The sequence below is a fragment of the Malania oleifera genome, chromosome 12, assembly GCF_029873635.1.
Source record: "Malania oleifera isolate guangnan ecotype guangnan chromosome 12, ASM2987363v1, whole genome shotgun sequence".
Taxonomy (NCBI): Eukaryota; Viridiplantae; Streptophyta; class Magnoliopsida; order Santalales; family Ximeniaceae; genus Malania; species Malania oleifera.
The window spans coordinates 45456701-45528789 of record NC_080428.1 but is presented as its reverse complement, the minus strand read 5'-3'; the positions used below and the strand labels follow the sequence as shown (position 1 = coordinate 45528789).

At 36.8% G+C, this 72089-nt stretch overlaps 2 protein-coding genes across 4 annotated transcripts; one reads left to right on the top strand and one right to left on the bottom strand.

The window, feature by feature from the left end:
* Positions 1–35722: 35722 nt before the first annotated feature.
* On the top strand, positions 35723–52951 carry LOC131144854 (exosome complex component RRP41 homolog). Of its 3 annotated transcripts, none has more exons than XM_058093761.1 (13): positions 35723–36001; positions 36234–36294; positions 36406–36452; positions 36579–36639; positions 41468–41506; positions 41613–41680; positions 43188–43266; positions 43357–43393; positions 43661–43777; positions 43893–43978; positions 51306–51395; positions 51559–51611; positions 51752–51796. In XM_058093761.1, exons 2-12 carry the CDS (start codon positions 36241–36243, stop codon positions 51604–51606), a joined length of 726 nt encoding a protein of 241 aa, XP_057949744.1. In that variant the 5' UTR covers positions 35723–36001; positions 36234–36240; the 3' UTR covers positions 51607–51611; positions 51752–51796. The 3 variants fall into 3 exon arrangements, with proteins under 3 accessions (XP_057949744.1, XP_057949743.1, XP_057949745.1); XM_058093760.1 differs by lacking the exon at positions 51752–51796 and adding an exon at positions 52652–52951 and having other exon boundaries at positions 35724–36001; XM_058093762.1 differs by lacking the exons at positions 35723–36001; positions 51752–51796 and adding an exon at positions 52652–52951 and having other exon boundaries at positions 36406–36475.
* Positions 52952–58864: 5913 nt separating this feature from the next.
* Positions 58865–60060, bottom strand: LOC131144853 (uncharacterized). Its single transcript, XM_058093759.1, has one exon. It carries the CDS (start codon positions 60010–60012, stop codon positions 59146–59148), a length of 867 nt encoding a protein of 288 aa, XP_057949742.1. The 5' UTR covers positions 60013–60060; the 3' UTR covers positions 58865–59145.
* Positions 60061–72089: the final 12029 nt, after the last annotated feature.

The window sequence follows — 72089 nt, the reverse complement described above, 5'->3', positions numbered from 1 at the left end:
AAAAGTTATATATCTGCGAAATACGTCTATTCACCCCCCCCTCTAGACACACACCGAGACCGAAAATCCAGTTCTTAGATAAATTGCTTCAGCCACAACATTTATTTACTAGCTTCCGTTGCACCAATATACTCTACCTTTGTTGTAGATAAAACAACACACTTCTACAAATTGGATTGCCATGAGACTGCTCCCACTACAAAAGTGAAAAGAAATCCTTATGTAGATTTCCTACTATCAGATCACCTGTCATATCAAAATCAGTATATCCTTCCAAGATTGGTTCGACTCCCCTAAAACACAAGCATATCTTTGATATATTCTTCAAGTACCTAAAAATCCACTTAACTGCTTCTCAATGGTCTTTGCTTGGATTTGAAAGAAACTTGCTCACAACACCTACCGTGTGGGCAATATCCAACCTTGTGAAAACCATTGCATACATCAAACTACCAACTGCTAACGAGTATGGAACTGCTTCCATTTCTTGAACTTCTTTCCTCAAAGAGGGACACTATCTTTCACTCGAAGCGATTTGCCAATGGTGTAGTGATTGGCTTTGCATTCTTCATGTTGAACCTTTCAAGCACCCGTTCAACATAATTTTCCTGTGATAACCACAATTTCTTGGCTTTCTTGACACGAACAATTTTCATGCCCAATATATGCTGAGTTGGGCCTAGGTTGTTCATGTCAAAGAACTTGGACAGTTTTGCTTTAGTTTGGTAATCACAACTACATCCTGTCAAACAATCAACATGTCATCATCATAAAGCGTCAATAAAATGAAGTTGCCGTTAGGGAATTTTTGAATGTAGACACATTGATTCCCAACAATTCTCTTGTAACCATGACCCACCATGAATGAGTCAAACTTTTTATACCACTGTCTCGACGCTTGCTTGAGGCTGTAGAGACTCTTTTCCAACTTGCAGACCATATGCTTCTTCCCTAAAACTTCAAAACCTTTAGGTTGTTCCTTATAGATTTCTTCCTACAAATCTCCATGGAGAAAAGTTGTCTTAACATCCAACTGTTCAAGCTCCAAGTTCAGACTTTCTGCCAATCCAAGTATCACTCGTATTGAAGTCATCTTCACCACTGGTGAGAAAATCTCGTCAAAGTCGATACCCTTCTTCTGTTGAAAACCTTTAACAACCAACCGAACTTTATGTTTGATAATCTTTCCACTACCATTTTTCTTCAACTTAAACACCTATTTGTTTCTCGGCGCTTTCTTTCCTTTAAGAAGTCTTACCAATTTATATGTCTGGTTCTTTTGTAAATAGCTCATCTTTTCTTGCATAGCCTACAACCTTTCACTTTTTTCTGGATGATTCTGAGCTTCTTGAAAACTCTCTAGCATTCCCTCATCAGTAAGGAGAATATGTTGACCTTATAGGTCACTCCCGGTTTTGATAATGACAAATCCTATAGTATTTGATAGCTTTCAAGTTTGTGTGCAGGTTTATATTAGCAAATCAATTCATAGCACACGAAGTAAAGCCTAAAGACCTTGAAGATTATTTCTTATTGTAATTATATTATTTGGGTTTGTAATAATTTATACCAGTCTGTAATAATCTCTGCATGTCATGTATGTAGGTTTTGTAAGCTCAAAATGACCGGAGATTGACCATAGGGACTGAATGACCTAAGGGCACCCTTCAGTCGACCGAAGGTCGATCGACGTCGAATTTTTGGGACTATCTCAAAATGGCCTCAGTAAGACCTTAGTAGGACTCTAGGTCCTAACACTCATGCACATATATCATACAAAATTTAGGAGTGTTAAAAATGAATAAAATTAAATAATATAGGAAAAATTGAGAGAGCTCGAGCGACCGAACCCTAGGGGTTCATTTCACCTCGGGCGCCCAAACTATTGAGAAGTAAGCAGTTTGACCATGCTGCATTTGAATGAACACATTTTGACCATATCTTCCCCGGGCGACCAAACCCTTTGAAAAAGACATTTCACCAACTCGAGTTGTCGAGCATTTTACTCCAAATAGGCCCTGGGTGATCGAACACATGCGTTCGGGCTACCGAACCTAGGACCAAGCACCCGAACCTATGAACAAATATTTATGACTTTTGTTCAGGCTACCGAACCTACACTCGGGCTACCGAACCATTTTTAAGGCCTTTTAAAAATGTATCTGTTCGGGCGACTAAACCTCAGTTCAGCCACCCGAACCTTGTCGGGTTGAAATTATTTTAACTGAGGTAAATAAGGGTTAATTTGGCATTAATATTTTCTAAGCATTTTAGACTTTTCTACGAATACCCAATAGGTCCCAAACTGTTATATTTTTGACCTTGTCTATAAATATGGGTTTATTTGTGAGGATTAGTAAGAGATTAGCAAAAAATAATTAGCAAAAATCCTCTCTATCTCAAAATCTCATTTTGCCCAAAATACTCTCAAATATTTATTCCCTTGATACATTTTGATATTGTGAGAGTTTATTGATTGTCCTTGTGTTTATTTGATAGTGCTAATACTCCCATTTGTTTGGTTGATTGTTTGATTCATTTTTTGGGAGTTTAGTTAGGTTTATCCCATAGATTTGAACATCATAAATCTTGTGTTGGGATAAACTAACAAGCCTAAGGATCTTTGCATTGTCATTGCAAGATTCCTATAGCTTTGATTTTGTTGTGCAAAATATTTTTCTACAAGCTATATTATTATTTCAAACAACTCTTGAGCATATTTCATTTAAAAAAAATTTTTTTTTGAATTATTCTGAATATTTGCAGCATCTTTGAAACTTTGATTCATTATTGAGATTTGACATTTACTATTTCAAAGAAATAGCTTGATTAGAACACTCTTGAGCATATTAGTGATAATTCCTTGCTGTGTGTTGCTTGCACAATATCACATCACTGAGCTTACATTTCCTATATTGTTGATGTGTGGTTGATTGAGTATATTGTGTGTATTTTAGTACATATCACCTTATGTAAGAAGTGTTTGTTTGTACATAAAATTTTAAATCTGTTGTATTCCAGGCACGGGCTTGAAGAGGGAGACTAGCCCTGTTGAATAGTCCCGGACTAGCTTAGACCCAGTTAGGAAAGTTAGGTGCGCCATCCTGGTAAGGCGTGTTGGTTGAGGTCAACCCCTTGAATTGACTTGGTTGTAACCGGTGCCGCTCCACCTGTTAAGTGAGCATTAGTGGAATCCTTGTGCTGGTGTAGCCAAGGCGGGGGCGTAGACACAGTTGGCCGAACCCCGATAACATTTCTTATGCGTGCTTTTAATTTCCACATTTTAAATTCCAGCACATGAATGTTTATATTTTACTATTGTGAATGATTAGGTTTATAATTGCATAGACAGACCCTAAGTTGAGTAATACTTCGGTTAAACCGATTGACCTAAGCGATAATTTTTAAATACCCAATTCACCCCCCTCTTGGGAATACACCAAAGCTAATAGAATATATTCAGACTCTGGATATCTCTTTGATGGAATCAACGTGCGATTTCTCTGTGATCGTCTTGGCAGAGGCTCTTCAATTGGTGGAGCTACTTCTGGTTTTCTAGCTTATGGTAGAGGGGATTGTTGCTCCCCTTGCTCAAGAGCTACTTCTAGTTTCGTAGCTTCTGGTGGAGGGGATTGTTGCTCCCCCTACTCAACACCCTCGGTATCTGTTTCTTATTCTATTTCTGGAATTTCATCCTACAAATCTTTATTGTCTATGGGCAACTGTACTGGTGCAGGAACAATAATGAAATTTTGAATACTGAAACTGGAACTAGTAGAATCTGTGGACTTTCCAAAATCTTCATACATATGGTTTTTTAAAAAAATGATATCTCTATTTATTATCAGCTTCTTTGCTACTAGATCTCATGGCATGTATCCAAACTCTTCATCTCCATAGCCAATAAAGATGCATGGAGTTGACTTCATGTCAAGTTTTTGTCTCTGCTCCCTGGATACACGTGCAAATGCTTTGCACCCAAACACTCTCAGATAAGAGTAGGAAGGTTGTTTGCCAGGCCACACTTTCTCTGGAATTTCAAACTGCAATAGAATAAAAGGTGATCTGTTAATGAGGTAGTAGGCAGCACAAACTACTTCACCCCATAATGGCTCAGGCATTTTAGCCAAATTGAGCATACTTCTGACTCTTTCCATGATGGTTTGGTTCATCCTCTTGGCTACACCATTTTGTTGTGGGGTTCGTGGGATTGTCTTCTCATGTTAGATACCACGAACTGCGTAGTATGCTTCAAACTCTCTAGAAATGCAATCGCCTCCATTGTCTGATCGGAGGCACTTCAACTTCTTTCTTATTTCTCTTTTCACCATGGCATGAAACATCTTAAAGTTTTCAAATACCTGGTCTTTTGTTCTCAAAAAAGATACCCACACCTTTTGCGAAGCATCATTAATAAATTTCAAAAAATATTTGTTACTGCCTAAAGTTTCTACCTCCATAAAACCACAAACATCAGAATGTACCAAACTCAACAACTCTAATCTTCTCTTTGTATAGGAATTAAATGAGACTCTATGTTGTTTTCCAAATAAACAATTATCACAAGGGTTTAATGGTGAACCTTTAGACACAGTGATGAGTGTCTTATTTGCCAATGTGAACAACCTTTTCTCTCCCATGTGTTTGAGTCTCTTGTGCCACAGATTTGGTGATGCCTCATGTTCAGTTGCATTGAGGCTATTTGTCATTACTTTCACATGGGTCTTGTACAAGGTACCGCAGATGTGTCCTCGGGCGACAACCATGACTCCCTTTTCTAGCTTCCAATTACCATTTTCGAAATAGTTGTCGTAGCCCTGTCGATCGAGGGCTGCTCCAAAATTAAGATTGAGTCAAAGGTCAAGGATTTGTTGAACATCCTTTAGAGTCATTGTGCAGCCAACATTTGTCTTGATTTGAATATCTCTAATACCCATGATCTTTAAAAAAATGATATTTCCCATTCTCACAGTACCAAAGTCTCTTGCTTTCTATAAAACGAAGAAATTACCATGGGGACCCACTTATTATCTTGACTTGCTACGTGAAGACACGTCTCTTCATCAGCTGAGAGAAGTGATACGTCCCCCCGTATGGGTGACCAAAGATTCACCCCCTTCTTTCTTCAGCTGGCTATTGATTTGACCTTGATTTCTTTGAAATTTGCGATAATTCCTTTTAAAATGTCCTGCAATGCCACAATAAAAAAAAAAATATTTACCTTGTTGATTTTTTACATCACGTGTCTGAGACCATCCTATACTTTTGCCTCTAGTCTTGCCTCTACTCCTACCTCTCGCATTTTCTTGAGGTCTTCCTCTGTTTTCAGTGACAAGGGCTTCTTCACTGAGTAAAGCATCCTTGATCATTGACATGATTAGTTTGCCTCGAGGAGCTGAATTTCCTAGGGATACTACCCGCGTCTCCCAATTGTCTAGTAAAGAACTAAGCAGTAATAAGGCTTGACCTTCATCATCAAGCTTCAACTCTACGTTAATGAGCTAGTTCACTAGGTTTTGAAACTCCCTGGTGTGCTTGGCTACAGAGGTTTCGCTTTTCAGCTTCATGATTGTTAGTCGTCTCATAAGGAGGACTTTATTTCTAGTTGTCTTAGCCTAATACATGTTCTCCAACTTTTTCTAGAGGGCATAGGCTTCGGTCTCTTAGGCAACATGATGGAATACACTATGGTCTATACTTTGTCTAATATAATCAATAGTTTTCTTATTTATTTTATCCCAATTTTGTTTATAAATTGACTCGAGTCTCTTGTCTTCATCTTCAATGGATCTACTAGATCCTTATAATTCAAGAAATCCTCCATCCTCGGTCTCCATAGAGTATAATTTGATGTCGTCAATTTGACCATGGCTCTAGATCCTGAATCCTCCATGGAATGGACTTGAGTTTTTGGTTCTTACTTGCTCAAACTATATAATCAAAGTGAAATCACAAAAAACCGATTGCACAGTTGTGTCCATAACAACCCAAAACCTTGTGAACAAGTTTGACTTGGTAAAAAATAGACCTGAAATGGGCTGACTCGGCCCAAAATCCTGTTCTAGAATGAGTTGACTTAGTAACAGAATATTCCCTGATAAACAGAATATTCCCTAGCCATTATGACACCGTCTATGCTGGCGTGGCGCTGATGGCGTAATAGCTACGACCTTCTGATGATGTGGCACCTTCTTCAACCTTCAGCAATTTGTAGGTAGCACGTTCAATCTAAAAATAGAGGAAGAAATTGAATATTGTGATGACCTGTGTGGCTTTGTTTAGAGTCGATTTTTGGCGTTGTTTTCACCGTTGTGATTGTCTCGACACAAACTACATGATGGTAGGACTAAATTGAGATTTTAAGCAACTTGGAAAAATTTGTCGGAAACCTCCAACACTGCTCTGATACCACTTGTTGGGATAACCTAGTTAGAAATCAGAGATAAAATCACACAAAACAACGCCAAGATATACATGGTTCGGCCAATTCCAGCCTACGTCCATATAAGAGATAGCTACTAGATGTATTTTGAAAAATACAGAGGAGGAAGAGGAGACAACATTCTCACTCAAAACTCCATTAACTCTCACAGCTTTCTCTACCTACAGTAGCTCACTTCCCTTAACTTGTTCTTCACTAATATATTTTCATTCACAACACACGCCTATATATATATATATATACATGGATACTGCCACAATCATGCATGATCACTCGAATGGTCACTCAAAATCTATCGGAAATCATGCCCAAAAATCTCTTCTAATTTAGTCGAGAGAAATCCGTAAGTGATGGAGAACACTTGAATATTTGCTCCCATAATTTCTAACTTAATTAGGGTATGGACCCATCAAATATCCCCCTGAAGTTATGTTTAAAAGTGTAGATTTTAGATGTTGAATTTGCATCTATGTGAATGTAAAAGAAATTCAAAATGTTGTTTAATAACCAAATAAGGAGAATTTGCTGCTCTAGACAATTTTCTGTTATGTTTCTTTAAATGGACATAAATCTAAATCCAAACTCTAAATTCAGCACTCCCAAATGTTGGATAAGGTTGTGTCTGGGTCCTTTGGGAGGGCCTTGGATTTTGATCCATGCAAATTTTTACAAAATGCAATATTATTTTACACTATTTTTTGTACAAATTTACACAAATCTAATTGAAGTTTCAAAATCTAAATTCTCAAACTTAATGGATTGTTTGGTAATAAAGTTTTAAGGTGTCTAAACTTGTTTTAAATTATCAAAATTAATTTTCCTTTTTAGAAAATGTAATTAGTGTGTGGATAATTTTGTAATATTAACAAAAAAACACCAAAATATTTTATTGAAAAGAACAAGATAATTTTTAGTTCTTAAAAGTTTCCAAAAAAAAAAAAAAAACCTAAACGTTAGCTTTTAAAAGATGAAAAAAATGTTACCAAACATTTTATATGCAGTTTTTTTTTTTTTAAAGGAAACATTATCCAAAATGAGAAGACCAAAGTCACCCTAAGAACTTTGTCTAAGATTTTTTTTGTTTTGTTCAATTATAATTTATAAGGAAAGACAGTGTTTGGATCGTGGAATAAATGGATGCACCAAAAGTGTTTTGCCTAAATTATCTTTAACGTCTCACCTATTAGACTGAATTTTTTTATCATAAACAACTCAAATTTGAGCCTTGAAATAAGCCAACCTCCTCCCCGCCAATGTAATCCCTTACCTAATGGTATAGGAGCTTAGAATTAGAATTTGGGATTGGATTTCTATGGATTTAAATAACATGCAATATAGATTTGTATTAAATTTAGTTCAAATATACACGAATACAAATCAAAGGGTTGTGTTTGAGAGTACAAACTTTAAACTTTGGATTTTGGATTTTAAATGAATTAGGATAAAGTTTGACATAATTTTATATTTCATTTTGTTCAAATACTTACCAATCCAAATCAATGATCCATGATCCAAGTTCCGAAACATAGGTTGTATGTTTGGTAGTTTGGATTTCATACCTTCAATTTGAATTTATACATATCTAGACAAAATGTAGTATAAAATTATTTTTTGCCAAAATTTGCAGGATCAATTTACCATCTAGATCACCTATAAGAAATTAGGAAGCTTGGAGGACATGGTATACTCTAGGAATCACTCCAATTTTTAAATCAAGGATATAAGAGGTAACAATAGAGGGACAATAGTAAGTTTAAGTTTTTTTGTGTCTCTTACCTTCCTCAAGAGCCCTCATTTTATGCTTGAGCGACTTCTATGTTAATACCTTATGCCTTTAAGTTGGAGGAGGTTATATGGCTTTCAATTTAGGAGTTATGTCCCTTCACTCCCCTCCATAATTTCCCTTATAATTTAGGAGTTACACACTTATACCCATTCATTTTCACATAACCATGCTTTAATAAGGATAACCTTTGTAACGCCTCAGGCCCACGAGTAACGCCTCGAGCCCTTTGTGGGTCTGGGGTGCTACTTTAGTGACGTCTGTGTACCTGATACCATAATCATTAAACATAGATGCAATGGAATTAATGAAACATTCACCAAACATACATTACCAGAGTTCTAAGTCCTTTCATACATATAAGTTCCCAAACATCCATATTACAATCCGACCCAAAACTGGACAACTAGTTCGGTTCATACAACCATAATACATATCCATTAACTTACAACATAACTTACATCCACCTGAGATCATTTATATCTTCCCAAAAAAACTATTTTAACTTTCACCCCTTGACGCTGCTAAGCACGATACCTGTTATTTCCTGAAATTATGATTTGTATATTGGGGTGAGACACTTCTTAATAAGGGTGATCAAGTTAAAATCAGTGTGTGGGCAGCATGCATTAGTGTTTACAAAAAAAGATCCATTCTTCATATAACCCAAAATAGATGTCTTTACATCATACGTACTTATACAATTGGAAATACTTGTTTCATTTTCTTGACATAAATAGTTCAGTCATTTCATAACATCATTTACATAAATATACAGATATGCATAAAAGACACCTCCTAAGACTAATGCTATGTATAAACCCCTGTGGTCAGGGTTGTGCTACCCGAAGGCTGGACTAAGCTCGAGGTGATCAACCCAGACAAAGTTAACATACATCCGCATCATAACTCCGACTACGCAAACATCAGCAATTTTACTTGCATGACTTGATTGCCTTACCGTGTCTTGAAAGTATGGGCTTCTAGGTATGGTACACCCTCTACCAAGGCTAATCGACATAGACAGCCCATAACACTCTCGCAGTACAGTGTGGGCGCACATGGTCACATACCCAATTCCTAGCAATGGTACCATGCTCCTGACATAATGGTCCATCAGGGTTCCTAAAGCATATCGTGCAATTTAAGTAATAAAATCATATTCATATTCATTTCATATAAAACCTGGCATATAAACTTCCAGCCTTCGGCCATCATATCATACCCGGCTCACAACCATTAAACTTAAATCTGGCCCTCGCAGCCGTAAACATCATCATGTATTTCACAAGCAATTCCAGTATGTCACAAAACATTCATCATTTCGGTTATAAAATATTATGTACATATCGTTCACCTGCCACACAGTTTCCAGTATTTCAGAACATAACCTGTAGGCAACCATGAAAACATAGTATAAATAGTTTTTATCACAAAACTGAGCTTCCCACCATTCATTTGTACTAAAAATACCATAACATATATCCTATATTTGAAAAAAGATCTTTTGAATGGTTGTTTTTAGATACTTTAATTGAAAACCTGAATATACCTACTTCATAAACATTTCAAGCGGTTCAATTTCATAAAAAAACTAACTTAACTTAATCTCCTTACTTATTTCTTAAAAATAAACAGAGATGCTCGAAAAACCGAATCCTGACTTTTCACGAGATCAAAATATGCTCCGCTAGGATTGTAGATATTTGCTACCTCATCCTCGTAGTAACTTCCGATCATCGAGACGAGTGACGAACAGAGAAAGATTGAAGAGAGAGAGAGAGAGAGAGTATGCACCGGTTCTAGAGAGAGATTTTGATTTCTTAATGAAGAAGCAAACAAAAATCCTATTTATAGCCCCCTTGACCCAGTCAAATTCGTCGATGAAGCGGCGCCTTTGTCGATGAACCATAGAAGTTCGTTCATCAATGAACCCTAGCCTGATATTTTCCAGCCATTCTGGATCTTTTCATCGTCGAGGCTTTGAATTTCGGCGACAAACTATATAAGGGCCTTCGTCGATGAGAACGTTGGCTTTGTCGATGAAGCTTGCTAAAATTACCTTTTTTTTTCTCCCCTTTTCTTATTTATGTTCCTTATTTCCTGGGTCGGGTCTCTACAATCTCCCCTCCTTATAAAAATTTTGTCCTTGAAATTTGCTAACTGTTTTATATCATATCATCTGAACTGTTACCATTCTGATCCTAGGAAGAGTCGGCGGCCACCCACATAGTAGCCCTGTCCCAAGTTTATTACATACCCTTACTTATAGCAGAGGAATATCATGGTTACAACATAATGTCTCGAGAATTTACAATACCATACCCAAAACTCCCAGAGACCATCCATACATAAACTCATAAACAACTGACAACTAAACATACTTACCTTACTTGACATGCATATAACCAACGCTTACCTGATCAACCACACCGGTCTGTCTAACCCTAATCATTACTGAAAAGTTGTGGGTAATTCTAGCGTATTTCTATTTCTTGCACCCAAAAAGCCTCCTCGACCGCATGATTACACCACAATACCTTTACTAACGGTATTTCCTTCGTACGCAGCTTCTGTATTTCTGATACAGAATCTAAATTGGTACCTCTTCATAAGTCAAAACATCATCAATCTCTAAAGGTTCATAGCTGATCACATGCATAGGATCTGGCACGTACTTCTTCGGCACTGATACATGGAAGACATTATGAACTCTAGACAATGCTGGTGGTAACGCTACTAGATAAGCGATTGGACCAATCCTTTCCAGGATCTCAAATGACCCAATGTACTATGGACTTAGCTTGCCTTTCTTTCCTAACCTCATCGCTCCCTTCATTAGAGTAATCCTCAACAATACCATATCCCCAATCTCGAACTCTAACACCCGTCGACGAGTATCTGCATAACTCTTCCACCGACTCTATGCTGCCTTTATCTTCTCCTTGATAAGTTTGACCTTTGTAGAGGTCTTCTGAACTAATTTCGGTCCCAACACCTGCCATTTTCCTACCTCATCCCAGTACAACGGAGATTAACACCGGCGACCATACAAGGCTTCATATGGTGTCATCCCGATACTAGTATGATAAATATTGTTATACGCGAACTCGAATAACGATAGATATCTAAACCAACTGCCACTGAAATCCAGTACACATGCCCATAGCATATCCTCCAAAATCTGTATAGTCCTCTCGGACTGTCCGTCTATTTACGGGTGAAACGCGGTACTGAAGGAGAGTTAGGATCCTAAGGCGTCTTGCAAACTTTTCTAGAAACGAGAGGTGAATCGTGGATCTCGATCTAAAACTATAGAAAATGGGACGCCATAAAGCCGTACTATCTCCTGCACATAAAGCTCTGCTAGCCTGTCCATAGAATAGCTAACCCTGATTGGAACAAAGTGCGCAGTTTTCGTCAGCCGATCCACTATAACCCAAATAGTGTTTTGCCCATGCACCGCCAAAGGCAATCCTCACACAAAGTCCATTGAGATATGCTCCCACTTACACTTTGGGATGTCAAGTGGCTGTAGTGGTTTTGCTAGCCTCTGATACTCAGCCTTCGCCTGTTAACACATCAGGCATTGCTCTACAAAATAAGCAATCTCTCTTTTCATCTTAGACCTCCAAAAATAATCTCGTAGATCCTTGTACATCTTTGTGCTTCCTCGATGTACCATGTATAAAGAGCGATGTGCCTCTTCCAGGATGGTTCGTTTAATCTCGTCATCATTTGCCACGCAGATCTTGGTTTGAAATCTCAACACCCTGTCATCAGAGACATTAAAGTCTGCATTCAACCCATCCTGTATTCCACCCAAAATCTCTGCTAGCTCTAAATCTTTCATATGAGCTAATCTGATCCTCTCCTATAAGGTTGGTTGCACTACCAAGCCAGCAATGAATGCCTGGTGATTTCCTTCTACTAACTTTACACCCAACCTTTCCAGGTCCATCCTAATCTCATGCTGAATCCCAATCGTTGAGACTGATGCAGGCACTGACTTCTGACTCAACGCATCAGCTACCACATTAGCTTTCCTAGGGAGGTAACTAATAGTACAGTCATAGTCTTTAATCAATTCAAGCCACCTGTGTTGCCTTATATTCAACTCCTTCTGGGTGAAGAAGTATTTGAGACTCTTGTGATCAGTAAAGATCTCGCACTTTTCACCGTGTAAGTAGTGCCGCCAGATCTTTAGTGCAAATACGACTGCTGCCAGCTCTAAGTCATAGGTAGGGTAATTTTTCTCGTACTCCTTGTGTTGACAAGAAGTATACGCAATAACCTTACCCTATTGCATCGAAACACATCCGAGCTCTTTCTAGGATGCATCACTATAGATCACGTAACCACCATCCCTTGATGGAATGGTCAACACTAGGGCCGTGACTAGATGTTGCTTCAACTCCTGGAAGCTGCTCTGCTCACACTCGCTAGTCCAGTCAAACCTACTATTTTTTTATAAGCTATGTCAAAGGACCTGACAACCTAAAAAAACCCTCGATGAATCGGCAATAGTACCCTACTAGACGCAAGAAATTTCTAATCTCATGTACGTTCTTCGGTCTCGCCCAATTTACTACTGCCTCTACTTTGCCTGGGTCTACTAACATCCCATCCTTGGACACTACATGTGTGACGACCTGCTTATTTTTCCACATTTTTTTTATATTATAATAAAATCAATATCCCAAATTTCAGATCAGCTGATCATAATCCACCTAGACTCGTAGGTACCAGGGATACATTAGAACATATAACGGAAGCCTAAGCAGCAGGAAACATATAATCACAATATTATAAACATCCATCACATTACTATAAATACTAGAGTCACTATATCCACTGTATTTTAGTATATACATCCCAAAACAAAATCTAGGGACATTTCCCATAAAAATCCAATTGTCCCTACTAAAACTTACCCTTCAAAAAGGGCAAACAACAGCTCTAGATCAGTGGGGCTTTTCTTGCTCTCCTATCTGGGGCTCTTGAAAAGTTTATGAAATTTTGGGGTGAGAAACCTCTCAGTAAGGGAAATAAACTAATACTAGTGTGTGGCAACATAAGTATTTCAGGTTGTATATATACCATACATAACATATTCAGTAACTATTTTGTCAAATCCGGAAAAACATATATCTATATATATATCATCAAAACATGGCAGAACATACTATATTTTCATAAACATATCTCATCTCATATAGTAATAATAACACAAAAACATTCCTGGTAGGTTAGTTGGCTGTTGTCATGTATTACCCCCACATGACTGGGTTGTGTGACCCGAAGGTGGGACCTGACAATGGTTGGCCGACCACTGCCAAGTCAAAAGTACAGTCTATAAGTTTGATGGGTCTGCCTGACCTAGTTCATACACCAGGGGTGATCACACACTTCTTAAAAACCACATCAACCATCCAATCTCACACCACTTCGTACAGCGGCGTTAACACAAATATCATGATCACGAAGACCATGGACACATAACAATGGTATTGTGCAAGTGCTAGCCTAGACCAAGTCAACCAAGTTTTAATATCATATAACATATACTGAAATTGTGATACAATGATATCTCATATCATAAATTATCAAGTCAATCATGTCATTTTGCATATATACGTATATCATGAAAATCATCGGATCGTACACCGGTATTACACATTTTATCATAGCTCGGCACGTACACCGGCAAATCATAGCATAGCTCGTACGCTGACAAATCACATCCTTAGCTCGGCCCGTACGTCGATAAATCATATCATAGCACAGCCCGTACGCTGGCAAATTACATCCACAGCACGGCTCGTATGCCGGCAAAATATATCCATAGCTCACCCCGTACGCTGGAAAATTATACACATAGCACGACCCGTACGCTGGAAAAACATATAAAAATCTCGGCCCATACGCCAATTTTCCATTATAAAAATCCGTATCATAATCACATTTCTAGAAAACAGTATTTCATAACCATTTCTACTCATGCCACACTAATCAAGTTTTTCATATATTTAACATACCATCATTTTCAACAGTGTTTTCTCAAATATAAATCATATATATGAACATATTTACTTTCCTAAAATCAAATGTTATATGTACATACATTTTCTAAAAAAGAACTAGCTTAGTTTATCCCCTTACCTGATTCCTAAAAAACCCCTAAGAAAATCTGCCCCGCACCCGCAGGGTTCCCAACTCAACACCTTGAAAACGAAATTTTTCATAACTAAAGTTCAATATTTCTACGCGTATAACACTTTCCTCAACTGTCAAAAATCCAAATATTGAGTAAAAAGTCTTACCCTGGAATTGGGATGGTTTCCACTTTAGCCCCACTGACGATCCATTCTGATAGACTTGCAGAGAACTTTCCCAGGAGCGTCGTGGTGGCTTCAGATAGTCGAACCGGCAGAAATCCGGCTCGAAATCGAAGAGAGAAGGAGGAGGGGCCGTAGGGTAGGAGAGAGAAATGATCTGCGCAAGAAATTTCATCCAAAATGAACTTTAAGCCTATTTAAACGGTGGCCTTCGTCAACGAGCCACGTCATCTCGTCGACGAGGTCAATACAAAATTTGTCGACAAACTCTCCCCTTCGTTGACGAAATTCAGAAACCCCAAAATCATCCTCTCGGTATTTCCTTGTCGATGAGCCATGTCATCTCGTCGACGAGTCCAGTAGAAAATTCGTCGATGAACTCCAACCATCATCGACGAGCTCCTATTCAACCCTCGTCGACGAGTCCCCTGTATTCGTCAACAAGGAGCTGGAAAATTTTTGGGATTTACGTTCATCGACGAAGTCAACTGCCTCCTTCCATTTTCGGTTTCCATTTCCCTTTCTTTTATTATTTAAATACCATTATGCTTCGGGTCATTACAACATGTCCTAGAAATGCAACCTGTTCTAGCCAGAATTCACATTTTTTAAATTTAGAAAACAATCTCTTCACTTTGAGTACCTGAAGTACCAGTCTCAAATGAGCTTCATGCTCTGCATGACTCTTTGAATAAATCAGGATGTCATCAATGAATACCACCACAAGTTTATCTACGTACGTGTGGAACACCTTATTGATCAAATCCATGAATGTTGTAGGCGCATTCGTCAAATCAAATGGTATAACCAAAAATTCATAATGGCCATTCCAGGTTCGAAAGGCCGTCTTCAATACATCCTCTAACTTCACCTTCAACTGGTGATACCCGGATCGCAAATTGATCTTAGATAAAACTTGAGTACCCTTCAGCAGGTCAAACAGATCGTCAAGACATGGTAACAGGTATTTATTCTTTACTGTTACCTTATTAATTTCTCTATAGTCGATGCACATCCTCATCGACCCATTTTTCTTCTTTACAAACAACATCGACACTCCCCAAGGTGATACACTCGCTCTAATGAAACCATTATCTAGAAGTTCCTATAGTTGCTCCTTTAGCTCTTTCAGTTTAGTCAGAGCCATTCAGTGTGGAGCCTTGGAGATTGGCGTCGTCCCCAGAGTCAACTCAATGGCGAACTCCACTTCACAATCAAGAGGTAACCCTCGGTAAGTCTTCAGGAAAAACATTCGGGAATTCATGTATCACTGGAATATCCTCTAGCTTCAGTCTTTCCTTTGGTGCTTCTTTCACATATGCTAAGTACCCTTAGCAACCCCCCCCCCCAAGAAGTAATCTCCTCTCCTGAATCGCCGAAAGGATCCGTGGTGCAGAGTGCACACACAACCCTTCGAATTTAAATTCTTGCTCCCCTGGAGGCCTGAATACCACCTCCTTCCTGTGATAGTATATGCTTGCGTAGCTGGAGGCTAACCAATCCATCCCTAGTATAAAGTCAAATCCATGCATATCGAATACGATTAGACTAGCAGACAACCTTCTCCCATGAATCTCCACTGGGTAGTCTCTAACCACCTTACTACATACAATAACCGACCCTGTCGGTGTGGCCACACTTAACTCAACTCCTAACATATGTGTCTCTATTTCATATACTTTAACAAACCCCCTAGATACAAATGAGTGGGTTGCACCTGAATCAAAAGGCACAACAACTTTATGGGAAAACATAAAAATAATACCTGTAATTACATCCCCTGCATGCTTGACATAACTCAACATCATAGAGTACACCTGTGCCTGGGCTGTGTTCCCATGGTAACCACTGCAAGATGCCTGATTCCCCCTCCCATACTGCTGTTGTTGAGGTGGGTACTGCAGTGTTGCGTGATAGTCCTGCACCTGATGCCCTGCTACACCGCACCGGTAGCAGATAGCTGTTCCAGCCCTACACTCGCCCAAATGATTCTTACGCATCGAGGACAAGTGGCACTCTAAGAACTCCCTTGAGAGGCTCGAAATCCCATCTCCTTCCGCTGATCCGTAAAATTACTGGGTCACTTCCACATACTCTGGCTGGATCTAGAATGAGACCTATGAGACAAGGGCCTCTTCTTTTGGTTCGCCTTTCTCTCCCCTTCCTGAATACTGGCATCCGCCGCCATGGCTCTGTCCACCAGCTTAGTAAAGCTCTGGACCAATAACGCTGCCACTTGTGTGCGTATTGCCAATCTCAGCCCTCTCCCAAATATCCGAGCCTTCTTCGACTCATTCGGGACCATATGTGGAGCAAATCGGGATAGCTCCACAAATCTGGCCACATAATGCTACACCGACAAGGACCCCTATGTCAGATGTAGGAATTTCTCTGCTTTCGCCTCTCTAATGGCAACGGGGAAGTATCAACTGAAGAAGACTTCCTTGAAATGGCTCCAAGTAACAGATGCATACCCTAGCCGTTGTTCCTCCACTAGCTTAGCCGATCTCCACCATCTCTTTGCCTCTTCCACTAGTTTAAAGGTGGCAAACCTCATTTTCTTCTCCTCTGTGCATTCCAGCACACCCAACAGTTCCTCCATCACCTGAATTCAATCTTCTGCCATAATCGGGTTTGATCCTCCCAAAAATGTTGGCGAGTTCGTCCGAGAAAACTACTGGAATGTGTAGCCTTTATCGGCTGCTAGCTGATCATGTTCATGAGAATCCCTCCGAATTTCCTTCCTAGCTTGGCGTGCTACTACATAGCATAGCCGAGGCCTCAACGTCGTCTTCGCTGGAGGCATCTAGATGATTGTCCCCTCTAGACATGACCTCCTTTCCCCTGGGTTCCATCCTAAATATAGGATAGAAACTGACTTAGAAATTCGAAATTTATCAAGGTCGACGCAAGTATGGAATGACTAATAGTTAAAGCATACAAATTCACAGTTTAAAGAAATCACTTATACATGACTGTTACCAAACCACCAAGGCATCGACCCCTAATCAAGACGCTGACACTACATACATACTTTTCCCACCTATCGTTCCCAACCTAAGTTTCCGAGCTCCAGTCCCTCAACCTAGAAATGAAACCATCGATGGATTTACCATGGTTTTCCTGAAATTATCACTCCAGGAAAAACATAGAAGACCATCGAAAGATCACCATTCCTAAGTTTCTAGACTAAGACTCAACTCATCCTACTCATTCTTATCCTTAACTTATCTCAACCTATACTTTGGTAATTATCACTGACCAAGTTTGTAGAACCTAGCAAACCTAGGCTCTGATAACACCTGTAATGCCCCGAGCCCCTCATGGGCCCGGGGTGCTACTTTAGCGACGTCTGTGTACCTGATACCATAATCATTAAACATAGATGCAGCGGGATTAATGAAATATTCACCAAACATAGATTACCAGAGTTCTAAGTCATTTTATACATATAAGTTCCCAAACATCCACATTACAATCCGACCCAAAATTGGACAACTAGTTCAGTCTATACAACCATAATACATATCCATTAACTTACAACATAACTTAAATCCACCTAAGATCATACAGATCTTCCCAAAAAGACTATTCTAACTTTTACCCCCTGATGCTGCTAAGCACTATACCTGTTATTTCTTGAAAAGATGATTTGTATATTGGGGTGAGACACTTCTCAATAAAGGTGATCAAATTAAAATCAGTGTGTGGGCAGCATGCATTAGTGTCTACAAAAAAAATATACATTCTTCATATAATCGAAAATAGTTGTCTTTACATCATACGTACTTATAGAGTTGGAAATACTTGTTTTATTTTCTTGACATAAATAGTTTAGTCATTTAATAACATCATTTACATAAATATACAGATGTGCATAAAAGACACCTCCTGGGACTAACGCCATGTATAAATTATCGTAGTCAGGGTTGTGCTACCCGAAGGTTGGACTAAGCCCGGGGTGATCAACCTAGACAAAGTCAACATACATCCGCGTCATAACTCCAACTACGCAGGCATCCGCAATTTTACTTGCATGACTTGATTGCACTATTGTGTCCTGAAAGTTCGGGCTTCTAGGTATGGTACACCCTCTACAGAGGCTAATCAGCATAGACCACCCACAACACTCTTACAGTACAATGTGGGCACACATGGTCACATACATAATTCCTAGCAACGGTACAGTGCTCCTAACATAATGGTCCATCAGGGTTCTTAAAGCATATCGTGCAATTTAAGTAATAAAATCATATTTCATATTCATCTCATATAAAACCTAACATATAAACTTCTGGCCCTCGGCCATCATATCATACTCGGCTCACAACCATTAAACATAAATCTTGTGACGACTTGCTTAATTTCCCCGTATATTATTATTATTATTATATTACAAAATCACAAATCTCAACTTAGCAGATCATAATCCACTTGGACCCGTGGGTTCCAGCGGTACATCAGAACACACAACGGAAGCCTAAGTAGCAGAAAACATACAATCATAATATTATGAATACAAATATCACATTACCATAAATACTAGAGTCACTATATCCACTGTATTTCATTATATACATCCCAAAAACAAGATCTAGGGACATTTCCCACAAAATCCAACTGTCCCTACTAAAACTTACCCTTCAAAGAGGGCAAACAAACAACACTAGATTAGCGGGGCTTTTCCCGCTCTCCTATTTGGGGCTCCTGAAAAGTTTATAAAATTTTAGGGTGAGACACCTCTCAGTAAGGGAAATAAACTAATATCAGTGTGTGGCAACATGAGTATTTCGTGTTATACATATACTGTACAAAACATATTCAGTAAACTGTTATGTTAGATCAGGAAAAACATATATATCATCAAAACAAGGCAGAACATACTACATTTTCATAAACATATTTCATCTCATTTAATAATAATACAAAAACATTCCTGGTAGGTTAGCTGGCTGTTGTCATGTATTACCCCCACATGACTAGGTTGTGTGACCCGAAGGTGGGACTTGATAATGGTTGGCCGGACACTGTCAAGTCAAAAGTACAGTCTGTAAGTCTGATGGGTCTGTTAGACCTGGTTTGTACACCAGGGGTGCTCACACACTTCTTAAAAACCACATTGACCATCTAATCTCACACCACTCCGTACAGCGGCGTTAACACAAATATCATGATCATGAAGACCATGGACACATAGCAACGGTACCGTGCAAGTGCTAGCCTAGACCAAGCCAACTAAGTTCTGATATCATATAACATATACTGAAACTGTGATACATGGATATCTCATACCATTAATTATCAGATCAATCATATCATTTTTCATATTGACGTATATCATGAAAAATCATCGGCCCGTACGCCAGTATTTCACATTTTACTATAGCTCGCTCCGTACGCCGGCAAATCATAGCACAGCCCGTACGCTGGTAAATCATTTCCATAGCTTGGCCCATATGCTGGAAAATCATTTCCATAACTCGGCCCATACGCCAGCAAACATATTCATAGCTCAGCCCATACGCTGGCAAATCATACACATAGCTCTGCCCGTACGCCGGCAAATCATACACGTAGCTCGGCCCATACGCCGGCAAATATATCAAAATCTCAGCCCATACGCCGGTTTTTCATTATAAAAATCTGTACCATTTACACATTCCCAGGAAACAGTATTTCATAACAATTTTTACTCATGCCACACTAACAGGTTTTTCGCATATTCAACATACCATCATTTCCAACAGTATTTTCCCAAATCGAAATCATATATATATATATATATATATATATATTTCCTGAAATCAAATACTATAACAATATACATATTTTCATAAAATACTAGCTTAGTTTATCCCCTTACTTGATTCCAGAAAAGCCACTAGAAAATCTGTCCCACACCCGCAGGGTTCCCAACTCAACACCCTAGAAACAACATTAATTAAAGTTCAGTATTTCTACACGTATAACATTTCCTACAACTGTCAAATAACCAAATACTGAGTAGAAAACCTTACCCTGGATTTGAGATGGTTTCCAACTCAGCCCCACCAACGATCTGTTTTGGCAGACTTGCAGAGAACTTTCCCAAGAGCGTCGTGGTGGCTTTAGATCATCGAACCGACAGAAATCCAGCCCAAAATCTTAGTGAGAATGAGGAGAAACCATATTAGGAGAGAGAGAGAGAGAGATTCGGCGCAGGAAAATGACTGAAAATTCTCATTTAATCCTATTTATACTACGGGATTCGTCAATGAGCCACGTCACCTCATTGACGAGTCTTATAGGAAATTCATCGACAAACTTAAACCCTCGTCGAAGAATTTCAGGTCTCCACAAATTCACTCTTAGTATCTTCTCGTCGAGGAATCCTATCCTTGTCGACGAGCTCCTCTTATACTCTCGTCGACGAGGAGTTGAAAAATTCCTTGGGATTATGCCATTTAAATTGCAATGTCGTCAACAAACGCAAAGCATTCGTCGACTACCTCCTTTTGTTCCTGTTTCCATTTCCCTTTCTTTTATTATTTAAATACCATTATTCTTTGGGTCATTACAAATCTAGCCCTCGCTGCCATAAACATCATCCTCTATTTCACAAGCAGTTCTAGTATTTCACAAAATATTTATCATTTTGGTTATAAAATATTATGTACATATCGTTCACCTGCCACATAGTTTCCAGTAATTCAAAACATAGCCCATAGGCAACCATGAAAATATAGTATAAACAATTTTTATCACAAAATTGAGCTTCCCACCTTTCGTTTGTACTGAAAATACCATACCATATATCATAGATTTGAAAATGGATCTTTTGAACTGTTGGTTTTAGATATTTTAACTGAAAACCTGAATATACTTACTTCATAGACATTTCAAACGGTTCAATTTCATAAAAAAACTGACTTAAATTAATTCCCGTATTAATTTCCTGAAAATAAACCGAGACGCTCGAAAAACCGAATCCTGACTTTTCACGAGATTAAAATCTACTCCACTAGGATTGTAGATATTTGCTCCCTAATCTTCGTAGTAACTTCCGATCGTACAGACGGGTGACAAACAGCGAAGGATCGAAGAGAGAGAGATAGAGTATGCACCGGTTCTTGAGAGAGAGAGATTTTGATTTCTTAATGAAGAAGCAAACAAAAATCCTATTTATAGCCCCCTTGACCCAATCAAATTCGTCGACGAAGTGGCACCTTCATTGACAAACCACAGAAGTTCGTTCGTCGACAAACCTCTTCCTTCGTTGACGAACCCCAACCTGATATTTTCCGGTCGTTCTAGATCTCTTTGTCGCTGAGGCTCTAAATTTCGGCGACGAACTATATAAGCGTCTTCGTCAACGAGAACGTTGGCTTCGTCGACGAAGCTTTCTAAAATTACTTTTTTTCCCTTTTCTTATTTATGTTCCTTATTTCCTAGTTCGGGTCTCTACAACCTTTCACACTTCATAACCAAGTATTTGTAGACGTATCATGTTTATCTCCTATCACATGCTCCCACTCCTAATGTAACGACTCGAAGAATAAGGGTAGTTAAATAATAAAGAGGGATAGAAATGGAAACAGTAAAAGAAGGAGGAGCGTTCGTCGATGACATTGCACTTTGGATGTGATAATCCCAAGGAATTTTCTAGGCCTCGTTGACCAACACAGGGGTTTCATCGATAAGGGTTCTTCAGGATCTCGTCAATGAAGTCACATCTCATCGACGAGAAGATACCGAGAGAGGATTTTTGGGAAGTCTGAAATTCATCGATAAGGGTGCAGATTCGTCGACGAACTTTCTACAGGACTCGTCGACGAGGTGACGTGGCTCGTCGACGAATTCGACAGTATAAATAGCCTAAAACTGGGTTAAATGCATAAATTTTTAGCAAAATTATCTCTCTCTCTCTCTCTCTCCTACGACTCCACCTCCATCTCTCTTCGATTTCGGCCCAGTCGTTCACCGGATCGATGATCTGAGGCCACCACGAAGCTCCTAGGGAAGTTCTCTCTAAGTCTGTCGGAGAGGATCGTCGATGGGACGAAGTTGGATTTCATCCCATGTAACGACCAGCTTAATTAATTGGGTATTTTTTTTTTATACTATAACATTCTACATGCTCTGATACCATACTGGGAGTAAACCCAATCAATAAACCTAGGCAACAAGAAGCAGAAATCACATAAACATGACCATATGTAAACATATACAACATCATACCATACAATACAATACCAGAGTACTACATGTTTCCCCAAAATATACACATATCACTGTTCCCAAAAACACCCTCAACTAGGTAGGGTATACAAAAATCCTTTATAATACTCACTTCACTGACAGGGCACTACCGAAGCCCCTCTATCTACGAGCCTGATCTGCTCGCCTACCTGGATCACCTGAAAAATGTTTCAACACTGGGATGAGTCAACGCTCAGTAAGAAGAAATATGCTATTACTAGTGTGTGGCAAATGAGCTACTATATCATGGAAATCTATTTTCAAATAAACATGTATAACTGAGTATATAAATAAAGTACAAGTGATAAAGTACATGCCCCCCCCCTTTCCATGTTGCTTAACATAAAAAGTATCGTAGGTTACTAATCAAAATACTTCTATTATGCATAGGTGTATTCCCTGTTTCTGTAAATCTGTACATACGTAGTAGTAACTGAAAATGTTCCCTATGGATATCTGTGTGTCATGACTTACCCCCTCATGACAGGATTGTGCAGCCCGTAGGCGGGATTTACCTTGGCTGACCAACCATGAATAAATCACTATACTCCATCGGTCGATCTGCCCACCTCAACCCATATCTAGATGGGGAGCCTAACCTTTTCAAGGGCCTAGGTGATCGACCTTACAACATATTATCTAAATAAGTGGTTGCACTCATAAAGTAACATAATATATGTAGCAACGATACCATGCTCTGTAACTGCATAGTCCAACAGGATCTGATACTATATAATGTATTTCTATATACAACTATCTAATTTACTATGATTCTGAAATAATCGTAATAACCATGATGCTGCATAAACTGTACTGTAATTCATACATCGTAATACTGAGAACTGTATAATTATATCACTGAAACTGTATAATTGTAATACTGATATTCGTATAATCATGGTATTGAGATTCATAAAATCATGGTACTGAAATATCGTAAAATCATATTACTGAAATATCGTAAAACATATCTCGTACTATATTCATATTCACAAGCCATATGATGCTTAAATACATAATTTTCATTATTTAATAAATTGTAAAATATTTTAAAAATACCTAGCATAGCATATTTCCCTTACTTGACTATTGGAAAGCCCCTATGGAATACTAGCATAACATCCGCAAGGCCTCCTACAAAACACCCTGAAAACAATATTTGCCAGAACATAATATCAGTATTTCATTGCCCACATCATTTCTTATAACTACCATAAGGCCAAAAATAGTTTAAAAGGCCTTACCCTGAATTCGGGATGAAATCCTACTTCGTTTCCCCAACAATCCGCTCCGGCAGTCTTGTAGAGAACTTCTCCCAACAATCCGCTTCAGATCGTTGATCCGGCGACTGGAGGGGCCGAAATCAAAGAGAGAAGAAAGAGAGTTTCGTAGGAGAGAGAGAGGAGCGTTAAAAGTGAATAAAAATTTGGTTTTTAGCTATTTATAAGGCCAGATTCGTTGACGAATCCTTCAGTAAATTCGTTGACAAATCCTTCATTAAATTCGTCGACGAAACCCTGTATTCATCGACGAAATTCAAAGCAGCCCAAACCATCTCTCGGTATTTTCTCATCAACGAAGTCCTGTATTATCCTTTAGACCTTTGTCGACAAAACCCTGTGTTCGTCGACGAAACTTGGCAATTTCCTTGAAATTATTATATTCGCCAAAATGCAATGTCGTCGACGAAGTCTACGGCCTCCTTCTGTTTTGTTTATATTTCCTCCCTCTTATTGTTATTAAAATACTATTATTCTTCGGGTCACTACATCCTAGATTTAGGGTAAGGTCTTTTATTCGAAATTAGGCTTTTCGGCAGTTGTAGGAAGTGTAGAAGACGTAGAAATAATGATGTTTTGTTTTGGGATTTATGGTTTTCAGGGTGTTGAGTGGAGAACCCTGCGGGTGTAGGACCCGCTACAGTAGGGAGATTTTAGTAGAAATCAGGTAAGGGAAATATGTTATGCTAGGTAATACTAGTATGATTTCAGTATGAATTATATGTTTTTATTAGATTATTATTTCACAACATGAATTTATACAGTGTATCAAATACGTTTAAAATGTTTTAAATTACTGTGTGGCATGAGAATACGGGTATAGTACAGAAACATGTTTTTATAGTATTTTCAGGATTTTGTTTTACAGATTATACAGACAGGGAATATGTTTTATAATATTTTCAGAATACCATAATTATACAGTTTTCAGTACCATGACATATAGTTTTACAGTTTATTTTAGAAATACAGTTGATACATATACAATTTATCACAGCGTCATGGTTAATACAGATATTACAGAATCATGATAAAACAGATAGATTGTATATAATAATATATTATTTAGTATTAGACCCTGATGGATCGAATTCAGCAGAGCACGGTACCATTGCTATATACGGATATTCAGTATAGAGTGCAACCACCTATTCAGATAATACGTTGCAAGTAGGTCGATTAAATGCCCAAGAGCGGACAGGCTCCCCATCAGATATGGATTGAGGAGGGCTGATCAGACTGATGGAGTATAGTGGTTTATTCCTGGTTGGCTAGCCAGGGTAGATCTCGCCTTCGGGCCGCACAACCCTGTCATGAGAGGTTAAATCATGACATATAGCTGTCCAGCGAAATTTTCAGCTATTATATGTATATACAGTTTTGCAGTAACAGAGGGCGTACTTATGTATAGTAGAAGTATTATATATAGAAACCTAAAATACAGTTATGTTAAGCAACATGGGATGGTGGTCGTTATATTATTTGCACTATATTTATAGATTCAGTCATATATGATTATATAGAAACAGATCTTCTTAGTATTGTAACTCATTTGCCACACACTAGCAATAGCATATTTCGTCTTACTAAGCATTGGCTCATTCCATTACTTCAACATTTTTCAGATGATACAGGTAGGCGAGCAAATCAGGTTTGCAGATAGAGGAGCCTTAGTACTGCGCTATTAGTAGAGTGAGTATTTTTTAGAGTATTTATGTATAGCCCTAGCCCAGTTGAGGGTATTTTAGGAAACAATCTTATATGTATATTTTGGGGACACATTTTAGCACTTTGGTATTGTATATTTTCTTGTTGATGTTTATATGGATTCCGCTTCTTGCTGTTTAGGTTGATGGTTTGGTTTAATTTAGTAGGTATCAGAGCATTATAAATCTTACAGTATAAAAAAAAGTCAGAATTGGAAAAGAAATAGTAGGTCGTTACACCTAATCCTTATAAGTTACTTTTAGGCTTAGGGGTAGTTTATACTAAGGAATCGATATATATTTTTTGCATCCCACAATAGGTCTACTTCTTTTTCCCAATTTGACTATATCTTAGTCTTTTGGTCGAGCCAAACAAACCTTGGTTCAATCGGGGAGAGCAAGTTGAGTCAAGTAAGACAAGAAAATCTAGCCATGTTGAGCAAACTTTAGCCTTCAATATGAGTTAAGTATATCTAAGCCTCCAATTCGAACTAAAAAAATACCTTAGTAGAAATTTAAGCTTAACTATCAATCTTAAGTAAAGCTCAATTTTTTATTTATAGTAGAATTTGTCTATAGAATCTTAGCAGATCCAGCTACCAATCGTACGCATAGCTTGGTTATTGAATCTGAGCAATGCTCATCTATTTATCTTGAGCAGGGCTCAACTCTTGAATCCAAGCAAAGCACAAAAAATTATTCTTGAGCAAAGTTCCACGGTTAAAAACAAGCAAAGCTCTGCTATTATTGCTAAGCAAAGCTTAGTTGTCAAAATTGAGAAGAGCTGCTACTTATTTTGGACAAAGCTTAGTTGTCAAAAATTCAAGTAGAGCTTCCTATCCCCCCCCCCCCCCAATGTTTGCTTTTTGTGTAGACTAGAAGGTCAACTTTTGTGCAAATTCAAAGGCCAACCTTTGTATAAAATTGGAGGTATTTTTTTTTTTTTTTGTGCCCACTAGGAAGTCAACTTTTTGAAAATAATACACTTCTCATAATATTTGTGGAATAAAGAAATAAAATGCAAGTCTTTATCTAATTTTGAAGAGACTATTTTATAAATGATGAGCTAAGGTCTTGATAGCAACTAAAGTTTCTTGCATATGGATTTGGTCACTAGTTTCTTATATCTTAGCCATACCTTTCATCACTTTCTCTTTTGACATTTTGTTTTGGGGCCCTCATATGCTTTTGAGCCCCAAAACCCATAATAGTTTCTCTAACAATTGGTTCATCCACATGAACAATTTTCGAAGTTCTACTTTCTTTTTTTTCAAAATCTTTTCATTCCTTCTTTATGAACTTTGGGATAGGACCTCATTGAATCAAGGGCTCAACCTAGTTGTCGTATTACATTTATATGTAGGGACCTCTTTAATCCAACCAAATGACATTATTCTTCAAATGTATTTGCATTAAAACTCGTGAGACATATTTTAAGGGGTATAATGTTGATACTTACCTAGAGGTATTGCTTCCCTTATTGTGCTAAGATGCTTTGGGATGTCCCTCTTCTTTTACTCACTCTGCAAAATTTCAACAATATCAATTTTTCTTCAGTTTAGTAATGCTTTTCCGAGTGTTCATTGTCTTAAATTGTTTTTTTTTTCTACTCAAGCCATCAACTCCCCCATATCTATTGGGGGCTTTCCTCACAAGGACACTAAGAACTTCCTTGGACTTAGTGTTCCATCAAAGCAGTCATGGCAACCCCATGATCTACACTCCTGACTTGCAAAGTGATGGGAGTAAAATATGGACGCATGAATTCGTTCAATGACTCTTTCTCATCATTATCAAAATTAATGAGGTAGGCAAAAGTTTTTCCTATTTTGTCACCACTATCAAAGTGTTTTGCAAACTACCTCTCCAACTCTTTAAAGGGTCTAGTGGTCTTGGTTATAATGCATAATACCAAGTTTGTGTTGGCCCTTTCAAAATAAATTCAGAGGCTCTACACATGATATTATTAGGCACCTCTTAAAATTGCATTAGAGTCATAAATAAATCCAAACAATCCACTAGATTTGAGGTACCCTCCTACTTATTAGAGCTCGACATCTTTAATATTACTAGAAATAACACTTCCATCACCTCCTAAGTGAAAGGGAGGCTTTAAAATTTGAAAAGATTGCTCACCAAATGCCAACTACTCCCGCATTTCCTTCAACATCCATTTAAACTGATCATCTAATCTATTATCTTCTTCTTCTTCCTTTTTTCCCCTTGTATGCCAGAGAATGATGTTCATTGACATCCATGCTATCAATATCTTCTATATCCACTACTCTTTTCATAGGCCTATAAGGATTTTCAGACTTCTTACCTTTTCATCAATGAAAGTGAAAGACCTAGTGGTGTCACTTGATTCTACATAGCCAAAGAATCTCTTTTTCATTGTAAATTTTCTCCAAGCATTGTCTCTATTCACCTTTGAAAATTAAAATTTTCTTCATTAGGACCATTCCCTTTTAGGGTGGGCCACTGATTCGCTAAGGTCATTGACAAGGGAAAATTAGCCCTTTTTGAGTAAGTAGCATCGAAATTACTATGCAAGGTTGGCATGATCTTAAGACGACAAGACGACTTTTTTCCCTTAGCATGCCAAATTGTTGTCGTCAAGATTCACGGTCTTGATCACCTACAAGAAATGAATAAGTTTTAGGACTTGAAATGTATTTCAAGGATGGGAGAGGTAAAAATAGAAGGGCAATAGTAAATAACTTTTTTGTCTTTTACATTCTTTAAGAGCCCCCCACCCCACCCCTCCCCTATAATTAAGCTACACCATGTATACATTATGCATTTAAAACAAATGAAGTTATAGGGCTTAAATTCAAGGGTTATGCACCTTTATTTCCCTCTATAATTTCCCTTCATAATTTAAGAGTTAAACCCCTTCCTTTTACTCCATAATGATCCTTTATTAACTTTTCACCTTGACCAAGCCATTGTATACATTATTTTTATCTTTATTAAAAATTATATCGAGTTTTGGTTATGTTAACAAATTCACACAAATTCAAATTTCAAAGGCTAAAATCTATGCTCCCAAACATAATCTAACCATTGGTTAGAAAGTCTGTAGTCAAAATCTAAGCTCTGAATTTGCTTAGTCCCTAAGAGGCTTTTAGTCCTCAAGTATTGTGTTGTTATGTATACGTTATGTTCCCCTTCATTTTACTCCATAATGATCATTTATTTACTTTTCACCTTGACCAAGGTCTTGTATACGTCATTTTTATCTTTATTAAATATTATATTGAGTTTTGTTTAAGTTAACAAATTCACACAAATTCAAATTCAAAGGCTAAAATCTATGCTCCCAAACATAATCTAGCCATTGGTTTGAAAGTCTAAAATCAAAATCTAAGCTCTGAATTTTCTTAGTCCCTAAGAGGTTTTTAGTCCTCAAGTATTGTGTTGTTATGTATACGTTATGTTCTACCTTTATAGACTTTTGATGACATGAAGTAAGAGTTGAAATAACATTTGAGTTTTGGGTAAAAGTACTTTGTATGGTCTCTCTCTCTCTCTCTCTCTCTCTCTCTCTCTACTACGAGCTCTAGATAATACATCTTCAACCTAATTTATAACTCTACAAAGGTTGATGAAGACCATTTCTATTCCAAGTCTATTATTACCAAGAATCACTCTAATTGCATTAATTAAACTCTAAACTTCTGGCTCTTAATTTTCTGGAAATATGTCTCCTTGCTTTTAGCTACTTCTTCTTTGTTTTGATGGCAAAAAAAAAAAAAGAATATTTCATTAAAGGATCATGAATGAACAAAAAGTGGAAAAAATTTTAAAAAGTAAAGATGAAAAAAAAACACCAATCAGACCAACAAAGAAAGTCAATCCCATTGAAAACCTGAGAAGCTCACTCCTTTAAAGCATATAAAACCAACACATTGTTGCAAATCTAAGTAATGAATCTTTCCCTGTAACAATAAGATAATTTCGTTTATTCCCAAAAAGAATGTGAGTGTTGCTTTCTAACTAGAAACCCTGCAACATTGCAAAAGAAGTGCATCTCTATAATGCTATCAAATCTTTTTCCCTACCAAAATAGAAAAGAAAATTGTCAATAAGTTCTCCACGTACCCAAACTGACCCAACTTTCTCCCAATAAACCAAAAAGGTAATTTCACACTTCCATGCAAAATCGCAATGCAAAAATAGATGAGATGTTGTTTCTAAACTATTAAAGCAAAAAATGCATACATCTAGAGAACTATAATATTTGAAATCTATAACACACACACACATAAATGAAAGTTTAAGCTGAGCATTCCACATATCCACGTTGCATCTTTTTTCTTTTTAAATTCTTTTGTAGCAATCCCAACATGGTGTTGCTTCTTTGGGTCAATCTCTTTGTCTACACTATTAGATGCATAGTCTCTCTATCTTCCTCTCTCAATCCCCCCCCCCTTTTTAATTTTTTGCACAACTTCGTTGAAATTCCAACCTTAGCATTGCTTATCTCTCTCTATCTCTTCATCCACCATTACGTATTTGAACCATGACCTCTCCATCTCCCTCTCTCGATTCTTTCCCCCTTTATTTATACCAAGTGAGTCTATAAAATGTGTTGGCATTCCATGCCAAAAAATGATTCCACTTTGTCTCTTCAATTTTACTGTAATCCAAGTCTCTCCTCAATGCAGATGATAAGGATGAAAATCAAGCTATTGCTTTTATAAGACATCCCATAATCAATACTACTATTACTAGACTTAATAAGGGCTAGTAGTGGATTGCTACTCCTATCTAGATATGTTGAAAAATGGACAAATCCTCTTACTTTTCCTCCTCTTTGTGGTACCATTTCTTATATTTTTACCGAAATGATGGTCATTTTCTTGAAAAACTAGTGGCAATAGTAAAGAAAATTGAAACAAAAAGAACAATGATATTTTAATCAATAGATGAATCGTGAACACTATGTGCTATAGAGAGGATACAAATACGGGTATTTATACACTATTACATGATATAGGTAATAATTATAAATCCCATGATTTGAGATAAGATCTGCTTTGTAGCCATATATCCTTTTTTTTTTTTTTTAATTAATAGGCTTTGATTTGTTAGCATATATGACCCTCAGACATTGACTTTGGATCTTTGACGCTCTTTAGTCTTTATTATAATAGTTTACCTCAGATCTTCGTCATTTAAATCTGCAACGGACAAATGTGACCGTTGACGGTTTGATATAATCGTCGATATGCATTGTTAATACCCTCCTGCAAGCTTTGTCGAAGTTGGAGGCAAAGTTTGTTGCGAAAAAATAATAATGAAGAGCGACCTTTGATGGTACGAGTATGTTCAACTATTGTTGTGTGATCTTCTTTTCAAATGTCGTTGATCTGTTGATGACTTTTGCATCTGTAATTGAGAATGATGCTGACAGATTCGATCCATTGTTGAAGAAGATGGTCGACTTCCGCCATGCTAAGATGTAGAATTGAGATGTATGGATAATACAATGGTGAAAAAAAAAATATGGATAATATAGGGGCTAGGATTTTTTTATTTTTTTTGACATAACGTTCACAAATGGCTTTGATAACATAAATAAAAATTGAAACAGTAAAAACAATTATATTTTATTCAATAATTGAGCTATGAACACTACGTGCTGTAGAGAGGATACAAGTAGGGGTATTTATACATTATTACATGATATAGGTAATAATTATAAATCTCATATTTGAGATAATATCTGCTTTGTTGTCATATATCTTTTTTTTTAATCAATAGACTTTGATTTGTTAGCATATATGACCCTCAGACATTGACTTTGGATCTATGATACTCCTTAGTCTTTATTGTGATAATTTGCCTCGGATCTTCATCATTTAAATCTGTAGCAGACAAATGTGACCATCGATGGTTTGATATAATTGTCAATATGCATTGTTAATATATGTATCCACACTTTTTTAAACTTAATTTATATTCATATACCAATAAAAATGATATAAAACAAACGCAAATGCAAATCTTAGATGAAAAATATCATAGATGATGATTAATATTAGTTTAAAAAATTATTTGTTCTTTGTTTTCATTCATGTCTTTATTTTATTTGGGAAGACTATACCATCGACCCCCCATTTAAAGGTATTATATTGAAGCAGTTATTTCTTTAATAAATAAAACTTATTTGTTAAAATTGACCAAACTTGATTATAACCTTGAGTTGACCAGACTTGCCCATTTTCATTGTGTTAGGCCAAGCCTTAAGCTAAGCTGAAATAGTTTTTCTCTCAAGACTATGAGCATTGCCAATCTGTTAATATGAGTTTTGCTCATCTATCGAACCTATGGGAGTCGCCCATTTGTCAATATGAGTTTTGCTCATTTGTAAAGCCTATGGGTATGCCCATTTGTCAATATAAGCTTTGCTTATTCGTTAAGCCTATGGGCATGGCCATATGTCAAAATGAGCTTTGCTCATTTGTTAACCCCTAGGCATTGTCTGTAACGACCTGCTAGAATTTTTTTTTATACTATAAAATTTATAATGCTCTGATACCTACTAGATTAAATCAAATCATCAACCTAAGCAGCGAGAAGCTGTAATCGTATAACCATAACCATATATATACAATATCAGAGTGTCAGAATATTCCCAAAATATACATAAACAACTACTCTCCAAAATACCCTCAACTGAACTAGAGCTATACAAAAATAACCTCCCAAAAATACTCACTCTACTAACAGGGCAGCACCGATGCCCCTTTACCTGCGAGCCTGATCTACTCGCCTAGTTTGGTCACCTGAAAAATGTCAAATAGTGGGACGAGACAACGCTCAGTAAGACGAAATATGCTATCGCTAGTGTGTGGCAAGTGAGCTACATGCTTGCAAATTATGACTAGGTAAATACCATAACTAACAAAGCTGAGTCAAATCTGTATACCTATTGCAATATAAATCATACCTATGTTGCTTAACATAAATTGATTTTCTTGAATATTTATTCATAATACTGCTAATATCTATAGGTATGACTACTTTCTGTAAATATGATCATACATTTATATAATAACTGAAAAGGTTCCCTGGATGGATAACTGAGAGTCATAATTTAATCCCTCATGATAGGGTTGTGCGGGCCGAAGACGGGACCTAACCTGACTGGCCGACCAGGGTAAGTCAACTGAACTCTGACAGTCAGATCGACCCCCTCAACCCATATCTGATGGGGAGCTTGTCCACAACATAGGCACGATCAACTTCTGAATACCACATACTATCTGAGTAGTGGTCGCACTCTAAACTGAATATAGTTATGGTACCGAGCTCTGCTGACTGAATCTAGTCCATTAGGGTCTGATACTATATAGGTAACTGATATATCTAAAGTACTATTTTTACCATGATTTTGTATTAACTGTATTAACCATGAAGCTGAAATAAACTGTATTTGTATCAATTGTATTTTCTGAAATCAACTGTAAATCTGTATGTCATAGTACTGAAAAACTATATAATCATGGTATCATGTAAACTAAAATTACATTTCCTTGCCTTTATATTCTGAAAATATGTTCTTGAAAATATTGTAAAACATGTTTCTATATGCATATTGTAAAACATGATTCTGTACTATATTCATATTCTCATGCTACACAGTAATTTTAAACATCTTAAACATAATTTATAATCTATATAAATTCATGCTCTAAATAATTAACCGGTAAAAACATATAATTTATATGGAAATCATACTAAAGTTGCCTAGTATAACATATTTCCCTTATCTGATTCCTGCTAAAATCCCCTACTGACACGAGTCCTACTCCTACAGGGTTCCCCACTCAACACCCTGAAAACATTATATCCCAAAATAAAATATCATTATTTCTGCGTCTACTACATTTCCTACAACTACTGGAAATCCTAATTTTGAATAAAAGACCTTACCCTAAATCCGGGATGAAATTCAACTCAATCCCACCAACGATCTATTCCAGCAGACTTGAAGAGAACTTTTCCAGGAGCGTCGTGGTGGCCTCAGATCGTCGATCTGGCGACTAATGGGGCCGAAATCAAAGAGAGAGGAGGGAGGAATCGTAGAGGAGAGAGAGAGGGTTTTTTTGCTGAAAATTTCTATGTAAAATCCGAGTTTGAGCTATTTATACCATGGGATTCGTTGACAAGCTCCCCCCTTCATCGACGAAATTTAGAGTCGCCCAAAACATTCTCTTGGTATCTTCTCATTGACGAGGCACACCTTCGTCGATGAGCCCAGTGTGCAACGTCGTCGACGAACACGAAGTGTTTGTCGACGAAACCTGCTGCCTCCTTCTGTTACTGTTTCTCATTTACCCATTTTATTTATTATTTAAATACTATTATTCTTTGAGTCATTACACTGTCCATTTGTCAATTCAAGCTCCGCTAGTATGTCAATGCCCATCTATCAATGTAGGTTCTGTTCATCTCTTAAGCCTATGGGCATATGTCCATCTATCAATATAAGCTCTATTTATCTGTTGAATCAGGAAGCAGTAAGTAGGGAGCATTTACCTTAGTTATAATGGTATCCAACATCTACTACGATGGTCGCACCAATATTTGGCATGTAATAAAACATTAAAGATAAATAAATGCACATTATTATTTTTTATTAATGAACTAGCTCGTTAATAGGAAATCTTGGACTGTAAATAGTCAATGTCTCTTGAATCAAGTCCTTCCACCATCAAAGTCACCTATATCATGGATTTTATTCAAGTGTCATCGTATAACAAATCTTGCCACCATTTGATCTCCTTGTATCTCAACTACCCCATTTGGAGTAGGGAATTCAACTTTTAGTTGATCTTCCCTCATTGCATTCAAGGTAGGGCGTCCAATTATCACATTATACATTGATGGACGATCAACCACCAAAAAACTTGTCATCATTGTGATCCATTGTGGTTGGGTCCACTGTCATGGGGAGTATAGTGGTGCCCAACAAATGGAATACATCTCCCCTAAACCCCACCAAAGGAGTGGTCACCAGCTTCAAAGGGTCAAGTCCTATTTTCATAGTTTGCAAATTTGACAAAAATATTATGACAATTGAGCTACCATTATTAATCGAAATTCTCGCAATGCAGTAATATGTAATTAGCATGGAAACTACCAATGCATCATTGTGCAGTGTCTTCACTCCCTTTATGTCTTATTCGGTGAACGTAATTGCCTTTTCTCCCCTAGGCTTCTTTTGTCTGTCATATTACTCCCGAGAGATTAGTAGATTGCTAATGAATCTCCCTCTTCAATTTCTCTAGTTGATTAATCTTATTAAACTTCTCCTCGAACACCAAGGAGATATCTAAGCTATTAGCATCCTCAGGTCTTGGTGTTTTTTTTCACTAGCATTGATGTCTTTGAGATTTGTTCTTGTTGTACTAAAGCTTGAACATTTTTTTTTCCCCTTTGGTGGCATATCCAAATGAGGTGTCACTAAGCTAATAGCATCCTCAGGTCCTAGTATTTTTTCTCACCGACATTGATGTCTTTGGGGTTTGTTCTTGTTGTTTTAATTTTTTTTTTCTTTCGGTGGCAAATCCAAATGAGGTGTCACTTGTTTTTGTATAAAAAGATTCTTCTTTTGCTATAGAATTTTACTAAACATTTCCTCCATTATTTTTTGAGAAGACAAAAATTGCTCCATGGGAACCATTCCTTCTTGCTTGGGAGTGTACTATGAGTGATCTCTAATGTTAAGTTAGGAATAATAGAGGGAATGAGGAAAAGAAGTACAACATTAGAAAAGTAATGCTATCATGTGTTGCTTTACCTTATCTTGAAACACCCTTAAAAGTGACATTCGTTGGTTCTTTAAGATGGATACTGACGCCCCCACACGCATGAATATTGTTGGACTTGTTTTTGTTTTTATTTTTTATTTTTTATTACATAGGCTCCAGTCATTTTCGTTAATGAGTCCTTCCGACTAACTTAGTGTGCTGCCAAACTTACGGATGAAAGTCTTCTTGAACGAGAGACGACCAGCGGCGGGAGCTCGTCGAACGACCTGCTGGTCCGTAACCCTAGCACTCGCGCCACATCCCAGCCTTCGATCCTCTCTCACAGCCTACTAGCTTTCTTCGCCGGACATCTCGGCCTTCATAGGCTTCGAACTCGGAGCCTCTTCTCTGCTAGTCTGCCAAAGGGTTGAAGACTCTTCTTGGCTCAACGTGAGTCCCTCCCTCCCTCCTCCTAGCAATTGATTGAAGTGTCTCAGTGTTTGAATGGTTGAACACAAAATTGATGCCAGTATTTCTTGAGTTCTCTTTTATGAGTGTTGTTAACAATTATGCAATTCATAGTTGAGCATGAATGATGCTATTACCTCAATACTTTTCATATAAAAGGAAAAACATGCCTGTAGTTGTTAATTAATGATCACCACACTTTCTCGGAACCCAGTTCTCAGATGGAGTACGTGAATCCCGAAGGGCTTCGCCTAGATGGTCGCCGTCCCATGGAGGTATCTCTCTCTCTCTCTCTCTCTCTCTCTCTCTCTCTCTCTCTCTCTCGTGCATGTGCAAAGACGGAGTTTCTAAGTCCATCCCCTCTCTTAATCTCATTACGATATCAGATGAGGCAGATACGAGCAGAGATTGGTGCTGTGTCCAAGGCTGACGGGTTCTAAAGCTTTTTCCACCACCGTAGTTTTTTCCTTTGTTTTAAATTTCCGTCTACAGTAGAAGAAACATTTGAGCTGATGGAGAGCTTGATTTTTATTTTTTATTTTTCAATGTTTTACTGCAGTTCTGCTGTTTTTGAGATGGGTAACACAAAAGTCATTGCTGCAGTATATGGCCCTAGAGAGGTACCTCTAATATCTCAAGTTTAATTTATTCTTGTATCATCCCCTTCATTTTTCTGGTTTCATATCTAATCGTTTTAGATTGAAACATTATTGGGTTTTTGTTGGGGCATGGAAAATCAGTAAAGTTTCATTGTTTATAGTAGAATTGAGTAGTGGTTAGGCTAAGTTGTATTAGTGTTCTTGGTAATTGAATGTGATCACTAAAATTTGTGGTATGTGTTTCTATAATAAATTCCATTTAGAAATTAGCAGTGTTTTCAAACTTTTGAATTCAGAAGGTATAAGGCTTTGGTGATTTAATACGCAGGTTTGAAATATATTTGCGATTTATGAGAGACATTGTTGTTTAAAAGCAATGAATAAGTAAGCTCCAAATATTTTAAAAGGGATTGGAAAAATTGTTTTGTGCCCCTTGATTTTTGCCTTTGCATTGCCATTTAACATGTGTGTTTGAGAGCTCCAAATATTTTAAAAGGAATCGGCAAGATTGCTTTGTGTCCTTGATTATTGCCTTTGCATTACAATGTAACATGTGTGTTTGAATGAAGTTAGTGATAGAAGTATATGAGCACTCTTTTGGACTCTGATTCGTATTTGTACGAAAGAAAATTGTTGCATACTTGTATAAGAATGCTTTTATTTTTAATTTAATAAATATTAGGTTGAAGCAATGTTATTGCCATATTGGTGACTGCAATGTTAGTTTAGTGAAAAATTGGAATGACATTTTCATTTTTTTCGTATTATTATGCATGCTTGAAGTGTGCATTTGTTGCCAAAGCAATTATAAATTAATATTTCCTCAAGCTTTAAAAGAAACTGAGCTAAAATGGATGAGTAGCTGCAGCTTAGCGGTTGCTGGTTTGTCCCTTGCTCAGGATTTGAGCTTTTTTCCTTGTTCCATACTTCACAGTTTTTTTTTTTTGCTTTTTTTTTTTTGCATATAAATTTATGGGATTGCATGAGAATTATGCACACTCCTTTTGTCCCGAGGAGTAGGGATGAATGAAGGATTTGTTCCTAATCAGCCAATTCATGAAGCACAGGTAGGAATAGAAGCCAATATTGGAGGACACTCATTGTTCTGTTCCCCACTTCGCTGCTTTTCTTCTCTGCATGAAGGCATATGATCGGGTTTGTTGGAGGTTTCTTCACAAGGCATTGGAGATGGAGCGTTGTGGGTGTAGATGGAGGAAGTAGATATGGTTATTTCTTTTTTCTGCTTTTTCAGTTATGGTCAAGTGTGAAATGCTTATTTTTTTCCTGCTTTTGCTGTTATGGTCAACGGCGAACCAAAGGATGGTGCATTTAAAACTTGGTTAGATAAAAATTGTCCTCTTTGGAAGCTAAGGGCTAAAATAAAGTCATGGGTTCCTCAACAACAAAGGAGACCATTTGGTCTAAGGGAGGTTGTCCTTGGTATCTTTGTAGAACATTGGTCCATAATTGCCATTTTCAACAAGTTACATTTCCTGAGGTATTTTTGGTAACTTTTGTGTTGGCAATGGGCTATAGTTGTCTCTTGGGTCTTTCTTGGGTTGAGTTTTGAATATAGGTCTTAATAGTTGTCATTTAGTTGTCTTTGGAAGTCTTTGGTCAAAATATGGTCTCTTAAGTTTTTGCTTGGTCACCCAAGAAGTTATTTGTCCTCAAGCATTATATGCATTATGTTCTAGCTTTATAGAATTAGAGGTGATGAAATGAAGATTAGAGTTAAAAAATTGTTTAAATTTTGGGCAAGAGTGCCTTGTTGGACCCTTTCTCTCTTTTGTTATGGGGCTCTTGGTAAGACCTCTTTCAACCTAATTTATAACTATGCAGGCCTGAAGAAGACCATTTTTATTCCAAGTCTATTCCTAACAAAGTGCTCCAATTGCATCAATTCAACCCTGATCTTCTGGCTCTTGGGTTTCCTGAAATATCTCTCCTTGCTTTTAGCCACTGAGCAGCCGCTTCTTTTAACCTTAAACCCATTTTATGTCTCACTTAAGATCACACTAAATCCTTTCTCTGCCTTTTAGCTTTCAAACCCATCACTATACTGTTGTAGCTTAGTTTTCTAAGGTGTGCTGCACCAATTTTTGGGATCAGAGTGGAGGATCCGATAAGTTTTTTGATCAGAATCCTCTTCTGCAATGGTGGCCATTGCTGAATTGAATTTAAAGCTTGAATCTATTTATCAAGATCATGAAAGAATGAAGAAGACTTTGAGGTAATTGGATGCAAATATAGGCTTTCTTAAAGCCAAGTTGGAAGCTATGTCTGATGAATGATGAAATGTTTGAAGGGCTGTAAGACCAGGTTTTCTCTGCTCTGGAAGGAAAGACGCTCAGTTGTTGGTTCAATGAATCAAATTGTCTTGCAGAAGGTAGGCTTTTAGCCCTATCTTCTGCACGAGTTAGAATTCATGGAGAATCTAGACTGAATGTTGTGAATCAAGGAGCAAAACTAGGAAGATGTTTTTTACGGGGAAATTAATCCAGAGGTATTTCTAGATTGGATGCTTAGTCTAATAAACGTCTTTAGGTGGTAATTGATGGATGAGAGGAATGCCTCATTCGCAGAAGCCAAATTTAAAGGGACAGCTAGAGTTTGGTGGACAATTAGAATTTTTTATTGTGGGATTTCTTTGGGACAGGATTCGGTACTTGGCTTCTCTTTGGGCTTATAGTGCATGCTGTTGTTAGGGTTTGTTGTTCTCAATGTGTCATTAGAGACTGGAATGCTTTATTAGGATGATCTAGTTTTATTTTCTTTTTTCTTTTGAGCTGAGGAATTCTTATTCTCTCCCTTTTTTGTGAGTGTTTCTTATTTTGCTTCTCAACAAACTTTCTTTTTCTATATGAAACAAATTCAAGAAATGTGCCGTGCTACCATTGGGATGTTAGGATGACATGAACGCTGCCATGCAACGTGTACCTCCTAATTACAAGCAATGAATTTACTTACATTTGGTGCAATTAGTTCAGGGGAGCCTGAACTAATTGTCACTTGAAGAATACACCAAGAAATTTTATAGCTCAACTATTTGGTCAGAACTTCCCTAGAATGAATATGTAATGATTTGCATGTATTATGAAGGACTAAATCCAGATATTTCTTCAGAATTGGCTGCTATTCACTTGTACACCAGCTGATGTGGCGCAATAATTTACCAATGGAAAATGAGTTGAAGTATAGCTTTATATTGTTTCCCATTGAAGGCACTACCAAAAGTGAAAGAGCTATTATGGATTCAAGTGTTGAAGAAGTATAGCTTTATATTGTTTCCCATTGAAGGCACTACCAATAGTGAAAGAGCTTTTATGAATTCAAGTAATGGGAAGCCAATTGACCACTCTCAAGATAGTCCCTCTACTTTTGACCATTGACCACCTCATTCCACATCATCGAGTCCACAAGGGAGTTCTAATTCTAAGGCTGAATGAGGGATTCACTAATTATAAGGCTGAAAGAGGAATTCTATCTTTTACATGATAAGGCTTTTGGTAATTTTCAAGCCAATGTCTCAATCAATTAGTAAGCTTTGTGAACATGATGCTCTTGTTGCTGCTGCTCTTGAGCAAAAGGCTAAGAAAGTTGTAGTGTTGGAACAAAAATTTGATACTGACGATAAAGATCATGGTAAATAATTACTACTAGTCAGCTTATGAGTGGTTATTTGTGGATGCAGCAAGGAATACAAAACAGGTTTTAATTTCCACCATCGCCAAATAGAACAGTGAAATACCAACTACTGGGTGGAAAAACTGCAGTGTACTACCATTACTGTCCCACAAAGACTTCAAACAGACACAGACACCCATGAAACAGTGAAAACACTCCGTAAAACCAAGCAGCCACCTCACTGTTCCTCACATACTGCTGGCAATTGACAGGAACAGTGTAGACACATGACTACTGATTACCAGAAATGCTCCAAACAGCCACGTACTACTATAGAGTATAGAGTACCAATAGTCTACCTTTTCTTTGGAAAAGAATTTACTTTCTACCAGAATATCACACAAATTTGAATTATTATGAACAAATCATAAGACATAGCAAACACAAATTTTTTTTTTTCCCCCACATCGAACCACCTCAGCAGTTAAAGCGAGTTCCAAATCCTTCGGCTAGGGGTCAGGCTCATCAAAAACTGAAATGACAGAACAGTGAGCTGGAGGCGAACACGAGCCCGATCAAAAAGATGCTAAAGATTCAGTTTTACCGTACAAGTATTTGGATAAGAAGCAAGTTTGTTTGTGAGCAAATGCTGACAGACCATCGTAAGAGCAGTAGCCAGCTACTGCCAACTGATTATAGTCAGGCTTCTGTTCATCATCTAGATTTCCTCAGTTTTATTTTCTTAGAGTTTGATGATGATTCGAGAAAAAGAATGAAAAAACAAGGAAGTGAAAAGAAGAGAACTGGGTTTTGATTGTATAATCCCTTTTTGACTCCAAGTTTCTTGGTAAAAGAGAGAAGCCGAGCAAGCATGGCGGCAGCCCAGCGCACACTATATGCCCATATCCTTTTTATTTTCTATTATGCATGCACATGAATATGCCTGTACTAACTCAAGATTGTTTACTTTGAGAACATGATAATTTCCATTATTACTGCTTGCGATATACATGAATCATAATGTGTGCTCTACTGTAATTTACTGTTTATGCAAGATAGATGTTTTAGTGAGCTTTCTTTCTCCTCCTTTCTTTTTTCTTCTGTCTTAATTTATTTATTAATTTTTGTTTGTGTGTATTAATTTTTCTCTGGGGAAGGTTAATTTTAACGTATTGTTATCAAACATTTTTATCTTCACTTTAGGATCTGTTCTGCTCTTCAGGTTCAAAATAGGAGCCAACAAATAAGTGACCAGGCATTGGTAATATGCTTTCTGCATTTATTGATTTAATTTTTAAGCTTGTAAAAATTTTTCTTGCATTATTGCTGCCTTAATTTCTCAGTATCCTTAATGAACACTCTGTAAGGTGCGCTGCGAGTATAGCATGGCTAATTTTAGTACTGGAGATCGCATGAGAAAATCAAAGGGTGACAGGTTACCTCCTCTTTTTATATTTGAATATTTTCCCATTTCCCAATTGTTCCTATGTATTGGTTTATAATATGACTGGTGACTGTTTTCTATATAATAAAAAAAAAAAAGAATGGTGACTGACTGTGCTTTCCATTATGAGAAGTTATGAACCTGCAGACTCACAAAGATATTCTCCTCAGTAGTGTAATACTGTGGTTTTAAATTAGTAATTATGTTGAGTAAAAATTTTTTTTCCCCCAGATGTATCACTCTCAAATACTAACGTATAAAACTATATATATGTTTATATCCATATGCGTTTGCAGACATGCATGTGTTTCTAGACTGGAATTTTTTGAGGAGACTAAATTAGACATTTATTGGTAGGCACAATGAGAATCAAAATGAGACTCGGTCAGATTGCCAAATAAAATTTGTTTGAAGTTCACCCCAAAGCATACAGTTGGATTAATCTTGTTGCACAAGTAGGATTTCTACCTATGTCGAAGTGTGTGTTTGAGGGATATGATGAAATGCCTTGAGATGGCTTTGCTAAACATAGTTGTCGCCATATTGCTTGACAATTGCTTAGAAGCTGATTCAATTTGTTTATTTTCACTGGATAAGGTTTGTAAAATCAAAGAAACTACTATTTTTCGAAGTAGCACCTGTCAGCATCTGGATCCAGGTGCAGCTGATGCCAACAATGAACTAAACATGGATAGCTTAATCATTAGCATATGCATAAAAGCTCTTGCAGTCATCTTAGAAATCACCGAAACTTGGGGTTTTTCAAACACCACTACTGCTTTAAAGATTCTGTCGTCCATGGGTCATTCAGGTATTTTGAGTTTGAGGTTCTTCGTGTTAATAAATCAATTTTGCATAGACATTTTGAAAAGTGTCAAGGACAAAGGCCTAAGTTGACTATGATTAACATGTTAATCATGCTCAAAATCCTAACCTATTAGAGACTCTTGTTTCATAATGTTCAGTTAAGAAAATTGCATGTCCACGTGTCTTTATTTGACTTAACAGGCATGTATCTACAAGCTGCACTAGGTGTTGCTTTTTTTTTTTTAGGGCAACCATTGACCTAGTGTATGAATGCTGCACTCAAACTTGCTTGTCACAAGTTAAGTCACAGAAATAACCTTTCTGAACACGCAGAGGTTAGGTTGTGTACATCACGCTTTCCTTAGATCCATGGCATGGGATCTTTGTTCACTGAGTTTTGCATTTATATGATCCTAAAATGTTATTTGGATATGTGATCTCCTCATGAATCCCTAGCTTCTAATATTCTATGTTTCAGTAAAATTTTCCCTACTTTTAGCATCAGTTTTTATTTCCATTGAAAAAAATTTAGCTGTTGAAATGTTGGGGGTGTTTCTTGTTGCTTTCAGATTTGTGATTTTTACTTTAATTATAAGCTGTATTAGTGGTTGATTGCTGCACAATCAACTGAATACACAGTCACGAGAGAGATTTGCTGTCACCTACTTTACCATTTTCTTCTTGTGCACAGGCGATCTACTGAGATATCTCTGGTAATTCGTCAGACAATGGAAGCATGCATATTGACACACTTAATGCCTCGTTCTCAGGTCTGACTCTTATCTTTGTGGGATTTTTCTTGCTTGAAGCTGGTAGTTTTTAGTCCTTTTATGACACTCAGCTCATTAATAATTTTGCAGATAGATATTTTTGTCCAAGTTCTCCAGGCAGATGGAGGTACCTCTTAAAACTGAATTGCAAAATAAATTTGTGCCTCTCTCTTTCACGCACATACACGTCCTAATACACATATATACGCACATACACATGTACAGAGGTAGGTGTATGCACTCCGACTCACCACCCATGCATCAGTTGTCATCTATGAAATTCACAGAAAAAGTTCTGGAAACACAGCTATACAGATTTTCTACTGTGCTGCGATGAATTGGATTTATAGACTTGGGAAAACCCTGCTCCTCAGTGGAACTCACTTTTCTGTAGGAACAAGATCTGCTTGCATCAATGCTGCCACTTTGGCCCTTGCAGATGCTGGAATTCCAATGCGTGATCTTGTGACATCTTGTAGTGCAGGATACCTTAATAGTACACCACTTCTCGGTGAATCCATCCATCCATTTTCTATTTAAATCTTCTTAAATAACTTCTTATCAAGTGTGCATGGTATCAGTTTATATAGTAGCTTATTGCAGTTAAAGTTTTTATGCATGAGCAGATTTGAACTATGTGGAAGATAGTGCTGGAGGCCCTGATGTCACTGTTGGGATTTTACCTAAATTGGACAAAGTGACTCTTCTTCAGGTTCTGATCTTATAATTTATTTGTTATTCACTCTTCGTGATTCCTTTTGTGAAAACGAAAATTCATAGGTCTTATCCGCAATGCTTTTGTGGTCATTAAAGTTTCTTATTTTGGATAATAGTTTGGACACGGAAGAATTTTGTGCGTGGGTGGTGTGTGTGTGCACACGTGTTTGATACTTTAATTACATCTTTTCAATGCAACTGTTTTTTTGAAAGCAAATGTGGGAGAGAGATCTTCTCCCTTCCTTATTAGATCTGATCCCTTTTCAAGCCCACAGTTCACCTCCCATTGTAGCTGCAGTGACCCATTTCTGATTTACAATGGAGATGGCTAAGTTCCACAATTTCCTGGTCCATGAACAATGCAAGAGTACGTGATCAACCGATTCCTCCAAATATAAAAACATCTATTGACAAGTGGGAGATCCTTCTTCCGAAGATTGTCTATGGTAAGGAATTTTCCAAGAGTATCTTCCCATGTGGAAAAGGCAATCTGTGAAGGGGCTGCCTTTTTCCAAATCAGGTTCCTAGGGAAGTTAGTGCTGCTCCCAGCTGGGGAATTAAGGTGTTTATAGAAAGAGCTGACGGTGAAGTTCCCATCTTTCCTCAAAACCCGTTTGGGTTCATTAGAATTGGCCTGCCTGAAAATGAGACTTAACAGAGACTGCTGAAAAAATCTGTTAGAATTTAAAGTTCCCATTGAAAGTATATCTATTCGAATGAATATCCCAAACAATTGCTTGACCCTTAGGTGTTGGCCAATAAGGGCATCTATGTTGCTTGCAAGTCTGAAAATGAAAGGAAAGAGGAGCTGAGTTGTGAATTACCACACCAAATCTCATGCCAGAAGAAAACACGAACTCCGTTCCCCACATGGAAATAGATGAGAGGGAAGAAATTCTCCCATACCCTTCCGATATGTCTCCAAACACCTGTACCCGGAGCTGCCTTTGAAACTTTTGAGGTCCAACCTTTATGATCCATACTTGGCAAGAATAACATCCCTCCAGAGGTGATTTTTCTCAGTCATGAATCTCCAAAGCCATTTCCCCAAAAGAGCCTTATTAAAGATAATAAGGGATCTGAGACCAAGGCCACCCTTTTATAAAGGTTGTTTAACCACTCCCCATTTAACTAGATGATATTTGAAAACCTCACCCATGTTCCCCCAAAGGAATCTTCTGATACCCTCTAATCTCTTGGCCGCTGCACTAGGGATAGGGAAAAGAGACATGAAGTAAAATGGCAGATTGGACAGACTACTTTTAATGAGAGTGAGTCTGCCACCTTTTTACAAAAACCTTCATTTCCAACTAGTGAGTTTCTTTTTGAACCTGTCAACAATGGGATCCCAAATACCCTTGTCCTTAAACTTTGCAAAGGGAGATTGAGATAGGTGATAGGAAAGGCACTGAGTTGTCAGCTAAGGATACCTGCAAGTAAAAGACCATGATCACCAGTCCCCAATGGAATGATTTCACTTTTGCACAGATTCACTTTTGGATGCAACTTTTAGTATCTGGAATTAATATTATAATCTCTTGTGTATTTATTACTTACATATTGAGGTTTTTATTTTTTTTGGGGGGGGGGGGGGTTTCATTTATCTCATGAAGATTTTGAGTTCGAGTACAAGTGGATTTGTCTAGGAAACTAAGAGATAGTTTATGGATGGGTTTTTGGCAAGGAGCTTTTAGGAGTCCAAATTCATGGATTGGGTGTGAATGCTGTCACATAGTTACATGCAGTGGGATCAGGTGTGGATGTGGATAAGCGGGCAGATTCAAAAAGTAGAAGGTTAGAAGTGTCTTCTAATTGTCTATGTAAATTATGTATAATTTTCTCAAAAATAGGTATGAAATATAATACATAAACTAATATGTAGTCTTTGTGAGAAGAAATGTTTAATTTCAAGATATAAATTAATATATTACATAAAAGTAGTATGCATTTTGTAACAATGACTAAAAAGTTGCAAAACTACATTGTAACTTAATTTCTATTTAGTCTAAAAATAATAAACCATTGAGCATATGGCTCACTGAAGGTATTTTGAGGTTTTTGATGGGAGCAGGGTTCTATCACACTGGGAGTGTGATTTGTCATGGTTGGAGCAAGGCTTTGTGAAGGTTCTATAAGAAGTGCGGAATTGAGAAGGGAGGGGGATGGGGGAGTAGAAGTTTACTTTTGTGTTTGTTATGTTGCCTCTTTTTAGGTCTTTTTGGAATGAGCTTGGGGATTTATTTGGGCTGTGTGGTTCTCTATGGAATATGGGTGGTCATTTGATGTGCAAAACCCCCAAATATGCACAACGGAATATATATTTGTATGTAAATGATCAAACACACAATGCAGCACTTTAATGATGAAAATACATAACAATCCACAACCACAGCAAGTTAATGAAAGTAAGAACAATCACAATGACACAAGGAATTACGCGGTTCGGCAATGCTTACATCCACGGGAGCAAACGGCAAGAATTTACTATCTTCTTGTGTAAATTACAAGAGTAATACAAGAACCCTCTGAATTCTCTCAAGCTACATCAACCAACACTCTAAGTATATAAGATATACATATATATAGAGTTTCCAAAGGTTTTCCCTCCAAACCCCAACCATATTAACGTTTCCCATTCAAAATTAAAAATTTGCGTTGGGTGTCCCGAGCCAAACCATCGACGGTTTTCCCTAGTGCTGCTTGATTTCCTTCATGCCTTCCCTTTGTGTATGCTTTCCACTCATAATGTGAGCCACAATTCACATCGATCTCCACTATGGTGAACATATGCCCCTTGGGAGAAACTGAAAACATGAACCCGCTGCTCCACCTTTAACATGGGATGTTAGGTTGGGACTGTCTCCCTTCCAGCAATTGGAGATAAACTCTAAGCCCAAGCAACGTTGCTTGAACTTGCCGATGACAGCTTCGACTTCTACCATTAACCCCGATTCAGTTGTAGATGTTACACCCAAAGACTTCACCTTAGGCTTCCAACAAGGCCTTCCCATTGGTCTGTTCGAGCAAGGTTTTAAAAGGCTTAATTGAGGCTTGCCTCAAGACCAGATATACCCAAAATGCCTTGAGAAACTGACTAAAATTCCAAGTCCAAGAAGGCCAACACATTATATACACTAAGGCTTACGCATTTGTTCAAAACTCACGCTTTGCTTCTTTTCAATTGAGATATGAAACAATGTGCTAATATGAGTTGATTTGTAGGACTCTTGAACCTCAACCTTTCGAAAGTATTTGAGAGTTGCATCTTATATCATAAACATAATTTCAACATTGTAATGTTATAATTATCTCTTAGCACGATGTACTTTGTAGATTCAAGTTAGTGTTGTAAGAAATGGCCAACAAGCACTTTACAAATTATATTGAATATTTTAAAAATTTATTTATATTTTTCTTAATTTTTTTTAAAAAATATATCTAATTTATATACACATTTTTGGCTTAAAAATAAATTCCCAAAAGGATTATGTTACGTATCAATGCCTTAAGGCTTATGCATCGCTTTGTAAGGGCTAAAATGCCTGGCCTTGCGCCTTCAAGTTTCAATATATTAGTTTGAGGGATTTGTCAGGTTGCTTCTCATATTGATCATCTATTGCTGAGTACTGGATGGGGAGATGCTTTTCTGATAGTTCAGGACTTGGTTTTGGACCATTTTCCTAGTGCAGGGGAACTTAATCAGATGGGCTGGTTTTTTTTTCATGAAGAGGTGTAGATTTTTGTAGAATAATTTTTGAGTTTGGAGTAAGTCTGTCTTTGGGGTTTTAAGGGTGGCAAAAAATCATATTTTTGGGGGGTGAAGGATTTGCTGACACATGATCAGCAATGTACTAGGGTCTCTCTTTAGAATGGTTTTGAGGAGGCTATCATGGAGGGGATAAGATGGATGCAAATGGTGAGATGTAGATGGGTAAAGTAGGGAGATTGTATTTCCCTGCCAGTTGGAGGAGGCACATAAATTTGATCTGGGAATTGGAGAGAGGGAAAATTATCCATGATTCATTGGTAATTGCAGGAGAGAGAAATGATTTCCATGAGAAGTTGGTTTTGAGGATAATGATTCTAGCTTGAAGGCTGGGAATAGGGATAATTTCTATGAGAAAAGTGCTTAGAGACCATTTTCAGATGCCATTTTAAGATGAAGGGTGATACGCCCTTGGACCTAATGGTGGATTTTTTTTTTTAAATAAAAAATTCATGGATATTTTGAAGGATGATGTTATGAAAACTCTTCTCAAGTTTTTGTGCTAATAGGGTATTATGGAGGACTACCAATTAACATATATTACTTTGATGCCTAAAAGGGTTCTCCTACTAACATGATGGATTTATAGTTGATTAGTTTGTGACTATTGTTTACAAGATTTTGACAAAGGTCAAGTTTTTGCATGGGTAGGGGTTCTATTAATTCTTCATCTTGAGCATCTATTGAAGATACACACATTGATGATGTGCCTAGTTGTCAATGAAGTTAAAAGGATGTGAAAAGAAGCAAGGGTACTTTTAAGCTATTCTCTGTCTGTCCTGCTCGATATATTAGAGGTGTAGAGGATTGGTGGTTTGCTACCATTTATGGGCCGAATGGCGTCTCTCTGAGAAGTCAATCCTTTGAGGACCTTGTAGACATTTTTGGTTTGTGTAGCCCTTATTGGTTGTTTCCCGGGGGGCGGGGGGGGGGGGGGGGGGGTGGGGACTTAAATGTGTCCCGCAGCTCTAGATAGATCCTAGGGAACCCTAGGGCATCCACTATATGAGAAAACTTGACGAATTTATTCGGGATTGTGTGCTAAGAGAAAGAATATATATGAACTTTCTACTTATGATTGTAACGGTCATTTGCCAATGTCATTAATTGATGATTACACAATTTGAATAATTTTGAATACATCTCAAACAAATACATCAACCAAATACAAATAAAAATCAGTCCAATTACTGTACCTACATCAATCCACACCCATTAGGATTTAATTAACGTATCATAAAAATAAAAAAATTATGAATTAGTTATATGTGAATTTTGACGAATTTATTCGGGATTGTGTGCTAAGAGATTTCCCTATCAATAATGGCTAGCTTCACTTGAGGGGCTTTTGGGGATAGACAGGCCTGCTACTGCATTGACAGATTTCTGTTTACAAATGAGTGGGAGGACAAGTATCCTCATCTCGTTCAACATATCCTCCCTAGACCCACTTCTGACTGCTACCCTCTCCTTCCAGTCTAACCCTATGAAGTGGGGCTCCACTCCCTCCCGTTTTGAGAACATGTGGTTAACTCATCCTTCGTTTTGGTCAGAAGTTGGTGAGAGTGAATGTCAGGTTGGAGGGTGGGAGGGTTTTAAATTCATGAAGAAGCTGAAATTACACTCGCTCCACTGGTTCCAAATGGACCAAATGCTCACTGGTCCATTTGGACTGTCCAAGCCCAACAAACTCGAGTATGAAACTGGACCAAATGGCAAATGCCCATGGGTCCACTTGGACTGTCCAAACCCAAAAAATCTAAAGTTAAAAAAACAAATGAAAAACCCTCAGCAATATTGCTCTCATGTCATTTTTTTAATTTTTTATGAAAATTTTATTATAGGTTTGAGTTTTTATTGCTGGATCATGTGCCTGATCATTTTGATAGAACTTGGGATGAATTTTTGTTAATAGTCGTGTTAACAAAAAATTGCATGGTGCGTTGAATCCTGTGTTGCTAGATTGATAGTATTAGGCATGTTTATAGATCTTAGAATTATTAAGTGTTGACTGGTTCTTGTTTATACAAGTGAGAGGTGTAGGTTTGAATTTTCAGGATGCCTCTTGTTATACCTCTTAGCTTATTGTGATTTTCATGAATGTCCTTCCAACTTATAGTGAGTGCCTTTTGAGGGGCGCACTTTCTATTTCCATTTTGGATTTGGTTGTTGAGAGAGTTTCTAAGAGATTAGGTGGGTGGAAGCGTGAAACTGTGGAAGCATGCTTGTGGTCCCTTCACTCTTGTTGTGGCTTGTCTATCAGGTCAGTAGTCCTATTTATTTATTTTTTATCTTTGTTTTGGATTCCTGAGTGTAGCTAGGAGTGAAAAGAGAAGGAGAGATTTTCTTCATCAGGAATGGAGGATAGTGAGAAGGATCATTCAATTGTGAGGAGATCTAGGTCTCAAGGTGGTTTGGGGATAGGGAGTCTAATGTCTAAACACGTCCTTGGAGGTGCAGCTGAGTGTCTTTGGCATAAGCTGATTTAAGAGCAAATATTTGCTGCAGCAAAATGGATGGGATGCTGAAGTTGATTTCACAAACTTGGGGACATTAAGGTTAGGGCCGCAAATTTATTTCTCGTCTGTGAAAATTCATTTCTTTTTTCATTCATTCATTCATTTGACTAGCAACAAAGTTGGGATAAAATTTGTTTTTGGGGTTGTTTCTTGTCAGGGAAACTTTGTGGAGGTTTTTCTCAGCTTTATTCTTAATGGTGTTCCTTTTTCTTCTTCATTTGAGATGGTTTTATTTGTTGGGATCTTTACTTCATCCTCTTGATATTAGATGGGTGATGATTTTATTTATTTGAGTATTTTTAATTTATTTATAATATCTTTTGAGTATTTTAGTTCTGAATATTATTCATGATTCACCTTGGATATCTTATGTTTTTGATTGGAGAGTTTGGTCACTTTGCTGTTCTAATAGTTTTTGTGATTTTTCTAGTAAATCTTCTCAAGTGAGCAATGAATATTACTTTGGCTTCCAATGCCAATTCTTTTTCTTTGGAGAACTTTATTTGGAAGGCTAAGGCCCCTTTTAGAGTTGTAGCTTTTGCATAATATATGGTTTCTCAATAGGATAAATCCTAATGATAGCTTGTAGCTGAGGCCCAATAAGGTCTTCCCTCCTGGCATCAGCATAAGTGTAAGCAAAGCAATGAGAAAATTGGCTTATTTTTTCAGAATTTGTTGCATTGCCCGACTGCAAAAGAGAATAAGGCTCATTTATTCCTTTTTTTTTTTTTAACAATTTTCTGGACTTTGTCCTGTTGTGTTTGTATTCTCCTCTTTCTCCTTAAGGACATTTTATTCTTTTAAATAAAATTGGTCCTTTTTGATCCATTGGAGGCCCGTTGAGCCTGGGATAATTGGATGTTGTTGTTCATCTCCCATCCCTGCCTCTTAACAATCCCCTCCCCAAGGTTATGACCAAGCTGCAGACGTTGGGGGATGACCTAGGGGACTGCCTTTGCCTTATTCCAGTTAGCTGCCTTTCACAAGCAAAGTTTTTTCCCTGGATAATACATTTATACAATTTTAATTCGATGCAGATGGATGCTAAGTTGCCTATGGATATGTTTGAAAATGTTATGCAACTTGCCATGGAAGGCTGCAAGGCAGTGGCAAATTACATTCGAGAAGTAAGAGATGTCAATTAGATTTGTTTTTACGAGTTCCTTCTAGCTGCTTGTGTTTTTTTAACGTGCAGAGCTCTTTGAACTGTTTTTAAATTTGTTGTGTTTCCATTTCTTTAAAATTTAACCCTCTTTCTGTTGCACCTGGGGTAACTGGCTTTGACTACAGGTATTACTGGAGAATACCAAGCAGCTTGAGTTTCGGCGGGGTGTATAGGTTAGGTATGCTGCAAATTTTGTTCAATGTGTTTTCTTATGGATAGTGATATGATCATCAATGCATGGCAAAGCTTCAATTTGAAATTTTTTTGAGAAGGGCATCTATACATCTTGTTGGTATTATTTATTCTCACAAATGCTAGAATTTGGCTTTCATAAATGAAAACAATGGTGAAATGGAAGGATTCTACACTGGGTGGAAAATATCTTGGAGACTTAGTATGGGATGCATATTGTTAAAAAACCTCCGTGAAGTCTTGTTTCTGAACAGCATTGTGCTGCTGATGGTCGATGCTGAATGTTGGTTCCACCAAGCCTTAACATGGAGACCCAATGTGGTTTATTGTGAAGTTTGATAAACCCAAAAAAACTCACTACTGATTCTATTGATTGGAATTGGGTCTCTTGAGCTGGTAAGGTTGCAGAAAGCATGTCTGTGGAGTCCTTGTGGCTCCTTTCTACCCTCTTTGGAATTGTATTTCTTCAAATGATAATTATTTTCTAGTTGTCTAGATAGATATTCAGAAATTATTTTGGATTGTGTGACATGGACTGACAAATTGTTAGGTGCTGAGAAAATGCTTTCTTTTCTTTTCTATTGAGTGATATAATTAGCCTATTGCCATAGATGCCCGCGAACCTGGAAAGTGGGTGGGCTTTATATAAACAGGTACTTGGCCGTGCAAAGAAAAAGTAAAAAGAGGCTTATAAACAGAATGATAAACCAAAAAGAGCATAAAATTTAGATTAGTGCTTTTTTTCAGTTCTATTTTCAACAAATACACAATTAATATTGAGAAAAAGGTATTATTGACAGTGGCACAACAGTAAAACATATGCAATCACGTACATGCAACATGCTTCCTAATAAAAACAATGATTAATGATGGCTTAAAATGAATCTGAGTCTTTAAATTGTCAGACTGAGTTTTATATTGGTTCCTAGAATTTAATTTTACTCATAATCTCATTATTGAGACTGACTTGCATGCCCATTCTTAAATTTTAATGTCTCACCCCCCACCTCTCTCTTGCAATTTCAGATGGCAGTTTTAACTTGGGGATGTTAGATGCAACTTCACTTGGGCAATGACTGCAGTACAAGTCATCATATGCAATGTATTTCTAATTTATTTTAATTGTTATATTTTTGTTTCAAACTATTATAAAACTGTTTAGGAGGATGAGTTTTAGGCTTTAGATTTGTGCTTGAATGGATTTGGTTAAAGAGTCCATGCAATTTTGTATTATGTTAAAATTTACACAAATGTAAACCCTAGCTTCTAACAAACACAAGCTAACTCATATTTTATGTTTATTTATTGATTCGTTTAAAAATTTAATGGTCGCTCTTCCAAATTCTTTCAAGAATGATGGCACCCACCCTGCCTCAAAGGATGGGTGCGGGGAGTGGGGAGTCCCCCTATGTACGAGATGTGAGCAAAGGGTATGGGGAAAGGTACAAGAAGAATATGATTTCCTTGCAATGAATGCACAGGTGTATCAGCAAGCAAGTGGAGAGACGAAAAAAAGAGACTAGGCAATGAAAGATAATGATCCTTAAGACCCCTAGAACCCTAGAACCAAGAAGATGTGCTTGGATCAAAATGAGTGACAGAAATAATGAAGAGGAGTATGTAATAAAGGAAAGCAAGGACGAGAAAATATTTTAAATACTTCCTTAGAATGGAAAGGAGATGAATTGGTGCACCCACTCGTTGAGCATTTATTGGATGATGCATGTCTCTTAATAGACCACCAATTTAAGAGAAACGAGAAAAAGTTATTTTTTCATTATTCTCAGGATTTATTCATAACATCTCCTAACATAAAAATTTTAAATTTAAACCATAGAATATTTTACATAAGCAAGAAAAGCCAATTAATATAAGTTTGCAAGTTCAAAAATCTTGTGTAGTCATTCATCCTCAAAAATCCTTCTCACCCAACAACATTACCCCTTTGAAACTTAGGAAATATTGAGAAAAGGAAAATATCAAGGAATTCATATTTTTGTGTTGTCAGGAAAAGTTAAAAAAGAAAAATAAAAAATATATCAAATTCATAAATAAAATTTTAATTTCATAAATTAATATTTAATTTTAAAATTTTTAAATAATATTAAAATAAATTTTTTTTTGTTAATATTTAATAGAGAAAGAAAATATAAGGAAAAATGAGTTTTTTTTTAATTTTATTTTATTTTATTTTATTTTTTAAGTAAAATCTTTGATCCAAACGAGCTACAATTTAAATTTTTACCAAGGTTGCAAATATGATTAGGCTTGCAATTGGGCAGCTAGTGAGTGGAAGCCTGATCTTGTGACCTGCAAAAAAAAAAAAAATTACATAATAACCGTCATATAATAGGCATATAATTGGAAGTAGAGGTAAGCATTTGGCAAAGTCAATTTGGTTAACTAATCAAATTAATTGAAAATTTTTAGTTAAAGAAACTTGTTGATGGAACTGAACTGAAATTCCATATCCATATTAATCGAATTCAAAACTGACCGAATCAAAATTTGGTTAAATCGGTTAATTGATTTAATATTTTAATATATATATATATGTATATAATTTTAATATATAAAATATTTTAATTATCAATTTATATTATTCGATTAATTTGGTTAACCAAATATATTAAACTCAAATTTCAATGAAAATGAAAATCGACCCAAACTGAATAAATTTTTAATTGAACCGAACCTACTGAATTTACTCGATCAAATTATCCTCACCCCCAATTGGAAGTCAATGCTCCCTATTGTAGCCTATGCAGCTGCTTTGAACCATACTAAAATTTAATAAGAAAAAGGCCTCTTGGAGAACAAGGCAAAATCCTAACAACCCTCGTACAATCTCTTAGCATCACCTAAATTAGTGGTCAAACATGGAAAGATTTGAATTTCCCCTTCTCTTAGGGATATGGCTCCTCTCCTCTCCTAGATCTTCAACTCGGCCTGCTTGAAAACGCAAATATATTTTTTTCTAGAACAAATAAAGCAAGTAAAGCAATCACTCAAATCGCAAACTGAAGGGAAAAACATTTCAAAAAATCAACTCAAAAGCAGTTTAGAAGAAATCAAATTCACCCCCAAAGACTGGCCAGTTGGATAGAAAACAAATGCAAAATTCTTTACATTTCTTGAGCTTCTTTTTATTATAGTGAACATGTCTTTGGTTTCTCTTTATTACTCTAAACAGAGGTCTAAGAAGCAAATGAATGTATTCCGAACCCTTATTTTTCTTTTGGTGCTAGAAAGTTCTTATTGAGCTCTAGTTCTTGCAAATCGGAACCCATTGCGATGCCTTAACTTCACCAATGGTTGAACTTCACCATGAATGATTTTATGATTCAAAATTCACGGTTTCAAATATTATCTTATATAAATTTTGAAACACTAAAAATGAGCCGCATCTTTTGTGATAATTTTGAAATCTATAAATAAAAAAATGAAATACTAATTTGCTATTTAAACAAACTCTTTATTATTATTTTTTTTACTTTTTTTAATGCGGATCTTGAAAAATTAAAAATAAGCTAAAATTTTTATAGTTCTTCAGAAAACTGAAAATTGAAAAACTAAAAAACATTTGATTTTTCAAAAAAATTGTAATCATATTAAAACAAAAATTTAATTTTAGTAACATTTAATATAAAAAAATAATAAAAAAAAATATTTTTTTTTCTTCTTATTTTCCTTTTCTTTTCATCTCTAATTAAAATCTTTACTCAGACAGATCCTAAGGACTAACGACAGCTAAAGCGCGCACGCCAAACGGCCCCTAAATGGTGAGCCTGCTGAAAAAATAAGGCGGAACAGTCTCTGCGACTTAGCATCGAGTGTTTCAGCATGGAGAATGGATTAGGAGTTTCGATCTTCGTCCGAGTCCTGATGGTCCTTCTTCTTGCATCTCTGTATCGATCATCGCATGGCGAGGATGGATTAGTCTCTCAGGGTTCGATTCGGAGCCTGTTAGGCGTTGAGAGGACCAGCCAGATCCCGAACTGTGGCAAGATGATATCGAGGTCGCAGTGCTCGCAGAACTCCAACTGCCGCTGGTGCAGAAGTGATGCCCTCGATGACATGTGCTTCTCCAAGTCCGAAGCTTGGAGGCTTCCACAACAGGTCTTTTCTTGCGGTTGAACTTCCTCCCTCCCTCTCTCGATTCGGATAATGGTGTTGGAAAAGATTTTGTGTAGTTGTATTAAATTTTTGTAAGCAGGCGAAAACAATAGATCTATTAAATAAAAGTTATGTTTGTTTTTATCTCATTCTGTTAGTTATTGGTGAATATTTTGTAGATATTGAATTTGGTCGGAAACAGTTCTCTCGCATATATTGCTGGGATGGTTTTATTATTCTGAAAATAGTTGCTGGAATTTTGGGAGTTCTATTCTTGATAGAATAATATGTATATGTTCAAACTCGTTTCACTTGTTTGTGGAGGAATTTCCTTTTTAAAACCAAATGCAAATTGAGAAAGAGCCATATGATTTATAATATTTTGTCTGGAATTACCTTTTTAATGATTTTTATTTATTTTTGATCTATATGCGCGGTAATGTGCATCTAATACTTTCTTTATTGAGATCTATGAGCTTTATGCAAGCGTTCCTATAAGTAGACTCTAGAAGACTGCAGAGTTATACTTCTAGGTGCTACTTACTAGTTAGTAATGCTGAGGAGGTGCTTCTGTTTTTGAGCTAACATTGAGGCAAGATTGGTATTGACATCTGCCCATAATTTTGGAAGTTTTCAAGTGGTTTCCTTGGGGAAAGCCAGTAATTGTGGGATATGAAAAAAAAAAAAAAAAAACAATATTTCTCATTATATTTGCAGTATCGCCTTGCTAAGATCGAATGTGGTTAGAGAGTGCAACGTAACCAGTGCAATTCAGGGAGAAAGGGAGAAAACATTTGAGTATAGTACAAGGATTTACATGTTGGGCAATCAAGAACTGTCATGTTAAAGAAGCGGGGGACATTTGTTTTTGAACAGATTGAAAGTAGATGAAAGATTGAAGTAGTAAAGTTTGGATAAATTTAGATGACCCTAATAGACGTTTACACCATTGGATGATAAGATCAAATGCACAATGCTAGAAAGAAGAATTAATTACAATGTGGGCAAAAAGAAGGCTGGGATATGATGTGTATACCTGTATGGACTATATGAGATTCATTATCCCATTGTCCAACTGAAGCATGACTAATGATGCACATGGTTTGATTTTTCCTGGGGCTCAGATCCATCTACTACAAGTTCAGTAGGGCAAATTGTAAGATTTATAATCACATTCCAGAGTTTCCAGTGTTTGGATGGCTGGCCATGCCCCTTGTTCAATTTATTTGGTGTGTTTTTTTTGGAAAGTCATTAAATTATATTATAACACTTTTATTACTCATGGTGTGGTACACATAAACAACACTAACTGGTTATCTGCCAAAATATGAGCGGCACTTGTACTCATGTAATCTGGTTAGCCTGGAATTTTTGGAATAATTGACCTTCTGCAAAGCAATGGAAAAAATTGTCATGGCTGTTACATCTCTTTTTTCTTTTTATTGATGGTTGGAGAGGAAAGGTAGAATATGAAACCAGAGTGACTTAGGGATTTATCCAGTTTTCTGCCTCCTTTTTTTGGCATATTTTCATGCCACACTGTGTACCTGTATTTATTTATTTATTTTAAGTAATTATTCCAAAACTGTTCCATTCAATATGCACTTCTTCCTAGTTGATTTTCGGTTGTTCCGAAGCCTTACTAGTCAATGTCCACTCTTTTCATTGCTGCCTTCCTCCGAACATTTTTAAACTTACTGAAATTGAATCAAGCTCTAACAGGTTACCATCTTATTTTGATGAAATCCATTCTAAGGCCAGCAATGCTAGCCATTTCTCAGACCGACTCCTTCTGATTCTGCAAGTGTGGCTTTTCCAGTGTTGGTTGAGGTTACTACTAATTTTGGACGAGGTCTAGGGCATTGCCGCATTTGTAAGGATTGAGATAGTTTCTGTTTTGGTTCTGTATGGTTGTAAGGAATCTTTATGCTGCAAGTTGAGAAAATATAATGCAGGCATCGTGTGGTTCCTTTTCAGTTTTCAAATAACAATAATGATAACTTGTGCTCTTCTAAGAAAATTCAATTATATATATATAATATTAGGAGCATAGATATCAAGGCTTGGATTAGGGACAAATCCAAATTTAATGTCCAAATTTCAATCTCCCAAACAAGGTGTTGAACTAAACTATGAAAATGAATGGAAAATGGCATGTTTTGGGGGAAGAAGAATAATAATCTACCAAAGGAAAGATTTAAACTGCATTGCCAATGCATGGTCTCAAGGTTGCACATTTGGTGAGGTTGACAATTGAAAAATTAATTAGTTAACTTCTGAACTAATCAAATTGATTGATTGCACAATCTTAATTGGAAGTACAAATGAGTAATACAGACAAGAAGCTCAATTTTCCCGAACAAAGCAACAAGACAAGGTATTAAGCAAGTCTTTGGGGCACTAAGTTGTAAACCAAATTGCACATTTGTACTATGAAATTACTCTTAATCCATCATGTCTATCCTGGAAGGGCTTAGAAAGAAATTATGGAATTACTGGTAGTCCATTTATAAATGTAGATCTTCATTTAAAGGTACAAGAAGAATATCTTTTTTCATGGTTGTGGGCACTGGGATGAGACTGTGATGCATCAAGTTGGATGACTTTTTGGCTACAAAATAAATAATCTTGACCAAAAGTTCATCTTGTGCCTAACTATCCAACATCAAATGTTTGTTGAAGCAATATTTGGAAGCATGAATTTCGAGATTTGAAATTAAATTGTTTTTGTTTAGAAGAAACTCAATACAATTTTGTATTATGTTTTATTGAAATTCATACAAATTCAAATTTAAGGTCTAAATTTCATGCTCTCAAACAAAAGGTAAGAATATTTTAAAAGAGTATTAAAAAGTAAAAATAGAAGCACAATTTGACAATACTAATTGGGTTCACTTAGTTTTCGAAGGGTCTTAAATTCAAGTGAAATCATAAGTTTGTCCGGTGAAAAGTTGTTATGCTTTATTAGTATAATTAACAACTTAATAATTTCATGCAATTATAATTGACATCCACATTAAGTCTTTGATTATTAAACACTATTAGATTGTTTTAAATGAGAACTTTAATTCAACAAAGCTAGCAAGCACAAAGAAAAATAAAAGCTGAAAGAAAAAGGAATTAGGGATAAAAGAGGTGAATATACCTTGTAGAAACAGACTGTCACTGCTCTCCGGATGTAACATTTTGTTACATACATTTCAGCTTCCTCCCATCACAAGAACAAAACCGAAAAAAAAAATTGTGAAGAAGGAAAAGCAAAACAACATCAGCATCATCAATGGTACGGTGAGTGATTGAGAGAAGTTAATCCTGCTGTATTATCTTCCCAAAGTTCCAATCTCTTTTGATACGAATAGTTTCCAAGCCAAGAAACCAATATTGAAGATTTAGATCATGCATCATCATTCCGCACCCTGGACCCTCCGACGACCTCCATCCCAGAGATACTGCTTCACCGCCTCCCTCATGTCCTCAAATCCGTCCAAGCCCTCGAAAAATTTGATCAATCTTGCGAGCTCCCGGTCCCGGAGATCGTTGACGAATGGCTGCACCGGAATCGCGTTCTCCGGCTGCAACCCGTACGCGTTCGGATTGTCGTCCACAATCACAACGCGCTTCAAATCCCTCCCCGTTTGCGACAAGTCCTTCACGAACTTTCCGTCCATCTCCTTGCACGAATCCCTGTAGAGCCTGTGAGAAATCACAGCCCTCCGATCCAGCCGATCCACCACCAGCGATGCGTACTCCTTCAACCCCGCCGTGAACACCACGATCTCGAATTTCCCCGCGATCGCCTCCAGCAGCTCGTCCACGCCCGGCCGCTTCAGCACGTAGAAGTTCACCGGCTCCCCGTCGATCGTCGGCCGGACCACGAAGTCGAACTTCGCCGGCGGCGGGTCCGCCTTGGAGTGGACCAGAGTCTCGTCGAGGTCCAGGAATATCGTCTTCTTCTCTGGCGACCGCGGTGGCGGGAGGCGGCTGCCGGCGAAGAGCGCCCTACGGGGACAGTTTCCTCCACCGCCGCCGCCTCTGGAGAGGACCTGGTAACCTTGCTTCCGGCATTTGGAAGTTGGGGTATTGCTGATTCGGGCGAGTTTGGAGAAGATCTTGATGAGGCGGCGTTGGCAGGTCAAGATCGTTTTGTTCAGAGAAGCAATTACGACGGAGGAGGCGGCGGCATTGTTCTTAGCCGGCGTCTTCTTCCGGCGGCGAGTGCGGCAGTCTTTGATGCATTTGGTTGGGGTTTTCTTGATAGTCTTGGAAACCATTTCAGAGAGAGATAGAGAGACAGAGAGAGTGGGGTTGATGCAGTTGTGGGTGGTGAAAATGAGGAGCGGGTGGTTCGGGATTTTAAAAATTTGCTTTGGGCTAACGGTCGGGAACCGAAGCTAAAATTTGTTGGGGGGTGTTTGGGTACAGGCCTACAACGGGTATTTTGTCCTCCAAATCGGGGAAAGGGGAGGTGACCGTTGGCGAGAGGCGGTTCCTGAAATTTGGATATCAAAAAGCAGTGTGGCTGTATCCATCTGGATTTTGAGTGGAATTACCAATTTCACACCCATTCTAAGATGTGATTTTGTTTCTTCACTAATTTTTAGGTTAATAAAAATCACAGTGCATCAATGTGTGAGGTCAGGTTGTACAATTAACGGAAGGGGCACCATACCCATCTCATAGAAGTAGGTAAGAAAAATTGAAAATTCAAAAAATATGTACCAACCTATTAAATTAAACTAAATCAACTCTAAAAATTAGTTAACTATTTTCTATTTGATTTTAGTGTAAATTTTTTTTAATTTCTTAAATCATCATTTCACTTGTTTTAATTGAATTTATTTATTATAAATATATTATATACGCTTTAAAAAAAAAAAAAAAAATCAAACAAGAAATAGCTGTATTCTACTAAGATTGATGCTTAAATTACAATGATAAATAGTTTGATTCATTTAATATTGGATATTACTTTAAAAACTGGTTATCTGAATTTTAACTAATCATATGAAATGATTCGCTTTCAATTCCTATTTTTTTGGTAAACCAAAACTTTGATTCGATTCTTAATTCAAGAGCATTATTTAGTTAATCAAACCATACCCAACACTACCTCGTGACATCTATTTTTATTATTATTTTTTTTCAGTTCTTATCGCTCACATCAAGAAAATTTAATTTACATTAAATATGAGTGCAAATAGGTCTATTTGCATAAATAATATTAGGGTACAATTCAAAAACACTCTTTGGTAGTGTTTGGAAGAGTAGATTGCGGATGTTGGATTTTGATTTATTTGAATTTGAAAGAAATTTAATATGATTTTATATTATATTTTGTCCAAATCTATACAAATCCAAATCCAAAATCTTGCATTTGAAAACACGTATTGGAAGTCTTACATTTAAATTTGTGTGAATTTAAACACAATTTAATGTTATATCATATTCTTTTTGGATTCATACAAATTCAAATTCAAAACGTCTCCCAAAAACAAGATTAGAGTTTTTGACAATTACCAAAAGTCCCTTGATATTATAGTTTATTGACAAAAATACAAAAAATTATATACGAAATCTTTCCCTTCACGAGTTTGTGCCTTTGTATTTTAAATGTTAGACATGTGATAAATTGGTTCTACATCCATTAATATCATATCTATAAAGAGGGGACATTTTCAATACGTGTAAAATTTAGAAAATAGGCACAAGGACACATAAAGGGACATGCCCTTATATAATTTCTTTAAAAATACAATATGCCTTTGTTCAACTTCTAGTCAATATCTATTTCTTAATAAATTAAAGTTTAAGTATAATAATGGGTATTTACTAAAATATTTAAACAAAATAATACTCATAAAATAACTTATCTTTTTTTTTTTTTTCTTTTAAAATGCTGTTCTTGCTTAATTTTTTTTTTTTTTCAATGAGTGGAAGTTGCATAATATGTTCATATTTTTATTATAAATCATATAAATCCATAAACTAATATCAATTGTCGTCGCCAGATAAAAATAAATAACTATTAAGACTAAAAAAAAAAATATCCTCACTAAATTATGCATATTCCATGACGTTTAGTTACGTAGTGATAAATATTCACAAAAATATTATTCTTCAATAGCTAGCATAGTCACTACAGGATTAGATTCTTAAAATAAAATACTAGGTACAAATAAAGAAAATGGTATTTTTTCTTAACTAGCATTAACTTATTCTGAATCTTACCGTTTTTTTTTTTTCTTGAGATCATAATCAAAATGTGCTAGTTATTAAAGACTTAACATTTTTTAATAATATTTTAGTGGTATTTATCATTACACTTAACTTTAATCTACTATAGTAATGGAACTTGCACATTTATGTGTTAGAATTGGTGTATTTCCAAGAGGGGGGGTGAATTGGAATTTTAAAATTTATCACCTAGGTTGAACTGGATAAATAGCAATATATACACAACCTAAGGTATGCCTATTCAATTTCCAAATGCGTAGATAAATATAATGTGAAAATTAAGTCATACGCATCATTCACCCATAACATACATGTGCGGTAAATATAAAGTGCGGAAATAAAAATGAACACACGATATGTTATCGGGGTTCGGCCAACCGTGCCTACGTCCCCGCCTCAAGCTCGCAAGCTAGAGGATTCCACTAATAGCTCACTTAAGGGTGGAGCGACACTGTTTACAACCAGGTCAAATTAACACAGGGTTGACCTCAACCTTAACCAGGTCAAATTAACACAGGGCTGACCTCAACCTTAACCAGGTCAATTAGCGGGGCTGACCTCAACCTACACGCCTTAACAGGACGACGCACCTAGCTTTCCTAACCGGATCTAAGCCAATCCGGGACTATTTCAGGGCTAGTCTCCCTCTTCAGGCCCGTGCCTGGAAATACAATCAAAGTGTATTACAATGAACTGGTACAGTGATTGTGCTTTTAAGTAAAGCAGATATGTACCCAAATTCGCACAATAATATACACCACAAATATGAAATAATTTGTAAGCTCAATGTGGTCAATATGGTTCAACTCTCAAAGTATATTCTATCAGTGTAATGTGTACGTGAGAGTGTCGAACTAACAGTCTTTGTATCACAAGATATATTCAATAAATAGGTTCACACAAAGATGTCAAGTCTTGTATATTTCGATCATTTAGATATTTCAAGCATGTAAGTATTAAACGATGTATATGCTTGATTTGCAAAAGACGTGTAATCTTTGTATTCAGCAAATGATATATGAGTGAAAGAATGTTGCAACAAAGATCACAATCACACAAGCAAATATCTCTTCAAAGTATTTTGCAACATAAAAGTACAATAGATATTTGAAAGTGTTTTGAAAAGTTTTTGCAGACAAAAGCAAATACACTCTTCTCAAGATCTTGCAATAAAGGTGCAAGCTTAGAAGATCTAACAAGGTCTTCTTAGGAAATGCTTTATTAGCAAAAGCCTCCTAAGAATCCTAAGGTTTGGCTCTCAAGAAAATCAAACGAGTAACACAAGGAGAGCAAACCTATTAAGCAAAACACTCAATCAACTTACAAAATATGTAGGCAATGCTAGAAGGCAAGTATGAGTGGTTTGAGTAATAAAATGAGTATTATAGGGTTTTGGTTTTTCAAAGAATTTTTCCCTAATCAAGGTGGCTAATCCCTTTTTAATCTTTGCAAATGAAGGCATATATATATAGGCAAGGGAGAAAATATGACCGTTGGGGACCTATAGGGTATTATCAGAAAAGTTTAATGAAGTTTAGTGCATTTTAACCCTGTTTAGAAAAGTATTAACCACGGTAAAAATGGGAGCAACCCGAGAGGTCCGGTCGACCAAAAGTAGCTCGGTCGACCGGGACTCAAGTAGCTCGGTCGACCGAGGGCATTTTGAACTAAGGGGTCGGTCGACCGGGTAAGGGCGATTTTTGAAATCTCCGAGTTTCGGTCGATCGAGACCTTTTTGAACTACACGGCTCGGTCGACCGAGTTGTTGGGAATTCTCCCGAGGCGCTTCGGTCAACCGAGTTGTTGGAGTACAAAAGTGGTCGGTCGACCGGGGGGTCAAATAGTTGACTCCGAGGTGGTTCGGTCGACCGAGGTCAAATGACCTGTAAGGGGTCGGTCGACCGGGACCGGGTCAAATAGTTGACCCGGACCGGTTTCGGTCGACCGGGCCAATTTGAACTGTTTGGCTCGGTCGATCGAAAGTGCACCAAGTGTGCATTTCGGTCCCGAATTGACCCAACTCAATCAATTTTAAGTGCCTAATAAACATATGTGCATATGTGTGTGTCCTAAGGCCACTTGGGGTCCAATTTTGAAGACACCGAAAAAGTCCGGTGTCGGTCGACCTTCGGTCGCCCGAAGGTACACTCTAAGGTCTTTCTATGGTTCGGTTTGAGCTTACAAAGTAAATCATTCATGTGATGTGTGTGAGCTTATTACAAACCGAAAAACCCTGATTACTATTACAGACAATTTCACTGGAAAATATTTCAATTAAGGGTTTATGAAACTGTCTTCAAGCCTTTCTTGCTTTGTGCACATCTTGATCTTGTCATTCTTGATTCCTGCACAAAAACTCAATTACCCATTAGATACAATGAGTATTTGTCATAATCAAAACCGGGCGTGACACGTAAGGTCAACATTATGTGAAGTTTTTTTTTTTTTACCTTTCAATTTTTTTATCTTAATATTTGTCAACTTTCGTCTAACTATGGCAATGGAAGTTAGTTGATGCACTTATATGATTGGTAATGAAATATAAAGTTCTCAATTACTTGGATTGTCGACACCTCAATTTTAACTAGACCCACCTAAGAAGACCTGATATTAGTAAAGTTTGACTTTGAGTCTTGTATGATCCTGGATTTTAAAATTAGGACCCGAAGTCCCTCAATGTCCAAATTTGAGTCCTTTTGATGACAACCTAGTTTTGCAGTCCATCATAAGTTGCCAGTTTTGGTAGGGTCTTCATCCTAGCGAGAGTCCTTCTAACTGTAGAATTAATCTTCAAGACCCCGTAATCTTAAAAGCCATTTCCCTTGGGTCAGGTTTATGGTTTGAATCTTAAAAACCCGAAATAGAGTCAATAATTGGTTCCTGTTAGACTAGGGTTCCTTAACTGTTACTTATTTTCAAAATTAGTTTTTCTTAGAGTCTTGGTTCATTTCAAAATTGTCTTTCTATGTCGAATCTTTTTTTATTTTCTGTTGATGACCCAGTAACTACCTTTTTGGGCTAGGTGCCATGAAGTCTAGAAATCCAAAAATTTGAGTCCTTAATGTGAGTCTGGAAAATAATTTCTTTGAACTTTTGTATTGAATTCTATGGTAGTGAAAATTTAGTCCATTTATTAGAATTAAATCTTCCAGTTTTTGAGTCTAAAAATTATTAAGTTGAGTCTTTCAAAATCTTAAGTTAAAATCTTAGTTTGTTAAGAGTTTTGAACTTAACATTTTAATTGTCAGAGTGAGTGTTAATTTTAAAAACCAGGGAGGTCTTAAAGTCATATTTTGTTAACTGGTTGCTTCATGGGGTCAATTTGGTCAACTCAAATTTTGTTTTAGCACGTGCTCCAGGTATGATGCATATACATGCAGGCAGAAAGTATTCAACAGGAAATAAAATACAAGGGAAAGAGAAAAGTATAAAATACAAAGGAGGTGTACAAAGTGAAGTTGCAGGGTGAAGCAATATAGGGTACATCACAATAGAGCAAAAAGAAAATTACAAAAATAAAAATAAAATAGTAGATGTGTTGGAATTGGTGTATTCCCAAGAAAGGGGGGGGGGGGTGAATTGAAATTTTAAAACTTTTGCCTAAGTTGAACTAGATATCAGTAATCCACAACTTAGGGTATTTCTAAGCATATACCAATTGCGTAGATAAAAGTAATATGCGGAAATTAAATCATGCGCAACATTCACAATATATTGAATATAGCATACATGTGCAGAAATATAAAATGCTTTAAATTAACAGTAGACACACGATATGTTATTGGGGTTTGGTCAATACTGCCTACGTCCCCACCTCAGCTCGCAAGCTTGAGGATTCCGTTAATGCTCGCTTACCAGGTGGAGCGGCACCGTTTACAATACTAAGTCAAATTACCAAGGCTGACCTCAACCTTTACAATTGATCCTTATGGGCTAGATCAACATCCCCTTAGGACACGCCTGGAATACAATAGATAATCAATACAATTTTGTATACAATTTCAATTGTTTCTCAACTAAGCAAATATGTACTAATACGCACAAACAATAATCGATGCACTCACAGATAATAGTATTTATGCTCAAGTGAGATCTTGAAAATTTAATTCAAGATAATATATATTCAACGAGTGAATATTCAAGGTTACCTTAAAACCCTAATCAAGTATCATACAAATATTTTATCAAATATAATCACAATAGATACATAGGGTTTAAGCTTGCAAAAGATTTATCAAATAAAATATGCAAGCTCTCAAGTCTTGCAATTTGAATGCAAAACTAGGAAGTTAAAAATAAGTTATTCCCAATAAAATATTTATATAAGAAATGTTATGTGAATCAACAATTAAACAAAACTCTCAATTTTTTTTTTCAAATATGTATGAATATGAGAGAGTAATGCTAAGGAAATTATTTTGAACATGCACACAATAAAACAATCAAATCTTCCTACACCTTACAATTGATTTGCAAGTGAAGAGAACTAGAAAAACAAACTCTCTATTTTAAAATGATATTTGCTAATAAGTATCTAAGAGAGTATGAAAAATATGCTTGGAAAATTGAGTATATAGCAAAAGAGGTATAAAAGATTTAAGAGAATTTTTCCTAATTACTTTTGCTAATCTAGTTTCTAATGAAGGCAAATGAGGGGGTATATATAAATATTCCTCAAATTTTGACCGTTGGGGACCTATTGGGGATTTTGAAAAAGTTTAGTTAAAAGTTGACCCCTGTTTAGTGCTTATTACCGTGGTTAAAAATATGGCAACTTGAGAGTTTCGGTCGACTGTGTTTTAAGTTTGGTCGACTATATTGATAAGTACAATCAATCGAGACACTTTTGAACTACAGATATATTTGAATGAATTAAGGCAATTTTGAAAACGTTTGAGATTCAGTCGACTATGTCTAAAATTTAGTCTGCTATTTATACGGTTCGGTCGGCTCAATCATAAATGAATTAGAAGTTCGGTCGACTAAGTTGTTGGGGGTCAGACACGTGCTAGTTCGGTCAACTGTGGAAGATACGTTCAAAAACGTTCGGTCGACTAAGTCTTGTTCAAACTAGTGACCCCTGAATGGTTTGGTCGACTGAGCTAAATATAACCAGCTGGGTTTAGTCGATTGGGTGACTTTTAGTTATTATTTTAGGTCCTGATTTTGAGTATAGTTTACCCCTGTTTGCGTAGTTATGATTTGTAAGATAGAGGAAATTTGTTATGAGGTGCTTGGGGATCAAGAGTCAGTCTACGACTTAGGTTTTTAAATTAAGGCAAAAAATCTAGCGTAAACCTAGATTTGGTTACCTACAGTAACCAAGCAAAAATTAAAACCAAGCAAAAATTAAAACCCATGTTTTGAACTTTGGAAAAAGATTAAATATGATAACTTTAAGCAAAAATTTAAGCATGCAATTAAAAAAAAAAACTCAATTGAACAGAAACTCAAACAAAAACCAAATTTTCAATGCAATCAAGAACTTAAACCAAAATTAAAACTTTAACAACTAAATAATAAACAAAAACACGATAAAAATTTAAAATTTAATTAAACTGAAATTAAAATAATTAAACCCAACAAAAGTTAAATTCAAGAGAAGACAACAATTTTAAATCCTAAAGAATATATATATTTTTTATTTTTTTAAGAGATTAAACTGAACTTTAACAAAAAAAAAAAACCAAACAACAATTAACGCTAACAATAATATTAATTAAGAAGAGAAGGTAAATAAATTAACTTAAACAATAATATCCAAACAAAATTCGAAAGTTCAAAACTTTAAATCAAATTCAACTGCAAAATATCAATATTTAACATATTATTTAAATGTAAGAATAAAAAGAAAGAGAAAGAGAGAGAGAAAGAGGGAGAAATAAAACGAGAGCTAGCCGTGAGTGTTGAAACAGCAGGGGGTGGCCGTGAGTTGACGACAACAGCAGTGTTAGTTTTGGTGCAACCCCAAGAGGGGGGAGGGGTGAATTGGGTATTTAAAATTTATCGCCTAAATTAATTGGTTTTAACAACAGTAAAACACAACCTAGGGTCAATCTATGCAATTTAGAAATAAACATATACGTGCAGAAAAGTAAGGTTCGGAAAAGTAAACAATACACGTAATATGTTATCGGGGTTCATCCAATACTGCCTACGTCCCCGCCTTGGCCACACCAACATAAGAATTCTACTACTGCTCATTTAACGGGTGAAGTGGCACCGGTTACAACTAGGTTAATTCAAGGGTCTGACTTCAACCAACACGCCTTACCAGGATGACACACCTCGCTTTCCTAACTGGGTTTAAGCCAGTACGGGACTCTTCCACAGGACTAGTCTCTCTTTTCAGGCCCTCGCCTGGAATACAACAAATGTGTATAAAATTTGTACACGGAAATACGCTTCTTACACAAACAGGTGTGTGCACCAGTACAACTCAAGCAATAATGCAAGCACGTATAATATGTAAATATGCTTAGTACTCTAATGTGTGCTACACACTCAATCAAGTATAGATTATCAGTCCAGATCTAGAGTGTATATCAACACAAGATTTGAAACACAATATGTGAATAACGCAAGGTCAGATCGGGGTTTAAAATATGCTAAGTAAGTTGATTCAAACAAAATCAACAAGATATTTCAATATATAAAACACAATGGAGTGTTTGAAAACTAGCTTTTGAAAAGGATTTTGCACAAAAAAATATAGGCTTAGGTATCTTGCAATGACAATGCAAGAACTACAACCCTTAAAGTCTTCCCACACACGATTTATCAAATGAAATCAGTGGAAATACTTTAATGCTAAACTCTCAAAAAAATCAATCAAGTAATAATGCAAGTGAGAGTTCTAGCTAGTAAGATTAAGTACAATAGCTTTAGAGATACTCACAACACTTAAAAAGATCAAAGAGAGTGGAGTATGTGAGTGTTTGGACGTAGTATGGACTAATATAGGGTTTTGGATGTTGAGAGAATTTTGCCCTAATCAAGTTTGCTAATCCTTACTAATTATGATAAATGAACAAATATTTATAGGTAAGGAGGATTTTTTAACCGTTGGGGACTAAATGGGGATAACTAGAAAAGTTTAAAACAAGTTTAATGAAATTAATCCCTTTAATCCCTTTTAAGAAAGCAGTAAAAATATTTTAACTTGAGAGGTTTGGGTGCCCGCCCTGAGGTTCGGGTGCCTGAACAGACTTAGTCATACAACCATGATTTAATGGTTTGGGTGCCCGAATTAAGGATCAGTTGGCTGAACCAAAGTTAGTAGCAAAATGTTCGTAGGTTCGGGTGCCTGGTTCGAAGTTCGATTAACCGAACTGACCAATTTGGTCGCCCGAGCCTTTAATGGACGTGAAGGTTTGGGTGTCCGAGTAGTTGAAAAACATTCTGACACACGTTTGGGTGCCTGAGGGAGATACGCTCAAAATGGTTTGGGTGCCCAAACAAAAGTCAACAAGTTTGACTTGTCCAACGTTCAGTCGCTTGAAGTGTTTTAAACGCAATGGGTTTGGTCGCCTGAATACTCTCAACATTTTCAATTAAGTCTATTTTAGTTAAATTTAATTCCCCCGATATGAAGAGTGATGTTGGGGACTTTGTGTACTAAAAGTAGGTCCCTAAGGTCCAACTAAAGTCTGTATGAGCATACCTACCTACCATGTATGATGCAAATTATTACAAGCCATAGAATGTACAGTCCATAACAATATTACATCCAGAATGAAGAAATGAAATAATAAATATAAATACAACACTACCAACCATACTAGCATAAGGTATTCTATTCATAAATAGTGACTTATTTTCAATTTCAGGACACTGTTTTCTAGACAATTTAACATGCTGTGCAACAGGAACAGAAGTAGATTTAACATGACTCATTTCAAATCTTTTTAACACCTTTGAAATATAAGACTTTTGAGACAAGTAGAAAAGCTTTTTATTCCTTTCTCTAGTTATTTCCATACCAAGTATTCTTTCAACCGGTCCTAAGTCTTTCATTTCAAAATCAGATTTAAGCATGCACTTAACTTGATTTAACATATCCAAGTCTCCACAAGCAACCAACATGTCGTCAACATATAATAGAAAATATATACGACATTTATCACATGATTTATAATAAAGATAGCCATCATAATTGCTTCTACAGAAATCATTTTGAATCATGTAAGAATCAAATCGTTCATACCATTGTCTAGGTGATTGTTTCAGCCCATATAAAGATTTCTTTAATAAACATACATGATTTTTATTCATTTCTGTATTAAAGCCCTCGGGAGGTTGCATATAAATTGTTTCTTCTAAAGTACCATGCAAGAAAGTAGTTTTAACATCAAGTTGTTCCAAATGCAAGTCATGCATAGCAACAAAAGATAATAGAATTTTAATTGAAATATGCCTCACAACAGGGGAAAATATTTCATTATAATCTACCCCTTCCCTTTGTGTAAATCCCTTAGCCACTAACCTAGCTTTATACCTAGGTGGTTCAACTCTAAGGATTCCCTCTTTCCTCTTAAAGATCCACTTGGATCCTATGAGTTTCTATTTTTCCGGTCTAGGTACCATCACCCATGTCTTATTCTTGTTTAGAGACTCCATTTTTCAGCCTCTTTACTATCCATGGCCTCTCTAAAAGTCCTAGGCTCTACCTCAATTTCTATTTCAGCAATAGAAAGAGCAAAGCTGTCATGTTAGCTTCCCCATACCTTTGAGGAGGTCTTATGACCCTCCTTTCCCTATCTCGTGCTAGAAGGTAGGTTTTACTTAATTCAGAGGTTTCTGTTTCTAAGTTTTGCTCCTCAGAATATGTTGCCTCTGTTTCTAAATGGTTATGAGAAGTGGAGGGTTGCTCCACCTCAAGCTGCAGATCACTAGTATTAGAGTGCCTAACAATTTCATCTGAATTTTTCGGTTTTCCCCCCATTTTAGTTTCATTAAAAACTACATCCCTACTAATAATACATTTTTGTTTTCCAGGTTCTATAACCCAGAGCTTATAGCCTTTACTCCCCTCTGGGTATCCCACAAAAATGCATTTAATAGACCTAGGCTCTAATTTATCAATTCTAATGTGGGCATAGGCTACGTACCCAAAAACTTTTAAACCCTGATAATTAGGAAGCTTACTCGACCAAATTTCTTGAGGGGTTTTAAAGTTTAGAGTGGAGGAAGGACACCTATTAATAAGGTATACAACAGTGGTCACAACCTATGCCCAAAAGGTCTTGGGCATACCTGAAGTGGCTAACATGCATCTTACCCTTTCCAGAATATTCCTATTCATCCTTTTAGCTAATCCATTCTGTTGGGGAGTATCTCTAACAGTCCTATGTCTAGTAATGCCCTCAGCTTTACAAAATTCAGAAAATTCATTTGACAAGTATTCTAATCCATTGTTTGTTCTCAGTGTTTTAACTTTTTTGCCAACTTGAGTTTCAACTAAGGTTTTCCATTCTTTAAACTTTTCAAAAGTATCACTTTTATGTTTTAGAATATAAACCCATACTTTCCTAGAAAAGTCATCTATAATTGACAGAAAATACCTAGAACCACCATGAGAACTAATCGTAGCACGCCTCCACAAGTCTAAATGTATGTAATCAAGAGTCTGTTTTGTGGTGTGAGTGGACTTCTTAAAGCTAACCCTAGTAGACTGACACAAGACATACTCCTCACAGAATGACAATTCCTCAAGTTTCCTATCCCCAAGTAGCCCCTGTTTCTCTAACTCCTTTAGGCCTTGTTGGCTAACATGTCCTAGCCTATTATGCCACAAGGAAACCTGATTTTCTACTTTGTGATTGATAGGTGAAGCCTCACCAATCACTGTCTTTCCTACCAAGGTGTACAACTCATTCTTTAGCACCCCTTTCATCACTGCCAGTGAACCTCTACATACTCTCAGGTTACCTCCTTCAGACTTAAACATGTACCCTGTCTTATCTAAGCTACCAAGAGAAATCAAGTTTCTTTTTAGCTCAGGTATGTACCTCACATCTCTTAGCACTCTTTCAATCCCATCATGCATTAGTCACTGTCCCAATACCATGTATTTTATATGACTTATTGTTTCCTAGGACAACATGACCTCCTT

Excerpts from the sequence above, each read along its gene's own strand:
- LOC131144854 (XM_058093760.1), top strand. The coding sequence starts at position 36,241 with ATGGAGTACGTGAATCCCGAAGGGCTTCGCCTAGATGGTCGCCGTCCC. Across the intron at positions 43,267-43,356 it reads ACTTAATGCCTCGTTCTCAG|ATAGATATTTTTGTCCAAGT; the intron begins GTCTGACTCTTA and ends ATAATTTTGCAG. Across the intron at positions 43,394-43,660 it reads AGTTCTCCAGGCAGATGGAG|GAACAAGATCTGCTTGCATC; the intron begins GTACCTCTTAAA and ends ACTTTTCTGTAG.
- LOC131144853 (XM_058093759.1), bottom strand. The coding sequence starts at position 60,012 with ATGGTTTCCAAGACTATCAAGAAAACCCCAACCAAATGCATCAAAGAC.